The 63411-nt window shown below is 52.8% G+C and overlaps 24 protein-coding genes and 1 non-coding gene across 25 annotated transcripts; 12 read left to right on the forward strand and 13 right to left on the reverse strand.

The window, feature by feature from the left end:
• Window positions 1–1630: 1630 nt before the first annotated feature.
• Window positions 1631–3084, forward strand: BDP55DRAFT_727078 (uncharacterized protein; the record flags this gene model as incomplete). Its single annotated transcript, XM_060579242.1, has 3 exons — window positions 1631–1748; window positions 1812–2162; window positions 2252–3084. The coding sequence occupies 3 exons, from the start codon at window positions 1631–1633 to the stop codon at window positions 3082–3084; spliced, it is 1302 nt and encodes a 433-aa protein (XP_060431354.1).
• An 806-nt stretch (window positions 3085–3890) lies between these two features.
• Window positions 3891–4876, forward strand: BDP55DRAFT_83263 (gcn5-related n-acetyltransferase). The gene has a single exon (XM_060581246.1). The coding sequence runs from the start codon at window positions 3976–3978 to the stop codon at window positions 4684–4686; it is 711 nt and encodes a 236-aa protein (XP_060431355.1). The 5' UTR covers window positions 3891–3975; the 3' UTR covers window positions 4687–4876.
• Window positions 4877–5067: 191 nt separating this feature from the next.
• BDP55DRAFT_548976 (uncharacterized protein) lies at window positions 5068–6339 on the reverse strand (the record flags this gene model as incomplete). Its single annotated transcript, XM_060568891.1, has 1 exon — window positions 5068–6339. The coding sequence occupies one exon, from the start codon at window positions 6337–6339 to the stop codon at window positions 5068–5070; it is 1272 nt and encodes a 423-aa protein (XP_060431356.1).
• An 813-nt stretch (window positions 6340–7152) lies between these two features.
• On the reverse strand, window positions 7153–8679 carry BDP55DRAFT_548997 (uncharacterized protein; the record flags this gene model as incomplete). The annotated part of the gene is made up of 6 exons (XM_060568896.1): window positions 7153–7418; window positions 7480–7527; window positions 7576–8017; window positions 8072–8158; window positions 8213–8375; window positions 8444–8679. The coding sequence occupies 6 exons, from the start codon at window positions 8677–8679 to the stop codon at window positions 7153–7155; spliced, it is 1242 nt and encodes a 413-aa protein (XP_060431357.1).
• Window positions 8680–9734: 1055 nt separating this feature from the next.
• Window positions 9735–11498, reverse strand: BDP55DRAFT_767064 (beta-lactamase). Its single transcript, XM_060580977.1, has one exon. The coding sequence runs from the start codon at window positions 11031–11033 to the stop codon at window positions 9849–9851; it is 1185 nt and encodes a 394-aa protein (XP_060431358.1). The 5' UTR covers window positions 11034–11498; the 3' UTR covers window positions 9735–9848.
• A 1486-nt stretch (window positions 11499–12984) lies between these two features.
• Window positions 12985–16324, forward strand: BDP55DRAFT_659043 (multicopper oxidase). Its single transcript, XM_060574526.1, has 8 exons — window positions 12985–14031; window positions 14129–14218; window positions 14273–15067; window positions 15127–15323; window positions 15378–15379; window positions 15435–15623; window positions 15684–16205; window positions 16253–16324. The coding sequence occupies exons 1-7, from the start codon at window positions 13198–13200 to the stop codon at window positions 15866–15868; spliced, it is 2292 nt and encodes a 763-aa protein (XP_060431359.1). The 5' UTR covers window positions 12985–13197; the 3' UTR covers window positions 15869–16205; window positions 16253–16324.
• A 652-nt stretch (window positions 16325–16976) lies between these two features.
• BDP55DRAFT_83350 (PA domain-containing protein) lies at window positions 16977–20038 on the forward strand. The gene is made up of 3 exons (XM_060581247.1): window positions 16977–18092; window positions 18156–18722; window positions 18794–20038. The coding sequence occupies exons 1-3, from the start codon at window positions 17079–17081 to the stop codon at window positions 19586–19588; spliced, it is 2376 nt and encodes a 791-aa protein (XP_060431360.1). The 5' UTR covers window positions 16977–17078; the 3' UTR covers window positions 19589–20038.
• Window positions 20039–20348: 310 nt separating this feature from the next.
• Window positions 20349–22024, forward strand: BDP55DRAFT_659045 (uncharacterized protein). Its single transcript, XM_060574527.1, has one exon. The coding sequence runs from the start codon at window positions 20569–20571 to the stop codon at window positions 21622–21624; it is 1056 nt and encodes a 351-aa protein (XP_060431361.1). The 5' UTR covers window positions 20349–20568; the 3' UTR covers window positions 21625–22024.
• A 700-nt stretch (window positions 22025–22724) lies between these two features.
• Window positions 22725–24233, reverse strand: BDP55DRAFT_659048 (uncharacterized protein). The gene is made up of 2 exons (XM_060574528.1): window positions 23904–24233; window positions 22725–23837 (listed from the first exon to the last, which is right to left on the reverse strand). Exon 2 carries the CDS (start codon window positions 23822–23824, stop codon window positions 22748–22750), a length of 1077 nt encoding a protein of 358 aa, XP_060431362.1. The 5' UTR covers window positions 23825–23837; window positions 23904–24233; the 3' UTR covers window positions 22725–22747.
• A 761-nt stretch (window positions 24234–24994) lies between these two features.
• Window positions 24995–26229, reverse strand: BDP55DRAFT_549323 (TAM domain methyltransferase; the record flags this gene model as incomplete). The annotated part of the gene is made up of 3 exons (XM_060568920.1): window positions 24995–25445; window positions 25502–25706; window positions 25761–26229. The coding sequence occupies 3 exons, from the start codon at window positions 26227–26229 to the stop codon at window positions 24995–24997; spliced, it is 1125 nt and encodes a 374-aa protein (XP_060431363.1).
• A 314-nt stretch (window positions 26230–26543) lies between these two features.
• BDP55DRAFT_83402 (uncharacterized protein) lies at window positions 26544–28593 on the reverse strand. Its single transcript, XM_060581248.1, has 6 exons — window positions 27989–28593; window positions 27862–27901; window positions 27559–27782; window positions 27233–27480; window positions 27038–27168; window positions 26544–26960 (listed from the first exon to the last, which is right to left on the reverse strand). Exons 1-6 carry the CDS (start codon window positions 28166–28168, stop codon window positions 26611–26613), a joined length of 1173 nt encoding a protein of 390 aa, XP_060431364.1. The 5' UTR covers window positions 28169–28593; the 3' UTR covers window positions 26544–26610.
• Window positions 28594–29018: 425 nt separating this feature from the next.
• BDP55DRAFT_727088 (Alpha/beta hydrolase fold-1) lies at window positions 29019–29845 on the forward strand (the record flags this gene model as incomplete). Its single annotated transcript, XM_060579243.1, has 2 exons — window positions 29019–29429; window positions 29492–29845. 2 exons carry the CDS (start codon window positions 29019–29021, stop codon window positions 29843–29845), a joined length of 765 nt encoding a protein of 254 aa, XP_060431365.1.
• A 1127-nt stretch (window positions 29846–30972) lies between these two features.
• Window positions 30973–31725, reverse strand: BDP55DRAFT_548979 (heterokaryon incompatibility protein-domain-containing protein; the record flags this gene model as incomplete). Its single annotated transcript, XM_060568892.1, has 1 exon — window positions 30973–31725. A coding segment is annotated over one exon (753 nt), but the record flags the coding sequence as incomplete, so codon positions are not given.
• A 364-nt stretch (window positions 31726–32089) lies between these two features.
• On the reverse strand, window positions 32090–34418 carry BDP55DRAFT_607476 (sugar transporter). Its single transcript, XM_060571126.1, has 4 exons — window positions 33960–34418; window positions 33110–33901; window positions 32702–32981; window positions 32090–32643 (listed from the first exon to the last, which is right to left on the reverse strand). Exons 1-4 carry the CDS (start codon window positions 34069–34071, stop codon window positions 32268–32270), a joined length of 1560 nt encoding a protein of 519 aa, XP_060431367.1. The 5' UTR covers window positions 34072–34418; the 3' UTR covers window positions 32090–32267.
• On the reverse strand, window positions 34173–34582 carry BDP55DRAFT_83420 (uncharacterized protein). Its single transcript, XM_060581249.1, has one exon. The coding sequence runs from the start codon at window positions 34508–34510 to the stop codon at window positions 34274–34276; it is 237 nt and encodes a 78-aa protein (XP_060431368.1). The 5' UTR covers window positions 34511–34582; the 3' UTR covers window positions 34173–34273.
• Window positions 34583–34811: 229 nt separating this feature from the next.
• BDP55DRAFT_83426 (glycoside hydrolase superfamily) lies at window positions 34812–38066 on the forward strand. The gene is made up of 3 exons (XM_060581250.1): window positions 34812–35260; window positions 35312–37206; window positions 37269–38066. The coding sequence occupies exons 1-3, from the start codon at window positions 35200–35202 to the stop codon at window positions 37902–37904; spliced, it is 2592 nt and encodes an 863-aa protein (XP_060431369.1). The 5' UTR covers window positions 34812–35199; the 3' UTR covers window positions 37905–38066.
• An 898-nt stretch (window positions 38067–38964) lies between these two features.
• BDP55DRAFT_549216 (uncharacterized protein) lies at window positions 38965–40841 on the forward strand (the record flags this gene model as incomplete). The annotated part of the gene is made up of 4 exons (XM_060568911.1): window positions 38965–39755; window positions 39825–40272; window positions 40351–40596; window positions 40650–40841. 4 exons carry the CDS (start codon window positions 38965–38967, stop codon window positions 40839–40841), a joined length of 1677 nt encoding a protein of 558 aa, XP_060431370.1.
• Window positions 40842–41679: 838 nt separating this feature from the next.
• BDP55DRAFT_t126 lies at window positions 41680–41779 on the reverse strand. The gene has a single exon. It is a non-coding gene; the product is annotated as a tRNA-Ile (tRNA).
• Window positions 41780–42477: 698 nt separating this feature from the next.
• On the reverse strand, window positions 42478–43914 carry BDP55DRAFT_727093 (uncharacterized protein; the record flags this gene model as incomplete). The annotated part of the gene is made up of 5 exons (XM_060579244.1): window positions 42478–42697; window positions 42752–43263; window positions 43320–43424; window positions 43476–43667; window positions 43720–43914. 5 exons carry the CDS (start codon window positions 43912–43914, stop codon window positions 42478–42480), a joined length of 1224 nt encoding a protein of 407 aa, XP_060431371.1.
• Window positions 43915–46524: 2610 nt separating this feature from the next.
• On the forward strand, window positions 46525–48828 carry BDP55DRAFT_83537 (uncharacterized protein). Its single transcript, XM_060581252.1, has 5 exons — window positions 46525–46818; window positions 46875–47984; window positions 48037–48298; window positions 48350–48561; window positions 48614–48828. The coding sequence occupies exons 1-5, from the start codon at window positions 46771–46773 to the stop codon at window positions 48638–48640; spliced, it is 1659 nt and encodes a 552-aa protein (XP_060431372.1). The 5' UTR covers window positions 46525–46770; the 3' UTR covers window positions 48641–48828.
• Window positions 48829–49887: 1059 nt separating this feature from the next.
• BDP55DRAFT_549163 (ribosomal S13/S15 domain-containing protein) lies at window positions 49888–50652 on the forward strand (the record flags this gene model as incomplete). The annotated part of the gene is made up of 4 exons (XM_060568908.1): window positions 49888–50089; window positions 50174–50206; window positions 50350–50396; window positions 50479–50652. The coding sequence occupies 4 exons, from the start codon at window positions 49888–49890 to the stop codon at window positions 50650–50652; spliced, it is 456 nt and encodes a 151-aa protein (XP_060431373.1).
• Window positions 50653–50834: 182 nt separating this feature from the next.
• On the reverse strand, window positions 50835–52103 carry BDP55DRAFT_83530 (uncharacterized protein). Its single transcript, XM_060581251.1, has 3 exons — window positions 51554–52103; window positions 51258–51496; window positions 50835–51195 (listed from the first exon to the last, which is right to left on the reverse strand). The coding sequence occupies exons 1-3, from the start codon at window positions 51692–51694 to the stop codon at window positions 51120–51122; spliced, it is 456 nt and encodes a 151-aa protein (XP_060431374.1). The 5' UTR covers window positions 51695–52103; the 3' UTR covers window positions 50835–51119.
• A 160-nt stretch (window positions 52104–52263) lies between these two features.
• BDP55DRAFT_548975 (VRR-NUC domain-containing protein) lies at window positions 52264–54852 on the forward strand (the record flags this gene model as incomplete). The annotated part of the gene is made up of 2 exons (XM_060568890.1): window positions 52264–52778; window positions 52833–54852. 2 exons carry the CDS (start codon window positions 52264–52266, stop codon window positions 54850–54852), a joined length of 2535 nt encoding a protein of 844 aa, XP_060431375.1.
• A 3574-nt stretch (window positions 54853–58426) lies between these two features.
• On the reverse strand, window positions 58427–59080 carry BDP55DRAFT_692717 (uncharacterized protein; the record flags this gene model as incomplete). The annotated part of the gene is made up of 1 exon (XM_060577148.1): window positions 58427–59080. One exon carries the CDS (start codon window positions 59078–59080, stop codon window positions 58427–58429), a length of 654 nt encoding a protein of 217 aa, XP_060431376.1.
• Window positions 59081–59377: 297 nt separating this feature from the next.
• Window positions 59378–60267, forward strand: BDP55DRAFT_83581 (uncharacterized protein). The gene has a single exon (XM_060581253.1). It carries the CDS (start codon window positions 59676–59678, stop codon window positions 60150–60152), a length of 477 nt encoding a protein of 158 aa, XP_060431377.1. The 5' UTR covers window positions 59378–59675; the 3' UTR covers window positions 60153–60267.
• The last annotated feature ends 3144 nt before the right edge of the window (window positions 60268–63411 follow it).

The following is a 63411-nucleotide window of genomic DNA, read 5'->3' on the forward strand; positions in this document are numbered from 1 at the left end:
ATCGACAGGGCATCTTCACCTAGGTAGGCTCCCGCTGAGGTTGCAACGGCAAGAGAAGAGACAAGTGGTCCGGCAACCAAATCTGCTTGTTCCCGTGAACTGAAATATCGTGGAGCATCATCAGGTCTAAATACCCCTTCCGCCATCATCTCGAACGCTCAAGCCTGGGGCGCCGCCGCAAGAAGAACCTGTCATTGGACTCCCGTGCGTTACGAATTCGTCTCAGAGTGCGGGCCCGTCTGAACTTTTTCCTCTCTCGGGCGAGAACAAAAAGCTGTCATCGGAGGTTCGCCGCCGCGACACCCTCTGGACCATCATGATGGAGAGAAGAAAGGGGGGAAACTATGGAGAAAGGGATCCAGGCTGTGCTTCGACTTTTCTCAATTGCGACTGGTAATGATCCTTCTCCTTCTAATCCACTCACTCTCGTGGACGCAGCGTTATAACCCATTATGGCCCATCTTCAGAAGGCCTGAAACGCGGTTGCAGCCCCGTCTTCGTCTGGACTCCCAGCTCGACATCTGCCCATAGTCGATGCATCCCCGGCCGACGTGACGGGATGGTCGCCCCCCCTCCCTTGTCGCCCTCGTCGCCCTATCCGCCCCTTGACCGGTCACCAGGCTTGGCCAGCAAGGACGCAGACGTAGGGCGACGCAGGCATGCCCCCACGGAGAAGACTCGGTTTTGGTCCTTGGACTCGAATGCGTGATCTCGACACATCAGCGCAGCCTCCTCCAGTATCCCAAAGTCTCCATAACCCCCTTCCAACTCCACAGAGGTCTCCATGAGTCTATAACCCGCGTAACGCCCCCGTCCCCACTTGACATCTCCACCCACGCGACGGCATCCGTTCCAGAAGATCGTCGGAGCCGCGGAGGGGATCTGTGCAAGCCCGGGGTCCCTCGCCTGCCTTACCTAGCCTGCCCAGAACCTCCGAGGAAACACGGGCAGGAAGAGCCGCAGTCTGCAGAAAGACTGGATAGTTTAGGCACAAGGCACAGGCACAACGTTCACGGTTCCTGAAAGTCTGTTGCTCTCTTGCCCATGTGGTCCACCCTAGGGGCTCTACCACTCCCTCTTACCCCCGGCCCTGTTGCTTCTTCCCTCCCACCTCGCCCTCACTCTCGCCCATCGGCTCAACACCAGCTGAGAAGCGCTTACACAAACATGCTCTCATCTTTCCAACGAGCCCCATCGTCTATCCTCCCATCCTCAACGTCTGTGACCCCTTGTCGAAACAAGCTCTACCCTTGAAGCAACTCCTCTTGTCATCGCCAAAGGGGGTAAGACCGGAAAGAGGAAATGGGAAGCAGGCATGTATAAAACTTAATAGGCTTCGCACATCGGGTAAAACGCAGGATTCCCTGTGCTCTTCCCGTTTGGATCGCTCGCTCACACTTTCCTTGAGTTCGATCTCTTCTTGGTTTTTTCTCTTCCCTTCTCTTCCCCTTCCACACTCCCAGCCGGTCTGTTTCTTTCTTGAGAGAGGCCATAACCAAACCTCTTTCGTTTCTTTCCCTTCCATCAACGCGGTGCTGGACACATTTGTTTTTCAACTTCCTTTCGCTACTAATCCAATTTTGACTCGTGAACCTTTTTCTTTTCGGTCCACTTGTCTCCTCTCATAGCCATGTCTTCTCCCATGATGAGAGCGTTGGCCGCCGCCGCCATGTTGGCGATGGCTCAAGCCCAAGGTGTCATTCTCGCGGCGCAAGGCCCCAACGGCCCTGCCAGCCCAGGACTTCTGGGTATGCACTTTCTACAAAATGTTATCTCAGACTTGATTACGGAGTACTGACGAATACTTCCAGTTGATCCCAACAAGAACGACGCAAACATCATCAACCAGAAGGAGATTGTCACCAACGTCGTCAACGAGTGCGGTCGAACCATTCTCGCGGGCAACATCGATATCGGCGAGACCACAGAGGCCCAGCTAGGCAACAACACCGTCACGAAAGTCACCAAGGGCTCCAACGTCGATGTCACCATCGCCCAGGTCAGCGCAGACGGCGCCGGCCCGTACAGCTGCGATCTCGACTTGACTAGCAACGCAAACGGAGCCACGGGTCAGACGAAGCTTCAGGTACAAGAAGCAGGGGCCCAAAGCGGACAGATCAAGCTCAAGGTCACGATGCCGGACGACTTGGCTTGCGTAGGAGGTATGTCTACTTCGTATTTCTCTGTGGTACTCGCCATGGAACCTCCATCTCGCTTCAAGTTTGCTAGATACTAACGAACATGCTACTAGCCTCCACTGGTGATGTCTGCACCGTCCGCTGCTTCAACGACAACGCAAAGGGCCCCTTCGGTGGCTGCTTCGCCGTCCAGCAGACCGACATCACACCCAAGCAGAACACCCCCGGCAACATTCCCACCGCCCAGACCCTCGATGGTGTCTTGAAGCAGATCCAGCAGAACGTTGTTGACCTCCCCGCCGCCGTCAAGTCGAACCAGGAGGCCAAGACTCAGGACGATCAGGGTGTTACCGCCATTAAGGAGCTCCTCGGCAACAATGCCACTCAGGAGGCTGCTGGCCCTGCCGGCTCCGGCGCCAACACTGGGAACAACAACAACAACAACAACAACAACAACGGAAATAACAACAACAATGGCAACGCCAACGCCGGCAATGGCAATGGAAGACAGAAGGGCAAGAGCAACCGCAATGGCAACAACAATGCCAACAATGGCGGTGCAGCGGCTGGCGGCAACAACGCCAACGCCGGTAACAACAATGCTAATACTGGCAACACCAATGCCAACACCGGAAACACCAATGCGAATACTGGCAACACCAACGCCAACACCGGGAACAACGGAGGCAACGGACGTACCAGAGGCAAGAACAACAACGGCGGTGCTAACACCAACGCCCAGAACGGCGGCAACACCAACGGTAACGGTAACGCCAATGCCAATGCCAACGGAAACAACAACGCACTTCCGTTGGCAACTGTTGGAAAGGGCAACGGAAACCGCCAGAACCAGCAGAACGGCAACAACAACAAGCGTGCCGAGGCACCAGAGGCCATGCTCCGCACGCGCTGGGCCAGGAGAAACCTTCGCCGCCGCGCCGACTAATTGTGACGCAAGGTGGGAGGGCTTGGGGGGAATCGAGGCCGTTAGCGAGCCGCGAGTTGGGCATCCCCTATCCCCTTGTTTGAGCTTCATGTTGTGTGAGCAGGCCTTGGAAGCTGTTTCTCATTCCTGCGTCGATGGGTCGTTCCCGTCAGAGACGGAAGAGGAGATGATATCTTAGTTGTTCGTTAGCGAAATTTTATATTGAGCCGTGTAAAGTTTATAAAGTGGTAGAAAGTCGGTGGCTGTCTACTTCTTCGACACCACAATTATTTAGCTCCTTTGCCATGTCAATCATCTTCTATCGATTGTGTGCTCCATTGATCCTCAGGAAGTTGGATCATCTGCTGTGTTTGAAAGACTTGAGTGCAATATGATCATCGAGTCTTGAGGACACGCTCGTAAGCAATAAGATGGAAAACCCTCTCGATCGTCATGCTTACCCCCCCGGTTCACTTACGACTCATCTCATGCACCGTAATTGAGGCCAGAAAAGACAGGGATGGATCGCAAGCGAGGAGGAGGCGCGGACTCATAGTCTGACAGACCGTCAGACGTTGATAGGCTAAGGGAAAGGTACTTATGTAGACAGGAGGATCTCCCCTCCTCTTTTCAAGATGCAGGTAGGAGGCTAAAACCTATCATTCTCCGGCACCAACTGTGACTTTGAGCTCAATAATATTGCTTTTGACGTGATGGTTCGAAGCCCGCCTCAATCTTCTTGATCAAGGCAGTCACAGACAAGGCAAACCCGCATGAACAGCAGGGTGAGCTGCCGCCAACCAGAATCTCACGTTATAACTATTCACATCACCAATTTCTCAAACCGAGTCATCAATCTTTCACACCTCCATTTCCAAGAAAATCTCTAGGCGTCAGAAGAGCACATCAACAATGACAGCCCCATTCCCTCAAGCCGCCTATAAAATCACAACCCCGCGGCTCATCATCCGCAGTGCCGTCACTGACGATGCAGAGGCTCTCTGCCGCCTCCTCTCGACGCCGGAGAATCACCCCTTCGGAGGCGCTCAGACGAACATCTCTCCCGATATCATACGTGGCCGCATTGAGAGGTGGGGACCGGAGTATGCGTCTGGGAAGAAAGCTATTTTGATGATTACAATTCGGGAGACGGGCGAGTTGATCGGATTTGGCGGATTCAACTGCTTTGAGACTGCCGAGGGGGAGACGTGTGATGTTGCGCTGAAGAGGATGAGAGATGAAGGATATCAGGAGGGAAGTGAGGAGGCCCTGGGAGATAACGTTGCTGGGGAGGCTCCGCGTCGTCATACCACGCCGTATCTTACCGACTTTGGGGTGTCCCTCGATCATCGTTACTGGGGCAAGGGGTACGGTAGGGAGGTCTTGAGTGGCCAAGTCGACTTTGCCGTCGAGGGACTCGGCTGCAGTATTGTACGTGTTGAGACTGAGCTTGAGAATAAGCCCTGGCGAGAGGTTATGAGATCGATGAAGTTGAGCGAGCTAAAGACGAAGGGCCCGGTCAGCTACGGAGAGAAGGAGGTCGGATGGGTTTATAAGATCGACCCGGCGACGTGGAGGGACGTCAGGGGTAAATTGGAGCAGAGGGGAAAGTGGCCATTGTGATTGGAGATGTCTTGGCTGCTAGACGTAGGCATTGTTGTATTCTCTCTTTAAGGGGCGGGCTTTTTGTTCTGACGTGCAAGTATTCGATGTCAACCGCGCTCTGCCCGGCGGCGGGGAGATATATTTCTCAGCGGGAAAGATACTGGATATGGCGAAAGGGAGGAGGAGCTGAGCGGCTATATTACCATGTTTCTTCTACGTACCACCCAATACGATTAGAAGCCCTTAAATAACAAGGCATGGTCCTACACCCGATAACATGGCTATCAACAACCGGGATATGATCTATACACCAATTCGACTATGCTGCCCCAAGCTCATTCATGACTCCGTTGGCCCGAAATCATCAGCGTCGTCCTCCTATCCACTATCGTATGCATGTTATAGGCTGTCATCTTTCAGCTTCATCTCATCGGCTAATTCAGGATACGCCGGCAATGGAAACTCCGAATCGTCGTTATTCGTATCATCAAAAAACCTCCTAGCCACCCAAGGCATCGCAATAACTCGAGAGATTGTCGAGACAACTGATCCCAGCAACCATCTCTGCCAGGCCGTGACCGGATGCGCGACCGCCGGAAAGAACCACGGAACACTTTGAGTCTCCTCGACATAGGGGCGGAACGCAGCCTCGTAGGTCTCGAATGCCCGGGAGGGATGCTCCCCAGGCTTGAGTTTGGTGAGCTCGCCGGCAAGCATGTACCCTCCGATGATGGCAAGCGTAGTCCCCATACCTGAGAGAGGCGTCGGTGCAAAGGCCGCGTCGCCCAGGCAGATGACGCGAGAGCTGGACCACCTGTCCATCTTGATCTGCTTCAGATCCTGGAAGTAGTAATCCTCCGCCTGCATCATGGCATCCATAATCCGGGGCGTCTGCCACCCAGCGTCCAGGAACTCCCGCCTCACAAGCTCCATCTGGAGCTTCTTATCGCCTCGTGAGGCCTCCTGCCACGCCGTCTTCTGCGCACCTTCGCAGGGCATGTGCGTGAACATGGCCCGTATGGTCCCGTGCGGGTCGGGCCTGGTGGTGATGATCCTCGATCCAAGAGCCTGGTAGATATTCCACCAGTCATTGTCCTCTGGAAGACGAGGAATGGCAGCATAAGCTACATACATGTTCTTGTCGATGACGGTGATGCTTTCCTGAGGAAAGACTTGTTTTCGCACCTTTGACCACTGGCCGTCTGCTGCGACTAACAAGTCGTACTCTTGCACCTCTCCGTTGCTCAGCTCGACTTTGACAGCGGTTTCGTCATTGGAAATGACTTTGACCGCGGTAGTGCTGAAGAGATACTCGATATTTGGATGGGTTTTCGTGGCTTCGTACAGGACTACAGCCAGATCCCCTCGAAGGATCTCGAACTCTGACGTAGGGCTTGCGGAAGAGCCGTCCTTGACGGGGAAGGGTGCGAAGGGCCGTCCCTTTGGGTCGATGAACTGCGTTCCTTTCTCCGTTGTATTGAACCTCCGCAGTTGATCAATGAGGCCCATCTTCTTCAGGACGGTGATGGCGCTATGGTTGACATCGACATTATGGCCGTAAGTAGGAATCGACTTGCACTTCTCCACGACAGTCACGCGCGCGCCGGTCCTGGCCAGAAACCAAGCCAGCGTAGGGCCGGCGATACCTGCTCCGCTGATAAGAACACGCATGATGTTGTGAGATCCAAGAAACGACTAGACTTAATGAAATCGGTGAAGATGGCCAGATGTTTTGATGTCTCTGGTTTGGCAAACGCTCTTTTTAAGTAGTTTGATCTCTACTAATCCATATGCGTCCTAATGTGTCCAAGTCTCGAAGTGGCTGCGCCTCTTGGTATTCCACCTTTGAGAGAGTGTGTGACTCCAACGGTACGTGACCACCATCTTGGAAGGGAGGGTTCCGACGTCTCCAACACAGTCAGATATGCTCTCAATGAGCTCCGTGGGCTCTACATGCTGAAATTACAGTCGGGAGAATCAAGCATTTGCCAAGACGTATCCCCCCGAGGGAGCTCCCGCGTGTAGCTGACGCTAGTTCTGGCGCCTGAATCCTGATGAAAGCTGTGCCGTGCTAACCGCGGCAGCACTATCCGCATTGAGCATATTCGCGTCATCGTCTGGAACGCCCTGCATAGAAACGCATCGGCTAGCAGCACAAGGCCGCCTTTGTTGGATTAGATGTCAAAAGTCGATCGGCTGGACTATGAGTCGATTCCCCGGAATGACCCCGAAGTGGGGGTACTCCTCGGACTGCGGTCTTCGGGAGATCTGCTCGACTCCGCACCGGAGACAGGCCGGCACGGCTTTTGAGAAGTGATGGTGGAGCTCAAGCTCCGAGACCATTGCCGATCCAATATGAGCAGTTCTTTGAGACAGGTTGCATTTTAGAAGTAATTCATGATCTCCCTGGAGTTACTGTTGCCCCAACCTCCAAAATTGATGCCACAACTCTACCACGCAGTCCCCTTCGCCTTCAACTCTCTTTCACAAGTATGCATAGCAGAATGGGCCTGAGACAGTGCTCATAGCGTCCCGGATCTTAAGGGGCTCTCCGACCCAACCATATTCTAACAAATCATCCATGGTTGCGTTGGCGCTAGGAGGCTGATCCAAGAATGTGTTGGTCCCGCTGAGAGCAGTGGCGCCATATTGACGCTCTTGAGGTGACAGCATCTGCCACATCCACCACACTCGATCAATCATCGAATGGTGCAGGTAGAAAGCTGGATCTCCTGGGGAAGTGAAAACGTCTATTCATCACATTTAGGATCGCCCGGCATGTATGGAAGCTTGGAAGTTAGGGTGGCTCACCTCTTCCAGGGTCTCCTCCAAGTGAGTAATGACCACCACCGTGGATGCCTAACGAACGTCTTGTCAGTGACAGTACTATCCGCATTGAAGTTGTACCCATGAGCTTACCAATGCTGCCAGAGCCAGGCACGCCCTGCATCTGCATCTGGAAATCGTACACATTCTGAGGTTGAAGAATATTGGACAAAACCGCGGTCACATTCGCGTACAAGAGGTTAACCGCGGTCGTCAGGTCACGCTTGAGGCAGCGGGGGTTATATCTCAGGGGCCCATTGGGATTCGCCTCAGAAACACCGCCGGGCAGATCGAGAGCAGCGGGACCGAGATTGACAGTCATATTCTTGAAGGGCCCAGAGGTCACACAGCCTCCGCCTGTACCAACAGGGAGTTCGAGTATTGGCAAGCCATTCTGACCACCGAGGAGAATTGGCTCTCGGTCGGAGACGAATTCGCCATTCCCGGACATGGACGTCTCGCTTCCGTCGAAGATGGGGGAGGTCTCCATGCCTGTGATGGCCGTCTTGGACCAGTCCCAGTACTGTGATGGAAGTTCAACAAGAATACAGATGCATAAATGAGTTGGAATACTCACAGGTTGAGTGCCCTTGTATCCGCACTCGATGCGCAGGTCCTCCTCATACTGCCATGTAAAGTATCGATGCCAGGATAAGAAGTTACCCTGTTACGGTCAGATGTCTCATCAATATTACACCAGAGAGCTCTAGGTACTGACGGTGTAGTGTATGTTGAGAGTTTGATTAATATGAGTTGCGACAAAGTCATCGAACCTAGTCTTGGCCCCGGGAGACTCTGAGGTGGGTGTGCGGGCTGGCTTGGACTGAAGACACTTGACAGCGTTGATGTAGTCAAGCTTCTCAACTCTGCTCAGTGTGCCCCTAGAGAATAAAATGTAAATAGGACGATCGTAGAAATGATGCTCTATGTATGGCAGGCTAGAACTTACCACTCTCTCCGGACGCGGACATTTTGCCAAGAGCAAGCGTTGTTGCGCTTCTTGATTTCACTGCTCTCGACTTCTGACTTGGTCTTGTCAAAGGCGGTTTGAGCTAAATTGGCAAGCTGTTGGAGTCCCTCGGTAGTCGCATGATCTATGTCGGACTCTGCTGAGCGAGAGACAGGACTGGCCAAACCGAGGGTGCTAACTTGCAGGGCCAGAAGGCTCAAATCCGAGAGGCGCATATCGAAAAGTGGCGATTGATGCGATCAATAAACTTGACAGTTATGAATGAGATTCTGGCCTGGCCAATACAGCAGGAAGAGCGAAAGCAAAGGGGCAGTGGGACGCGGGTTCCCCCAAAGATATGTGCGAGTCCGACATGACTGCCCACGATGAATTTGCTAATGCAGCCAAGGGCCAGCAAGGAACCCCAGGGCCGAATCTACGGACCATTGGTGACATTGCTTCTTTTTTGACATGCAGTGGGTGGGTTTTTTCGCCCTAGACATGCAATGAAATAAGCAGTAATGCAGGCATGTAGCATTGCCACAGCACTTGGTGCCCAGGAAATATCTTCGGCAACGTACCGCTGGGATAACACAGATACGACCAGCCCTACCCCACAGGGGTCCGGGGTCCAAACCCCAGATATGTTCGTGGGAATTCAGCATGGGAGCTTGTCAAGAACTAGTCATTCGGTGTGCCTCGCTACGAAACAATCCATCCGGTTCGAGGCATGTAGCCGTGGGCCGGAAGCGTTCCCTTTGCCGAGGATGTTAGGACAGTGACCAGGCTGGTCGAACCGACAACCAACATAATCGATGTAGTAATTATACTAGATATCCAATGGTTTTGCCCAAGTCTCTTTCATCAAGCGATAGTCCGAGGGAAGTTCGCAAGTGATGAGTTTACTTGTTTGTAGTTGAAACATAGAAGCTTAAGACACCCGCAATGCAGATTTCGAAACCCAAAAACTCAAGTGATCAATCACCAAAGAGAACAACACTATGGAGGAGGCTATGAATGATGACTGGAGTACTTTCCAGTGCTAGAATTGAGTCTGATCCACACACATAAGTGTAGACCGAATTCTTTTTCTCGTTGTTGAGTTCAAGTTGTTGATACCATGCCAACCTTAGTACCTTGCTAACCAGCACTAAGGTAGATAAATATTTACAATTCCAAAAAGTTACAGTCTTCGGTAACCGGGGCCAAGCATAATACAAGTCTAAATCAGTAAAGTAATTTGATCGCATTAGATCACTAAAAGTACATCTGTTAAGAGGAGTTAGAATTAGTCCATGAGAAGTAGTGAGCCGTTGGTCCTTAGTATTATCTAGCGAGTTTCTTTATTTGTGACTAAGCGGGACGATCTCGTTTCTACCCATTTGGAAGCGCCAGGTAACTTCACTTAGATCTTGCCATCAGTAGTTCCTACGGGAACTCCCAACGTCTTGTAGATTTCTGCAACGTAAGCATAGACAGCCTCGTTGCCCGCAGAACCAAGTGACATCTTGTTCATCGCATAAGCAATAGTGATCCGACGATCAAGGTCGTTGATAAGCATCGATCCACCCCACCCACCCCAGAAGCATATCTTTCCCTCCGGAAGCCAAGAATCCACGGGTGTGCTTCCGTTGCCTCTAAGACCCATGCCGATTCCGTAGCGAACGGGAAATCCCATGCACAAATCGGGCCCGTATGTCTGTTCCTTGTAGATGAGATCGATCGTGTCCTGGGACAAGATCCTCTTGCTCTCATCACTGATCGTAAGGTACTTGGACCAAATCGTAGCCAGCGCCTTGCTGTTGCTGTGACCGTTCGCCGCGGCAATCTCAGCCTTCTTCCACGGCTCCGTATTTGCGACGCTAGGGTCCGGGAACGGATGGAGCATTTTGTGCTTCAAGGAGTCGGGGTCTTCGTCTTGTTCAGGCATGATGTGGGCTGGGGGAGTCGGCGGGGGGATCAGCTCTGCGACGCGAGGCCAATCTTTCTCCTTTGCTCCGATTTGCATATCGGCTCCGAGGGGTCCCGCGATCCTTTCAGAGACGAACTCCGTGAGAGTCAGTCCTGTCTTTCGGCGCACCAGCTCTCCGATCAAGTAGCCGTAGGTCCATGCGTGATAACCAGACTTGGTACCTGGCTCCCAGCGAGCGGGCTGCTTCTCGAGTCTCGAAATAACCTCCTCGTAAGAGTCGCACATCTCTTGGAGGGTGATGGGGTCCTCGAACGCCGCCACACCCGAACTGTGGGACAGCAGGTGGCGGACCTCGACATTCTCCTTGCCATTGGCTGCAAACTCGGGCCAATACTTGGAGACTTTGTCGTAGGGTGACACTTCACCTTCGTTGATCAGGATGAGGACTGCGAGTGCGCAAATGGTCTTTGTTGTGGAGAACACATTGACGATGGTGTCCTCCTTCCAGGGGCGGGTGCGCTTGGCATCGGCGTAACCTCCCCACAAGTTGACGACGTCCTCGCCGTCGATGGTGACGGTAAGACATGCGCCTAGCTCAACTCCAGATCCCAAGAGCTCACTGAACTTATCGCGAACGCCTTGGAACTTGGACTCGCATGATCCGTGTGTTTCCGCCATGTTGAATATGATGATGTTGCTGGTTCCGATATTCTGGTCCGTCGTGTGTTGCCCTGAAAGTACAAAAGTCAAGTGAGCTAGTTTCGGTGGATGCAAAGTGAAGATACACTATGAGAGAGAACAAGGACCTTAAATACGAGGAAGACTACTCATGGTCACATTGCGGAGTTGGGAGCCGTTGCCATTGATAGGAACCTCAAAAGCGATTGACAGGTTGTCACGAACTGCGGAGGTCTCTGCGAGAACGTGGAGCGGACTCGGTGGACTTTCGGTCTCCCACTCGCCCCTCCTTAGCGACGTTTCATTCCGTACGGGCCCGCGGATGATGGTTGGCGTGTTCCCTTTAGACCCGTGGGGATCGGGAGACGGACCATGCTCAATTGATGTTTTGCGCCCGGTTCTGCTCCAACGGTTGTGACGAGTCACGAGTGTATCCATGCCAACCAACTAGGTCCCTCTTAGGCATTACGGCCGATGCAACACCCTCTGAAGAATCTAGTATTTGGTGAGGGTCGAGATCTAAACAGAAGTCCCTTTGGTGTCGTCCAACAGCCCCATTGAGCCTGTGGGGTTTTGCTCTATGTCTCTTAGGCACGGAGCACTTCGTACTCCGTACAGTCAATCGAATCTTGTTCTCGACATTCGGGATCCCAGTGAGGACACAGCCCGGTTGCGAAGCGACTAAGGAGTAGTTGGTAAGTATCAACCAATGCGGAGTTGGAAATAGTTGTCAAATCGTTTCGACTTGATGCCTTTCCTCAATGTCAACGACCAGTCAGCCTAGGTGGACAACCGGGTTGTGCGTGTAACAAAAGGGAAAGACATAACATACTGCTTCCGCGCAAGTACACATGGGGGCCGTAGGTTTCCGCAACACTAAGTTTCAGTGCAAAGGCGTTGGAGTTTTAATTACTCAAAGAGTGAGACTAAATGTGGACGCTGGGAGACAGAAAGGTCGGTCGACCTATGCCATTCTCAAGGCCTTCTAACTCAGCCTATGTGTACGGATATATTGAACCACACAATTTTGAAGTAAACAATCTTAGTCAATTGTCCGCTTTCTATTGCCCACGAGGAGCACCCACCGACAGATCTCCATCCTGGCTGGAGTTTATGCAGCTGAACCAGTAACAAAATGAACGGTGGGATTCGATCTTAGTACACTAGGCACAGCAGACAGTAGTTCGCCGATCACGCCTGTCAGTCAGGGGGCCATCGCCGACGAGACGATTCAAGCTGCGGAGTCGCGCCCTGATACTTCTTACGCAGAGAAAGTTTATCCCAAACTGGCAGTGTGATCGAAAGTATCTTATGATGTGCCCAACCGTGGCATTAGGGTTTGAAGGAAGGACCAGCAGGTGAACACCGTGTGAATGAAACGCCTAACCCGATGCACCGGAACTCGAGACGGGATGATTCTGGGCGTTGTATTGGGGGGCTGTTTAGCGGACGATAGTGGTCAGACTTTCCTGAACGCGGGCCCCTGAACCCACCGGAAACTTGGCACTTCTGAATCTCCCTTCTATCAGATGCATCTTTCCGACTACAAAGTCTTTCCCGGAGAGGCGAAAGGCCTCTGAGGACACTTTTAGAACGGCCCATTAATGGCAAGTAGACATGGATAAGTTACTTGGCTCTCAAGACGGCGCAAATCGGTCAACGCGAACTGCGGGTGAAAGATTTCAAAAGGTTCAATTGGTTAAAAGTTTCCGCATAGTTTGGGTCACAGTTTCGCGTTTCATGGCGTCGAAATTTCCAGATGTTCGGAACAGCTAAAGGAAAGTTGCAGGTATCGAGCTGCTAAGCGCCCGGACATAATTCCCGTGTAAACATTGCCAATTCATCCAAGGGTCAATCACCCCGTTTCTCCGAATATCTCGCCGATCGGATACAAGCAAAAAGAGAGGATCCCCGTAATATCTTAGTGGTGGCTTTTCTCTCCATCCCGGCCATTTGCCCCTTTTACCACATGGTTCTTCGTTTTCTCGTGTTTCTTATTAACCCACGCAGCGAGATTTGTATGGCGAATGTCAATTGCTAGCGACCTGGGGCGTCTGGCTGCTGGCTCTGTTCATTTTCTCTCTTCCTGATAACGAACCCAAGTTCGTTTTGTACATTTTTGAGCCATCATATTTGCATCTTTTTCGTCATTAGCGCAGCAACCATGAGCTCCAGCCTGATCCCGCGGGACGGGATGCGCGACGAGCAAGACCCCATGCTCGGCGTCAGGTCATCGTCGGAAACTGACGTGGAGGACCGCCTGCTTCCCGACTCAGCCGACTATAGCGAGAAGGGCAACTACCGACGCCATGCGGGCCACAAGAAGACATTTCGATGGATCATGGTACTCACTTGCGTGTCCATCCTGACACTGATTCCTTTCATTTTTGCGCAATTCTTCAACGTGCAGACCAAGGATCGGCCGGCGGAACCGGCTCATGATGAGGACAACCATGAAGAAAGCCCGCCTCCGCCGCCGCCGCCGCCGCCGCCACCACCGGCGGATCCAGTGCCGGAACTAACGACGATGATAACGCCAACAATGACTTCGTCCCTTATCCCCACGCAAACACCGGAAGTGAAATTGACACCGGATCAGCAATTCAATCTGCAGACAGGATTCGAGGTATCGAACGTGACGTCGATGCGGGAGTATGTGTTCAACATTACGCGGCAGCAGCACTCTCCCGATGGCTTTGAGAAGTCAATGATCCTCGTCAACGGACAGTCGCCTGGCCCTCTCATCGAGGCAAACACGGGAGACACCATCCGTGTCACGGTGCACAACCAGATGCTGAAGGAGAGTACAACAATTCACTGGCACGGCATCGATCAGAGGAAGTCGGTCTGGATGGACGGTGTTTTTGGCGTAAGCCAATGTGCCATTCCCGCCGGCGAAAGCTTCACCTACGAGTTCAATGTTACCGACCAGCGAGGCACGTTCTGGTGGCACGCTCATGTTTCAGTTCAGGTCACTGATGGACTCTTTGGACCCTTGGTAAGTATTTTCTTACACCAAACTCATGGGACACCGCTTGTGAAGTCTTGACCTGTGAGGTAGCTCGGCGGTACTAACATACAATCTCTCAATGTAGGTCATCCATGATCCAGATGAAAAGATTCCCCCTGTAGATGATGACAAGATCGTGATGGTCGGAGACCTCTTTCATGAGTATGGAGGCACTGTAAGTTTACTCGGTGACAATTTTTCTCATGTATTGCTTACAGTTATCTACTAGCTTCTCACTCAGTACCTAAGTGCCAATCCACCCTGGGCACCTAAGAAGCCTGGCAGAGAGCCTCCCCCTGACAATGTCATTATCAACGGCAAGAACACGTTCAACTGCTCCAGCATCGAAGGCCATGATGCAAATAAGGCCAACTTAGGCGAAGACCACAGCGGCCACAACATGGAGAACATGGGAAGCCACAAGACGCCTAGAGATGCCCCTCCCCCCAAGTGCACATGGGGTTCCCTCTTCAACACACGTGTCAAGAGCGGCTCAACGGCTCGTCTACGTCTCATCAACCACGGCACGTCGACGCCGATCTTCGTGACGATTGACGATCATCCTCTTCAAATCGTCGAGATCGACGGCGTCGAGGTCGCTCCAATTGCCACATCCCGCGTGTATATGAATCCTGGCCAGCGCTACTCCGTCCTGGTTCACGCCAACCAGACTGCCGGAAACTACCTGATTCGTGCCGACGCCGCGGTTAGGTGCTTCCACATGTCCCACAAGAACCACAAGGCGGGTATGATGCACGGCTCGCCTTTCGGAGCCACCGCGATTCTGTCGTATGACGAGACAGACCTCGGTGTCCCACCGATTGGCAAGGCGTGGGACCTGAATGCCAACTCGAACCCTGGTGTCGGCAAGGAGCCGTGGGGAGACAGGTGCGAGGACTTGCCGCACAGCCTCCCGAAGCCCGTGAGAAGCAGGCCAGCCTACGAGGTTGGCGACAGGAACTACCATTATTTCACGTTCAAGCAGGAGCGCGTCCATGACGTCGTTCGTACACATGTCAATGATGTAAGTTGAAAGAAGCTCATGGTTGACCTTATGAAGAAAAGCTTGCTGACAGCGACTAGACCTTGTATACACCTCTGACCGACGATGCTTCGCTGTGGAAGGTTATGCAGCAGGACATCACGCCGGAGAACCTGAACTCGCCTCAGCCGAAACTGGACTTTGGAAAAGATCAATTCGTCTTGGTGTCCCGGGATGATAAAGCTGCCCAAATTGTAGTCAACTCGGACGCTATGATGGTTCATCCGTGGCATTTACAGTAAGTTTTCCCTGAGACCTTCAATCTTGAACTCATAACTGATCGTCTATCTAGTGGTACTTACTCGCATAACTTCCTCTACTCTTTGCTGACGTGCTAACCCGTAAATAGGCCAGAACTTCCAAGTCATTGGTTGGGGCAATGGCCTCTTCGGAGCCAGCAAGACTACATGGAACTTTGACAACCCAATGCGCCGCGATACGATTACAATTCCAGGATACTCACACCTGGTAATCCGCATAACAGCAGACAACCCGGGTGTCTGGGCTTTCCATTGCCATTATCTGTGGCACGCTGAAGGTCAGTCATCCACTTACTCTTTCAACGGCCCATAACATGAACTAATATTTTTGGCCACAGCTGGTATGTTCGTCTCCATCGCTCAGAGAATGGGCGAGCTCGCGAACATGTTGGGCGACTTGGACGCCAACGGCGATGCCGGTGCCATCAAGAAGAAATTCTGCCCCATGGCCAAGGCACAATCTGGCGCTCCTCTCGCGCAGCCCGTTCAGACTGGGGTACCTAAACCGCCTAGGAGGCTTTGATGCATAAAGGCTAGATCGACTGTGACAATAGCTGTTGATATAGGAGTGATTGTTGAGCATAAACATCAGATATTGGATGCACCGGCTTCGATGTACTTGTGTAGTCGCCGAAATTAGAAGGATATTATCCAGCATAACGATGCCTTCACCATTCCGAGATAGCTTCCCTTAACCGGCGTCTTCTTCGTAGGTCGTCGGCACCGGCCTGATATGCAGAGCCGCATGATATTTGACATTTGTGACCAATCCGCAATCATTCCGACACTCATCAAAACCGTAATTCCAGAAGAGGAAGGCAACTCAGAGTGAGCACTTTTCAATTTAACAGATTTGATGACTTTCGGTTAGCGAAAAGCTACCGCGAAAAGTCGACCTGAACCTTACCTGGTGGACTTGTGTTAAAATAACCAAGATCATGACAAAATAACCGCCGCTAGTGAAGCTCGGCATGTCGTTGGATCGATCGTGAAGCAAAGGAATCCCCCGCATCTAGAAATCACGTATGCCGACGGGACCTTTGCATTTACTACAGGCTGCAGCGCCCGTCCTACCATCCGGAGCTCTGCGGTCTTGTACCGAGCACCGGTATTCAGGTGTTACAATGGACCGGTTTCTGCGGGATGCTACATGGCAATTTCCCAAGCGGGGGTGCCAACGTTATGCTAAACTTTCTGGGTTGATTAGCGCAAATCTTCAACCAAGTCGGCAACGTCGGACGAACATTAGGTCCTAGGATTAAGGTTGCCTGGCACTCTATTTGAGTGTTGATGGACTGCCGCAAGTTGCGGAGTTTCTAGCCAATCAGAACAACAACAAGCCCCCAGGTTACACTATCTCAAGCTTTCTTATCCCGGCCCTAAGGTCGGATAGGGTAGGTGGCTAACGAATACACGTGCAGATGAACGATATTCCTGGGACTGGTCACTGCATGTCGGCTTCGCTTATTTGCGAGATCGCCAGGTACGAGAAGTAAACTCCTGCAGCCTGCAAGACCTCAGGGGCTAGATCCCGCCGATATGGTGCCACGGCGCCGTTCCCTCGGCCCTTGACATGGGGAAGTAATGGTCCATGGGACGTATGTCACATTAGAATGAGTATATAGAGCTGTCTGGTTGGCACCTTGAATGTGACGGCATCCCGATCCTCAGCGTCAAGATCCCACCCAAACGCCAAGGACTCAACGTCAGATTGAGTTGACAATACCGCAGCAATGACGAAGACTTCTCTCACCCTCCTCCTGGGCTCCCTCCTTGCGGGGGCCGCCTATGGTGCTGGGCTTCGCAAGACGTACATCGTCCAGATGAAGCACACCGCTGCCTCCGGCCTCCAGCGTAGAGATCTGTTCGACTCCTCCTTGGTCGCCGTTTCCGCCGATCCTGCCAACGTGCTCTACCACTACGAGAACACGGTCAACGGATACGCTGCCAAAATCACAGACGGTCAAGCTGACGCTCTGAGAGACCGGGACGACGTCCTGTCCGTCACCCTTGACAAGGCCTACCGCCTACACACCACCAGGACGCCGAACTTTCTAGGCATCGACGACGCCTCGCTTCTTGGGCGCGGGCTCGACGTCGGCAGCTACCTGGACGAGAGAGATGATTATAACGGCACCAGCGCAGAGTCCAACCTCATCGTTGGCATCTTCGACACGGGCGTCTGGCCCGAGAACCCCAGCTACAAGGATGACGGCATGCCGCCCATCCCTGCCAACTGGAAGGGCGAGTGTGAAGCCAGCGATGATTTTCCGGCCTCCAGCTGCAACAAGAAGCTCGTCGGTGCCAGAGCTTTCTACAAGGGCTACGTCGCCGCCGTCACCAACGACACAGGCTCCTTCAATTGGACCGGAGAGTACCAGTCCCCTAGGGACGATGATGGACACGGCACGCACACTTCGTCCACCTCGGCCGGAGCCGCTGTGCCCAACGCAAGCCTCTTTGGCCAGGCCTCTGGTACCGCTCGCGGTATGGCTGAGTTCGCCCGTGTCGCCATGTACAAAGTCTGCTGGAAGGAGGGTTGCTTCAACTCTGACATCCTCGCGGCCATGGATAAGGCCATAGAGGATGGCGTCAATGTCATGTCCCTTTCTCTCGGTCCCGATCAGCCTTCCTTCAGCGAGGACGATGGCTCAGCACTCGGTGCATTCGCCGCTGTCCAGAAGGGCATCTTCGTCGCCATGTCTGCTGGTAACTCTGGCCCAGGAGCAGGCACAGTAGCCAACCTCGTAAGCATCTGCCCAGCCTTATCCCAATCTCACTGCTCCATTGAGGCTCTGACACATTTGTAGGCCCCCTGGGCTCTGACCGTCGCTGCGAGCACGCTTGACCGTGACTTCCCTGCTCACGTCACCCTCGGCAACGGCAAGAACTACACCGGCTTCTCCCTCTACAGCAACGGCTCCGTCACCGACATTACGCCTCTCAAGGTTGGCGAGGTCCTCCCCCTTGTTCACGCAAGCCAGGCCGGCAAGGGCAATGTCACCAACGCCAACTTGTGCCTCGCGAACAGCCTCGACCCCACCAAGGTCGCCGGCAAGGTCGTCGTCTGCGTGCGCGGAAACAACGGCAGAACCGAGAAGGGCGGCGTTGTCAAGGCTGCTGGTGGTCGCGGCATGGTCCTCGTGAACGCGCCCGCCAACGGCGACGAGCTGATTGCCGATGCGCACATCCTGCCCGCTCTGCACCTTACTGCCTCAGATGGAGCCGAGGTGGAGGCCTACGCAAAGACCGGCAACGGCACAGCTATTTTGGACTTTGAGGGTACTAGGCTCGGAGTCCCAGCTCCGCTTATCGCGGCTTTCAGCTCGCGCGGCCCGAACTACATTGTCCCGCAGCTCCTCAAGCCGGATATCACGGTACGTAACGGACAGTATTCTGAAGCTGAAAGAGGCTGTGTAAGATTGTCAATAGACTAACATAACGACAGGGGCCTGGTGTTTCCATTCTTGCAGCCTGGGCCGGCACTGGACCTACCGGTCTTGATACTGACACCCGCAAGGTCGACCAGAATGTCATCTCGGGTACGAGCATGTCGTGCCCTCACTTGAGCGGCCTTGCAACTTGGATCATGGCCCGTCGTCCGGAATGGAGCCCGGCTGCCATCCGCTCAGCCATGATGACAACCGCCTACACCAATACCAAGGGCGCCAAGACCCCTCTCCTGGACTCCTCCGACAGCAAGGCCGCCACTCCTTTCCTCTACGGAAACGGCCACGTGGATCCCGTCGCCGCCCTGAACCCGGGTTTTGTCTACGACATTGCCCCCGCCGACTACCTCCCCTGGCTCTGCGCCGTCAACTCGACGGTCGCCTTCACGACCGCCATCACCAGAAGCAACTTCACCTGCGCGTCCAACCAGACTTACAGCGTCTACGACCTCAACTACCCCTCCTTCTCTGCCCTGTACGACAGCGCCGCCGCTTCGGACGGATCCTACACCGCCACCTTCAAGCGCACCGTCACCAACGTCGGCGGTGCCGGCACGTACAAGGCCGACATCTCGCTCAACGACGCCGACTTGGTCAAGGCCTCTGTGACGCCCGAGACTCTCACCTTTGAGGCGGTCGGAGAGAAGAAGACGTTCGAGTTGACTGTCACGATGAGCTCCCCGCCCAGCGCGGACGCCACTTCTTGGGGCAGACTCGTGTGGTCCGACGGAACCCACGTTGTGGGCAGCGCATTGTCGTTTGTGTGGGGCATTCCGGCTCCAGATGCCGCTTAATTATTGTAGAACGTGTGAGACATCGTTGTCGCGCCGTTGCGGAACCTTATTCGAAATCTTTTAAGGTTCCGTTATTTGTACAATTTCTTTAATCTTGAGGAAGTAGTGCTTTGGGGGTTTGAGCTGTCGGCAGCTGAGCCGTCTTTTCAAGTTGCCTATGGGCATTTGGGAAAAGCGAGAAAATTACTCGTGGGGCTTTGTAGAAGCCATTCAGGCATAATACCTGTTGCTAAACTCAATTCATTTTGTTAATTCGAAGCCGAAACTCTTTTGCCGTTGACGTGATCTGGTATTCAACCTCCTTTCCCGTAGGTTGGCAATGGAATTTCGCAAACTTGCCAGGCACACTAAGATCCGTATCTTGGCTGAACAAAGTGTGGCCGTGTTGCTTGGTTGGGTCAGCACTAGATCATGTACGCCTTGGCGCTAGTGATATTCGAAGGATCAACTTTGGTATTATGAAGGCTGTCAACGGAGTGAAGGATTCGCGGGATCAGCTTTGAACAAATGACGGATGGGCAAAAGGAACGAACCGTCAAGGGTAAGATGAACATTTCGACCGCCCGATACGAGCACCGACTTACACGCTAACTGTGCGTGGCTTGCAACCCCTGCATGGGCTTACTGGTTATGCAATCGCAACCAATGGAAAGGCTTTGCCTTACTCACTCTCTTGATATCGTGACCAAGCTTTGCGAGAAAAACCCAAAAAGCGAGTTAGTTAACACTAAACTAGGTACTTTTAGCTGGTGGCGCCAGAGGCTCTTTTTCGAGTCTCTAGTTTGAAATTGGATCTTTGTTCAAAACCCGCAAACACGGCGGTTTTGTCCACTCATAATCACTCCGCTTTCCAATTAAGTTTTCTTGACACGGAAATTCGGAAAGGTTGTCTTCGTAAACTTCAGCAACCCATCCCGGGTAACCCTGGCCCCAGTGTCCACCCCCGGTGCGGCCGTGCCGCAGCCCGGTGGTGACATGTCATGTTAATAACGATCGACCCCTTTGGGCAATTCGGGGTGCCTGGACGATCTATATTTACTTTCCGAAGGACGACGTTCCTACGTTTCTGTGTTGATTATCTGAACTTGTGTTCCCCCGACGGCATATCGCTTTCTCTCTGGAAGCTGAAAGACATAACATATCACACATCAAACAAGCCGGCCATGCACGTCTCACGCAGCCGCTCGCTGCAGCTGCTGACACTGTTCGCGGGCTTCAGTTCTGCGGCGACGACAACAACGACGCCCTCGACCTCCGTCGAAGTCGATCTTGCCTTTCCGCGCAACGGCAGCACGTACAAGCCCGTCTGGCCCTTCCCCTTCGTCTTCGCCGTCCGCAATGCCTCTAAGCTCTGGCCAGAGTCTGACGAAAAGAACTTTTACAACTTTTGGGTGAAATGGGATCTCACGGGGTACACCGATATTAACGATGCGGACACGGGACAACTCTTCAGCTCGGGCGTCTGGCAGACAGAGGCAAAGAACAAGACAGCCGATACTTACACCATCATCGACGCATCCCGCAGGGACTTGGTCAACGCGACGCAACGGGAGTTTCGCCTGCGGTACACGGCGACCATGTTCAGCGCTTGCCCCAAGAACGCCACCGGCGAGGGCCCGTCGTCAAAGGTCTACGATGTCTCGTACAATGGTACCGCCTTCTTCACAACCGACCCCAACGGACAGATCCCGTCTCTCGTCGACACAACCGCGTGCCCCGACTTTGTCGGCAGTTTTGAAATCACGGGTAACAGCCACGACTACGGCGACATCTGTCCCGTGGTTTCGGACAAGGAGCCTGCATCTGAAGCCTGCGGGTTCAAGATGGACGCGGCTCTGGAGACGCAGGTCAAGGAGGCGATGCTCACTCGGGCCAATTGCCAGAACGGGACCTGGCCTGATCCCGAGGGCAAACTCTCAGCGTTATCTTGCAATGCGGTCAAAACCAGTGATGCGGGTGCCAAGTTGCTCGGCGGTCTTGTCACCAAGTCCTCGGCGCTCGTGTTGATCTTGGCCTCAGCTTGGGCAATAGTCTAAGGGTCCGGCGTTGCCCCACACACACACACTTACACATACTATCTGGGCTGAAGTGCCGTCATCAAACGTGGCGCTTTTCAGCTTGGCAACAGCGTTGTTTTTAGCCAACCTTTGGCATTTCGAAAGTCCAAATTCTCGTTTTATATTGTACATATTGGAATGGCGGTCAGGCTAAGAGATACCATCCTATACAGTGGGAGTTTGGAGTTGTTTACACGAGATGAGCCTTTCGGCAGTGGTTATTATGTTCTTTCTCGCAATGCAGTGGAATACCTTAGATTTGTCTTCATCATGCAAATTTTCAAACGATATTATTATTTCAATGAGTAGCTAGAACAAATTATTTAAAGACGACATTGAGTCCCTAGTCCGATCAGTTTGGGGAAAGGCATAGTGAAAGCTTTACATCTTTCACCCCTTAAGTAGAGTGTCAACACGTGAGGTGAACAAGTAACATCGAAACCATGCCTTAAGTCATAAACTCCATGAATTACTTGTTCTCATCGATCAATTAATTGATAGTGGGACTTGTGATGTTGTCCATAAGGCGATACGCTCCACTTGCTGACAGCAGAGCATGGCTTTAAGAAGTGTGCCAGTCCTTCCTCAATTTCGATCCCGTCTAATTCGGCTTGAAAGTTGCAGCAACAGCATAAGGTATCTAAATACTCTAACAGTTTGATCGAAAGTACGATCCGACGCCGGCCTAAGTTGCACCAGGTCGTAAAGCCGCCGTAGGAGCGCATATGAACTGGGTCTCATAGAAATCATACTAGACTCCAGATACAATGACATTCATCATTTGTGCTACGCCATGTTTTACTCTGCACACTGATGAGTCGGAACAAATATCAGACCTAAACTCATGACGTTACACGTACTGACCGAGTGCCTAATTGATGGGCTTCTGGACTTCTCCTAGGCCCGCTGTTTGGGCCGCGATTGCTTTCTTCACGTACTATGGCGCACTGCGAACCTAAAACCTTCAAAATACGACGAGTAGCAGTAAGATGGAATGAATTGTTATATTTGACTCTTAAGCCGCCCATCGCAAGGCTCAATTGACAGCACGATCAAAGTGACAAAGTCCATGTTTAACGAGCAAGTGCACTCAGTTCTTGATTTAGATATCGAACTTTTCTTTGACTAATTCTTCGCTGAGCGCCCAGAGCCTGTCAGCATACTCCTTGTTCCTCGCAAATCCAGCGCACTGCTCATCATCAAGCTTGCAGTCAGCCATGTAGAGACCCTTTGCTTCAAGGCCCGAAAGGTCCGGGCTCGGCAATTCGGTATCCACGGCAGAGAGGACCGAAGAGTTGGCACCTTGATCGGGTGTTTTGGCGAGAGTCTCGAAGCCAAGTTCCTTTACCCTCTTGAGCGCCTGTTCAATTTCCTCCGGTTTGGCGTGACGGTTGATATTGGTAGTGACTGCACCGGGGTGAATAGCATACGATCTGATGCCGTACTTGGCTTCCAGTTTTTCGGTAAGCGACACCGAAAAGAGAATATTGGCCGTCTTGGACTGCCCGTATGACAGGAAGCCAACGTAAGACTTGTCGGACCAATCTTGGCCCGTCAAGAAGCTGGCCTTTTGAAGATCAGGACTTTCTTCCTCGGGAAGCTTCGCAAGGATCTTGCTAAAGTTGATGTCCGAAAAGCGAATTGGCGAGAATTGGTGTCCATAGGAGCTTACGTTGATGATCCTGGTAAGGGTTGAAGTCATCTCTGCTGCCTTGATAATCTTGGGCAGGATGAGATTCGTGAAGAGGAAGTGGCCAACGTGATTGGTGGCAAAAGTCATTTCGATGCCATCTTCGGAAAGTTGAAGGTCCGGAAGCGCCATAACACCCGCGTTGTTGACAAGAATGTCAACGGTAGGAACACTCTTGTCTCCATTGAGCTTTGCAGCAGCAGCGCGTACTGAGGCTGTAGAAGACAGGTCCATGATCAGCGCATCATATTGAACGCCTGGATGCAACGCTTCCAAAGTACTTATGGAGGTCTGTACCTTTTCAGGGGATCGGCCCGTCAAGATGAGGCGCTGCGGACGTTGGGATGCAAAGGCAGCAGCAGTGGCCAGACCAAGACCATCCGGCGAGACGCCGGTAACGATGATAGTCTTGCCGGTGAGGATTTCAGAATATGTCGCGGCAATCTCTGTGGCTGAGGTCAAAGCGTTGAAGTCGGTTCTGGAAGACATGATGCTGGTTGATCTTGAGAATGATGTCAGTGAATGAGCTTGTACTTTGAAGGGATATGTGGTGTGGGGGTGAGATAACTTGGCAATTAAGTTTTAGAAGAGGAAGACCTTCCTCTTATATAGTTCGAAGGTGATGCTCAGACACGATCTCTGAGGTCCAAGGTTATACTCAATCCAGTACATTGAAATGGGGACAACCGAGGTACACAAGGAATCACAACCCGGCGTAGCAACGCATTCACACAAACTCCGCAATACTAGGTATCTTCGAAGTTCGAGGTCAGTACTTAACTCCGGTCCATTCCCTCTTGGACCGGAAAGTCGGGTCCAGACCTACTCCGGTGATGCGAATGAGTGACGAACTACTTGCAAACGCGAATCAAACTGGATTTGAATGATCCAACGTTTGTTCCAAGACATGCTTGACAAGGACGTAAGCACTCCACACGGACACCATCATGACAGGACCCAGCACAGCTAAAGAGGCTTAGCAAGGGTGTAAGCACTCCACACCATTTCGGAGGTGCAATTTACCAATCGGAACGACTGGTGGTCCGCATTTCAACACTAAGTATCGTATCTCGACAGACCTAGGGCAGCCGGAGGCGAGATATTATGAGTTGAATGTGCAGTCCCTACGAATTGACCCAGTTCTAGGTCTTTTTTCCTCACATGCGCCATGGTACCTTGTGGGGTAGTTCATCAGGCCAATAGCTGCCGCTGTGTTATAGTCAAAGCTGACATTATTTGGTACACCTAGAACATGTTTACTTATAATAAGGAAGGGGGTAAGGTGTATTGATAGAAGCAAACATTCAAGATTCTCCATGAAAGAGATAAGAGTCGACATGTGGTTTATCCAATACGCCGGAGAGTGTATCTTTTCGTGTCTTCGAAATCGCATTCAAATCGCTCAAACTGTCAAGAATATATTGGATAGTCCTACAAATGATGAATTCTGTCAATGCTCTTTCAACTACATATCACTTTTGTCTGCGGTCTTGCCAATAGTAAACGCTTAGTCCGGTGGTTATGGTCGATAGTTTTGGCGCTCTTAGCTAAACTCCCATCACCTTCGAATTGACTTGTTGCAATGCAGCATTGCATTTGCAATTACTAAGAATATGTAGATTAAACTATAGGCCCGTCATCGAGACTATTTTAAGCCTCTTATACCGGCTTTTTCCCAGATAAAGCGTGATAGTAAACATACGTGTGAAAAGCCAAGTTCCTGAGGTCTTTCCGCACCTGCATCAGCAGCACTTCGACCTCTTCTGGAGTCCAGCCTAGCCCTCTCGTCAGAGGTCCCATCGTAATAGCTTGCAGCCCGTCAAACAGAACCGCCTGAGAATACGTCCCAATGGTTTTCAAATTATCGTCCCTGGGCCACCTCCCCAACGGCACCTTCCTAACATCGTGGACTTGCGTCTCGAAGCCACCAGCCTTGAGACGTTCCGGGTTGGTCTCCGATGCGCAGAGCTCAAAGCCGAACTTGCCGAGACCTTCTTCGATGAGATTCGTCATCTTAGTCGGAGCGTAGTCGGGACCCATTGTGCCGTCGTTGCAAGCGAATCTCCATCTCAGCTCTTGCAACTCGATCCAGCCACCCGGCTTTAACACCCTGCTGTTATAAGTAAAGTTCCACAATTTATCTTTGAGTTTGAGTGAAGAACTCACCTATATGCTTGGCGCAGTAGCTTGGGCCAGTCTTTGATGAAAGGCGCCATGTGCAGCAGATGGATAAAATCAATCGAGTTGTCCGGGTACAGCCACTCCGCCTCAGCATCATCGACCAGGAACTTGACATTCGGCGGCACGAAACCGGGTTGGATGGGGCTTAAATCAATGCCGTCGATTTCTGCCTCCGGATAGTTGTCACCCACTTTCATATCTAGTCAGCTCATGCCGAAACCAGAAGAGAAGCCTCTTCACGTACTATCGATCGCCCAGATGCCAGTGCCGGTGCCTATGTCCAGAATCTTCTGCGGGTTTTTCAGAGGCGCGCTGTGCAGATTACCGTCGCAGATGTGAACTACTAGAGCGTGTTTCATATCCTCCCGATCCTGCTCGGGCTCATCGTTTGGACACAGGTAACGGCCTTGCTTGAACTTGTGATAGCGGCGCTTATTCTCCCATTCGTAGTCACGAACGCTCGATGACAGTAAAGTTGAGGCGTTGGAGCTGCCATCGGTACCCGACTCGTATCCATCAGTGGGTGGATCTGGGTCTTCTTCAGCTACAATCGGCGCGGCAGCAACTAGTGACAATAGCAGGGCGGGGCGTGATGCGGCAGCCGGCGATGCCGGTGCTACTGGTGCAGCAGCATTCTCGGCATTTTCAGCCGTTGGGTGAACTCCAGCGGTTGCTTCCACAGCGACTGCCTCACCGGAAAGCTCTTCTGCCATGGTGTGGGTAACGGTCAACTTATAGAGCCTGTTCGGGATGTCACGTCCAAAGCTTGGAATGTTGGAATGAGGGGAAAGATACATGCAGAACGAACAAAGAAGTCTGGAACATTGTCGCCCCATTTTTGTTGTTCGATAACTTCGATTGCGTCCTCCTACTGGGGTTCACATGAAAGCAAGGATCATGACCAATTCCCTGTTTCCAGGTCCAACAGACATGGGGATGACATTGAAGTACCCGGGGCAACTGCAGCTTGTCGGGCATACGATCTAGAAATTCACCGGGCACTCAAGTATTTGTTATTGGAGCATTCCTCTCAGAAGACCATCTTCTTATGCGGGTCTTTACTTACTATGTACTGAAGCTGGCTGCGATGACGCCTATGGAGCTGAATTCCCGCTCACACTGTGAGTATTTATAATTCCTCCCCCTTTGCTCAAACTTCCATGCCCACTGCCTCCGTCGTCGTTAACGACATCGATACTTGGCTCAGAGTCCCGTTCACTGAGTCGAGTAAAAGGGCGCTCGTCCTCGGCACCTCCACCAAGCCCTTTCCGCATCGTCCCAGTACTAGAACCTCCTAAGTAGTTACTACCATTTGCAGTGCTGGGCTTCGTACGGTCGTTGAGTATATATTGTCCGCCAGAGTATTGGTTACTCGCTTTAATCGAAGATTTTAGTCTCCCGTTCAGCGCGAGGTTGAGAATTGGTTTGAGGCATGGGAGACAAGCTAGTTTTTGGCAGGTGAAATTTTAGTTATTCATTCCCATCGCAACGTTCTAGCCCGACTGAGCCGAAAGAACCTACCGCAAATGATAGCTGTGTTGGCTTCGACATTGGTCCAGATAATGGTGTCGATGAAGTTCCAAGTGATGTCCGGTGACGTGAGGTCGACTGAGAGAATCACATTTAACCGAGCCATGGAAACTACAGTTACACTAGCAGTATTCGTCAGCAGCGGTTATGTCTCCTGTAGGTGGCACAGACTGCTCTTCAACTTACAAAGTACCAAGCGCAAAAATACCCGCCAGGGCAAACTTCTGGGCTTTGTGCAGTTGTAGCTTCCAGACGTAGGGAATGGGTAGCAACACCACCAGTGCATCCGTTATAATGTTGGGTATAGAGTTTCCCTTGAAGAACATTTTGACGTCCACGCCGCAGGTGTATTGATCAGACGACAAGGGGTTCACTGTGTCATAGCGGGCCCAGAACGCATGGACTGGGAGACACTGGAAAATCGTGACGAGAATCTGCGAACTTTGTCAGTGATATGCCCAGGTATCGCCAGACATTGAGACCGCAGTTGGAATGGATGTCTTTCAACATACAACAGCAATGAACCAAGCCAAGACGATGCCGGCCATAGCCCAAATGTAATATCTGATGCTCTTACGGGCATTGAAAATTCGCCAGTAGAGCGCCAATGTCGACCACTTGACTGTTGATAAAGTCACGGTGTATGCAACCTCTGATATGAAAAGACCTATCGCCCACGCTCTTGTCGCTGAGGGCGGCGCTACCCAAATGTGTTTACCGGTACCATGAGGGATCACTACGCCGGAGTCAGCATGCAGTCAGGTTGGGGCTTTTGATAATTCGACTGGACTTCGAGCTTCGTGGAGTTGACTTACTGTACCCTATGCTTATGAAAACGTGCACAGCTGCTGCAGTCTAAGATCGAATTGTAAGCGCGTGATCCGCGTGCACTTTGTCGTAAGATAGTAGTTGATAACTCAAACGTGGGCCTTTGTTGCATACCAAGGAAATAGTGATCAGCCAATCCTCTAGCCAAAGCTTATTGGATTGTATTCGTCGAGCGAGGAACCGAAGCGCAACGGCGATGGTTGCGAGTGCCCACGTGCAACTGAGAGCACCAATGATGCTGGTCGCCCTGGACTCATTGAGATCTATGCCATCCGGAACTGGCAGAGAGGCCATCTTGCCTTCGGTTCCGTGAAGACTTCAGTGTTTGAGTTAAAGACGGAAGAACAGACATCTGTCAAGTTAGATTTTCAGGCATTTTTTGGGGGGGTGTCCGAGCCAGACAATGACCATGTTACGTGTGAACCGGAAACCGAGACTTGCCGTTGCATGCTGGCCAATAAGTCGGTTCGATTCATAACACGAAGATGCAACAGAACTAGGCTCTTGGCCCTGGTTCTTGCGCCCGGGAACTGGGGCCGCCAGGTACAAAATCGAGATTGATTTCTCCACGATCCGGGCAGAACCTGGGACCGCCGATAACCTATTACACCATCCGTTGGAACATCAACCCACCGGTCCACACAAAGACTGGCTGGCGTTCGTCTTACTCGTCAAGTATCACCAATTCGACTCGAAAGGATTGTGACAGGGTCCCTAAGAGTTGGCTCTAGTGGGAAAAAATGGCATGTTTTGGGCCGCCCTGGAAATGTCACTGTAGCTTGCTTGAGTCGTGCAGTATCCACACCAAGTCGCCAACCAACACAACTAAGCCAAGACTTGCCAGGTGCCCTAGCTCGAGTCCCACGAAATAGGGCCCATCTGGAAGTAAATGTGACCCAATATCGCCGGCCTTTCGTCCATATCCCGCTCGTTGAAGAAAGAAACAGGGGATGAACACCTCCCGAATCCAATTCCCGACCCGATGAAATAAGTAACATGGTTTTCCCCTGATCAAGGTCTTACCCGAACGAGCTCTTTCATCTCAGTTCTCACTCTCGCTCTCACTCACCACCAAGTTTAGTCGGACCCTCTTCAATCTCAAATTCCCAATCAACTCCTCAAAATCGCACCCAGTATCATCGCAATGAGTTCTCGTGCGCCTCCAACTTTTCTTTTAGTGCCGGGCGCCTGGCATCGTCCATGGTCGTTCGACCTTTTGCGTGACGACCTCCACGGCCGGGGCTTCAGTACTGAAACGGTCACACTGGCCGGCGTGGGTAGCACCGATGCGAACGTGGGATTGGAGCAAGACACGACAGCCGTCCGCACCGAGCTGCAGAAGCTTGTCGACAACGGGCGTGAGGTCGTCGTGGTTGCGCATTCCTATGGCGGTGTTCCTACTGCGAACGCGGTAGAGGGTTTCAACTATAAGGATCGCGTTGCGCAGAGCCAGACGGGCGGTGTTCTGATGATCGTGTACATGACCTCTTTTGCTATTGGTGCCGGATCGGCTCTATCCGACGGAGCGGGCTCAGTGCCCTGGTGGGACATCAAGGTGTGCTAGCTCTCGGCTTCAGGAAAGACAAAGATTGTTGCTCACCACCCTTACCCATGCAGGACGGCTTTATCTCGCCTCTCGATCCCATCTCAGTATTTTATGCTGACGTCGAGCCCGTTCTTGCCGCCAAGGCCGTCGAGGCTCTGCGTCCTCAGCCGTTCAAGACATTCCAAGACAAATCCGGCTTTGAACCTTGGAACGAAGGGTTTGAAATGGGTTACATCTTTGCTGAGAATGACCAGGCCATACCGCTCGATTTACAAATTATGATGGCCTCTCAATTTTCCCCCAGCTCTTTTACGGCTAGCCTTTCGGCCAGTCACTCACCGTTTCTCAGTATGCCCAAAGACCTTGGGGATGCTCTGCAGCAAGCGGCGAAAACCGCTGTCGCAAAGACAGAGGGCTTGAGATAGTGTGAATAGTGCACCTTGTAAGTCAAAGATAAGTAGTTATAGCGTTCAAGAGCACCGGGCGCGTGTAAGGAGCTGAGGACTCCACGTGGACTGTGGCCAAGATGTCGGGAAGACTACTGTACTGGTGCTACTAGGCAGCTACTCATCTGGCAAGTCAACTCCGGCGAAGGATGCAAGAACAAGTCAATTTTACCCTGTGACATTTACAGCACAAGATAAGCCTCGATTATGCACGTGAATGGCACGGAACCACAAGTATTCTTAGGTTCCTGGCAGATCCGAGCATTGAGCAGCACCTTACTTGTAACGTGCTGGGCAGTGGCTTGTGCCATCTTACTTTCATCCTCATCTCCCCAGTCACCGCTGTACCACAACTGTCTACAATCAGAGGTAGAGAATGTAGCCCATGGCTGTTTGCATCCGTCCTTCTCACCGGTGTTGGGTATACCACAAGTGAGATAGACATCGTTGTGATCTCGTCCCAAGGTAAGTCTTAGCCGCAGGCTCGTTCTATACGACGTGTCCTTAGGAACTAAAAACTTCCTGTTCAGGCTATCCCAACGATCTGGGGGAAAGCCCTCCACAACGTGCATTTTGAGATGCTCGTCTTGATTCTGCTTTACCCGTAGACACACATCTACTCTCCTGGTAACAGACTCTTGTATCTGTCTCTGAATAGACGGTGTCACTCTGGAAATTACGCAGGCGTCCTTCTCTACCAACATGGTTCTTCGAGCATCGTCGAGTTCCACACGTGTGCGCCGATCCTTTGTTGAAACAGGCAGCACTCTCGAAAATAAATTCGGGCCGACTTTCCGAAGAAAGACGTTGAATATCTCTGGGTTCTGACAATCAGGTGAAGCAGCGTAGTCTAGCTTCATTCCCAGGCAGTTGATCTCCGGGATCTCAAAGAATCGTCGCCGGCCGAATCGGATCCCGCGGTTGGTCATGGCGAACTCTCGTCCATCGAGCAACGCCCCTCGAATTCGCGAGATGCTATTGGACTCATAAAACGCTTCTGGAGACTTGGCTAGCATGTCGCAGAAATAGAGATCCGAGAGATCTCGCGGCAAGTCTTCTTTACCCATCAACGACGTCGATGGGTGAGGCCGCAGCGGTGCATGGCAGAATATTGAAATGTCGTTGGAGCGCCGGATAATCTCCTCTTGCAGACGCAAAAACGCCCTGTCGCCTTCGCCGTATAGCATCGGCATGTTGACGTCGAAGATTCCAATGAGACAGTAGGCAACATCCTCTATCCTCGTCGTAGTCCGCTTCGATGCCCAAGACATTCTGCGCGCCACTGGCTTTGACTCCAGGAGTGTACAATCCCCTAGCACGTCTGCGTCTACCCGCGTGATCCTTGAGATAGCTTCTCTGAAGTCTGACCTATGACCTCGGAAGATCCACTTCTCGTCGTAGAATCGGAGAACCTTGGGCGCAATGAGTTCCTGGAGACACCAGCCGCGGGTGAACCATCTGCAATCTTTCAAGGCGTCGTCGGTGGAATCGCCGCCATCACCGGCAGCCGGCCAGTCCGAGAGAAAGGCGTAGCAGACTCGAGCATCACGATACCAGCGGAACATAGAGTTGATAGCCTCGCCAAGCTCAGCGCTGCTAGTCTTGTCTATGCAGCAAGTGTCAATCCATGCGTAGTCTATGCCATTGGCCTTGGCTTCGCGGCATGTTGCGATAATTTTCTCATAGCCAGACTTTCTCAATGCCTTGTGATCTGGTGCCTCGCCGATTTGCCTGAGTTCTTGGAAGCTAACCTCCTCATCCTCGATCCAGGTATGCGAGAGGATCGCATATGCTGGCGCATGGCTTGAGGCAAAAGGCTTCAGCTGAAGAGTCTCCGTATCGATGAGCCGGATAGACATACTGCGCAGTGATACTGTTACTTTGAACCCTAGGAGGCGACTTAATTAAGATATTGAGTTTGCCGTAGAAGCTCCCGCTGAGAAGCAGGTAGAGCAGCCAGAGAAGCATGAGAATAACGTACGATGACTGTTGTCTATTTGGCATATCCGTAGATGCCTGAGGATATCCAGCTCCAGTCCTCAGCTGAGTGTTGTGAATCCTAGTCGTGCAGATAGCAGGCTTTATGCACCAATAGCATCGCTCGTCACACTGCAACCAAGCCAATAGTCTCTTACAGTAATCGGCAAGATGGCGACAAACATCCCCTCTGCTCTTCAACAGATATTGGTAAGAGCTTGTTTCAACTTACAGTCGTTGGCATGTGTTGAACCATTTTACGGGGTTGCCTTCAATTAGAACAGATTGCGAACCTCAGTGAAAAGATCAAGTGCGACGAGTAATCTTGGATGAGATGCATTGGATGGTACTACTACTTTACTAAATGCAAGATGGGTATTGACTTTGAAGCTTCAAAGCTTCTGGATTCGTGAAATGCGATGCATTAAACTCTGTGTTCAGCATCGCTCTGGTACTGCCTCTTATCTTCATCGTCTTGATGAGTGACCAAGGCCTCAGTCTTCTCGCTCACAGCAGCCGCAGGAGGGACCGCAGCGTCGTCACCATCAAAGATAACAGCCATTTGCTCCAAGGTATGTCCGCGGGTCTCAGGGTAGGCGAAGAAGACGGTGATCCAAAGGAGACCAAGCATCACAATGAAGACGATGTAGTACTTCCAGTGGATAGCCTCCAAAGCAATGGGGTTCACAAAGGTGTTGATGAAGATGGCGACGACGGTTGAGCACCAGGTGACGGTGAGACCACGGGATCGGAGGCTGAACTGCCAAATCTCGCAAGGGTAGGCAGTGAGGAAGGGAGTCCTGTGTAAGGTTAATGATCGGTCTCTTGAATCAACTGCTAGATTATATGGAGACTTACATGGCAATGTCGTATCCAGCAAAGAAGATGAACAAGAATGGGATGACCGAGGATCCGATGGCAGACGACTGGGTCGTGGCAAACGAACCGCTGAGGCCAGTAATGATGATGAAGCTCACCAACATGACGCTGGCAGAAGTCAAGAACAGGAAGCGGCGACCCAGCTTATCAACGCTGGTGGCAGCAGCGATAGCCCACAGCAGGTTCCAGACGTTCAAGCAAGCCGAAATCAAGGTCTGGTTCGTGACCGATGTGACTCCAATCGAGTTCAGGATAACTACACATTCGTTAGCACGGTCTATTCTATATTACCACCTATTGAAAGGTTTCGAAAGGATGGAACATCGTACGGGCTAGGCATATGTTAGCTATTGAGACAAGAAATAAATGTTTCCGATTAAGACTCACGGAGATAATATGACACCACGCCGTTACCAGCCCACTGGGCATAGATACCGAGAGTAACAGAGATGAAGAGACGGTGACGGTTTCCTGGTGTCTTGATCATGTCGGCGTACGAAGCGCTGGCAGAAGCCTCCTTCTCCGCGGTGATGGTGGCCTGGATCTCCACAACCTGGTAGGTCACTAAGGGGTCGCTTCTGTTGCCACCTGCGTGATGCTTGGCCAGAATCTCGGTAGCCTCCTCAACGCGCCCAACACTAATCAACCAACGAGGACTCTCGGGCGACATGAGGAAGCCAGGCAGGGCAACGAAGGGTAGGACGATCTGGAGGACGACGGGAATACGCCAGCACCAGTCCGAGGCAATGTTCCGGCAGGCAAAAGTGACCCAGCCGCAGAGGGTACCGCCGAAATACCAACCGACCATGAACAGGGCATTGGCGATGGATCGTTGCTTCGGGTGTGCGATTTCGTTGATCAAGAGAGGAGCCGAGTTTCCGAGCCATGAGGCAGCAATACCGATGAAAAGACGAGAGTAGGTGAATGTGACCTCGTTCTGAGCAGCCGTTTGCATTACGACACCGAGAACCAGGAACAAGTATCCGACGTAGACACCAGGCTTGCGACCCCAGCGGTTGGAGCAGATGGCGGCGATGGGGAAGGCGATACCGTTTCCGAGCCAGTAGATACCTGTGATCCAACCGAGATATGCGCCGGAGGGGTTGTGCGTAAAGGCGTTCCATCGAGGTAGGGCGAGGAGACCGCCCATAATAGATCCATCGTAACCGTTGGCAGAAGCTGGCGTATTCGAAGTTAGTTACGACAGGCCACTCAGCGTTGAAGTGAGTCTACGCACAGAACAACACCATAGACAAGGTGATAAAGTTGAGCTTCCGCAAGTGGGCGTGCTTCCACCAAGGCAGGTCATCGCCGGGGATCACGGCCAAGTCTTCGACAGGTTTACCCATGTTGGCGTTGGGTTTGCAAAGTCGGAGGAAAGGCTGGCAAAAGGAGGAGAGACAGAGGGCTTCAAGTTCGTGAAGGAACTCTCAAAGATATTGTCGTCAAGTTGTCGGGACTCTTTAGAGCCTGTGAGCGCCGTGAAGCAGGGTCACATCACACAGTCCAGGGGGGGAAGAAGGCAAGGTCTATATACGATCGATACTCCCTTCACAAGTGACAACAGGGGAAACAAGCCGGAAGTTGGATTGCGCTTTGCGTACGAAAAAAAACCGACGAGGTGGAGCATGGCATCCCGATGCCCCGGTCGTCGCGTGTTCGTCCGGAACGCAGATTTGGGTCGGATGGGGGATTGGGGGGCCAGAACTCTCCAGTGTCACGCCCCATGGAGAAAACGCTCCCAATGCAAGCTGTCGCGGGGGCCCATACGACCCACTTGACAAACATTGGGAAAAGCGCTTTACGAAGTAGTCGTAAGGTTGGTCTGGAGAAAGGAGGAAACGGGGGCGGAGAATTGAGTCAGTTCATGCTTTGATGTGACGGGAATAGTCAGAGTTGAGGTCTTGAAGTGTCAGGAGACTAAGGAAACTAACACCGAGGCGGAGAAATATGTTCTTGGCTAATGTTGGCTTGTCAAAGCTGGATCTGCTTCAGACCAGATAATGCACCGTGCCTCACCCCACTAAGCCATGGCAGTTGAGACCGGCTTCAAACCATTTCTTCTATTTCTCCGCCTTCGAAACCATTTCCCCATTGTGACCACAATGTCGGCGCGTCAGGTCACCATCCACGCGACTCTGAAGCAGTAAAGTGGACAATGAAGACCCAGAAAACTCACTGATTCAAGTGAAGTTACGTCACGGCCTTCGGAATGCGATTCTTTGTGCCCAACATGTGGATCAGAACCCCGCGGTCGAGGGGAGACACAGAGGCCATGCTGGAGACTTGGGGCTCCCCGCGTTGGCTCCGGATTGAGACGCGCCGCTTGATCGGCTCGATTCCTCTCTTATTCAAATGCTGGTGCCTTAAATTTTCTTCTTCAGACGATTCTCAGATCTTGTTGTTGAAGTTCGCCTGTCTCTTCACCGTCTGAACTGTTTCCAAAGACCAGCTTGCTTTCTGTCACACGTTTCACCATGGATGTCGAAGCACTTCTTGAACAGCTCACGCTAGAGGAGAAGATATCACTCACAGCTGGTAAGTTACCAACAACTGTTACCTAGAGAGTAGATTCTAACCAGACTTAAGGCGTTGGCTGGTGGCACACGGCAACAGTCGAGCGCTTGGGAATCAAGCCTATTCGTCTCTCCGATGGTCCCAACGGCGTTCGCGGTACACATTTCTTCGACAGCACACCTTCCGCATGCCTACCATGCGGAACCGCCATCGGCGCAACATTCGATGTCGAACTCGTCCAAAGGCTCGGTCGGCTGCTGTCAGATGAAGCTCACGCGAAGGGCGCCCACGTCCTGCTCGGACCTACAATCAACACTCAGCGTGGCCCCTTAGGCGGACGTGGCTTCGAGTCATACTCCGAGGATCCGGTGCTGTCTGGCATCCTCGCCGGCAACTACGTTAACGGAGTTCAAGAGTCGGGCGTGTCAGCCACGTTGAAGCACTTCGTGTGCAACGATCTCGAAAGCGAGCGCATGGCCGTCAATGCCATCGTAACAGACCGCGCCATGCGCGAGATCTACTTACTTCCTTTCATGATCGCCATTGAGATGGGTAAGCCCCGCGCGATCATGACCGCCTACAACAAGGTCAACGGCACACATGCGGCGGAGAGCAAGCAGATTCTGCAGGACATCCTGCGCGACGAGTGGAAGTGGGACGGACTGGTCATGAGCGACTGGTTCGGGACCTACAGCACATCCGAGGCTATCAAGGCCGGCCTCGATCTCGAGATGCCAGGCCCTAGTAGATGGCGCGCCGGAGCTCTCTCTCATGCTATCATGTCTAACAAGGTCAAGCGGTCAGAGCTCGACTCGGCGGTGCGAAACGTCTTGAAGCTGGTCAAGCAGGGCCTTGAGAACACCTCAATCCCGCCCAACGCCCCGGAAACAGAGGCGAACACACCAGAGCACATTGCTCTCCTGCGCGAAGCAGCCGCCAAGTCCCTGGTCCTCCTGAAGAACGAGAGGAGTATCCTACCCTTTGACAGGAACAAGAAAATCGCCGTCATTGGTCCCAACGCGAACATCGCAACCTACTGCGGAGGCGGTAGTGCTGGACTGAGAGCGTACAATACCGTTACTCCCCTGGAGGGCGTTAAGTCACTCGCCAGCGATGTTGTCTTCTCACAAGGCGCCTACGGCCACCAGTCTCTTCCTCTCCTCGGCAAGGCCCTCAAGACACCAAACGGAAAGCAAAAGGGCTTCGTGCTCCGCATCTACAACGACCCCCCACCAAAGGACACCGCGAGCTCGGCCGACAGCCGGAAACCGCTAGAGGAGCGCGTCCTCGACGACGCCAACATCTGGTTCGTCGACTACGAGAACGCCGACCTCAACCCCATCTGGTGGGCCGAGACGGAGGGTACCCTGGTCCCCGAGCGATCGGGAGAGTGGGACTTTGGCCTGTCGGTCCACGGCACCGGCGAGCTCTTCATCGATGGCAAGCTTGTCGTCTCCAACGTCGAAAACCAGCGCCTCGGCAGCAGTTTCCTCGGCTGCGGAACGGTCGAGGAGACCGGCACCATGCACCTGGAAGCTGGACAAAGCTACCGCGTCCTGGTGCGCTTCGGCTGCTCGGCGACCAGCAAGGTCAAGGCCTCCGGCACTGTCGACTTTGGCCAGGGCGGCGTCCGCTTCAGCGGTTGCCCCAAGCTTGAGCCTGCTGTCGCAATTCAGGAGGCTGTGGAGGTCGCCAAGAGCGTTGACCAGGTCGTTGTGTGCACCGGTCTGAGTGGCGAGTGGGAGTCTGAAGGCTTTGACCGGACGACGATGGCTCTGCCCCCGGGTACCGACGAGCTTGTTGCGGCGGTGTTGGCGGCGAACCCCAACACGGCTGTGGTCGTTCAGAGCGGCACGCCGGTTTCCATGCCTTGGATTGACCAGGCCGGCGCTGTCTTGCATGCTTGGTTTGGAGGCAACGAGTCCGGTAACGGTATTGCGGACGTCCTCTTTGGAGAAGTTAATCCGGTAAGTTCTATCAAGTTCCATTTTCAAGCGTAAGGTTGCCCTGCTAACAAGCTACATGACAGGCCGGAAAGCTTCCCCTTACAATGCCGCGCCGAGTGCAAGACAACCCCGCAGCACTGAGCTTCCGCTCAGATAACGGCCGCTGCTTGTACAGCGAAGATGTCTACGTCGGCTACCGCTGGTACGACACGCTTGACATTGAGCCCTTGTTCCCCTTCGGACACGGTCTTTCATACACGACATTCAATGTGTCTGATCTCGAGGTGTCCGATACATCGGTCCAGACCAACGATCACGCCAACGGCAACAACACAATCACGATCCAGGAGGCGGATAACCTCCTCGTCCGCGTCAAGGTCGCCAACACGGGCTCTCGTGCCGGTTCCGAAGTCGTTCAGGTCTACGTTACACCGGCGGCACGCACGCCCCTGACCAGCACAACTCGTGATACCATCACCCGTCCCAAGAAGGAGATGAAGGGCTTCGCAAAGGTCACCCTGGAATCTGGAGCCAGCGCTACGGCAGAGATCTCTTTGGATGTTCTGCGTGCGACGAGCTACTGGAGCGAGATGGAAGACTGCTGGCGTAGCGATGCCGGCTCGTACGGCATTCTTGTGGGAACCAGCAGTCGTGGAGTCTTCCTCGAGAAGACCGTCAAGGTGGAGAAGTCAAGGACATGGAGAGGATTGAGGGCTTAGAAGACTAGACTTAGACATGCATTCTGTACATAAATAGTTAGGACATTAGACATGATGTGTTGCAAAGAGGATTAAATACCCCTCAGAACGTATATTCTGCTCTTGAGAGCATCATGAAATCATACTTCAAAGCTAGACACGGTTGATAATAATCAAAGCAAGCAATTGTCAAAGGACTCTGATTTCTTAGACGCCCAAACTTGAGACATCTTCGCAGAACCTCACGTTAACTGCTTAAGCCGAGAATTTCCATGTGCTATTTTGATTCCTGCCATCCCACTTTACGGATACAATCTCAAATCCGTCGGCCTTTCGCCGCGATCACTCATCAACAGACCTCGGGCGTTGCCCGAGTCATCCCTGGTGATAAAACATCTTCCGATCACGCGCAAAGCTACCATCCCATGTCTAACCCCATTCGAGAGTGGAAAATCGGCTGGGGACCCCAGAATTTATCGGTCGGGGCCACAACGCGCCTCCATTGAGTTCCTTTGCCATGGGAATTAGCGTAGGGATCGAGTGACACTAAAAGGGAGCATGTCACCCCCCCCTTTCATCCCATTTCTCCGCATTCTTCATATTTCTCCCCCTCATTTTCCTCTCCACGTTTTCCAGAAATCCCGGCAGTATGGGCGCGGCACCACCATCCCTATCGGTCCGAAGTCCACCAGCATGCGCCGTCGCTCAAGCACTCAGGCTGCGTCCGTCAGCGTCTCGCCAACTGCGATTCGAAGGGCTACTAGCAAAACGCCAGACGAAACCAGTTCCTCGTCGGCGGCGGCAGTGAGATCGAGCATCGCCAGCAGAGCGTGCGACGCTTGTCGTGCTCGAAGGAGGAAATGTCACTTTGACGGGTCTTCGCCCCATGCTGAGGGACCGTCTCCGACGCAGTGTCGCGATTGCTGCAGACTCGGCATACCATGCAGCTTCCTGGTGCCCACGAGGCCGCGGGGGCCTAAACGAAGGTAAGAAGATCCGGGGTAGCAGGGGGTTTCGTTCTGTCTGTACTTTCTGCCCAGAGCCACTCACTCACTGGCTTGGCAGGAAACGGCTCCCATCAATGTCTGATCGGAGCGAGAGTGAGCTACCCAATGAAGCGGAGGTTCATCATGTAGAGGCAGTCGAGCAACAGTCTCAGCAAGCTCCCGAGCCTGCAGTGAGCATTGAGCCTGTCCTCGTCTTGCCAGACCAAACCCCTCCTTCGAGACCTTCACAGGTCAGGTCTCCGTACGACCCGTCTCATCCTGTCCCTCATGGCCCATCTCCGCGTGCGGCTATTCCGGCCCAGACGGAATCGCCCTCGATAGCCAGCGCGGGATTCCCAACAGATGAGTTGTGTTCAAGAGCACTTATACACATCCTTATGGCAGATTATCTCGACTTGGTCTATCCATTGGTCCCCGTCGTTCATCGGCCTAGTTTCCGCCATGATCTGGCTACAAACCGCGACATCACCGACCCGGATTTCTTTGCTGTCCTGATGAGTTTGGCCGCGCTCACAGTCGGACTGTTGCCGTCGCGCTTCCGTGACTACAGAGCAGTTGACCCTGAAGCTGCGATGCGCTTCGAGAATAGAACGGCAATGATCAACTGCTGCGCGGAGATATGCACTCGACAACGGACTGCAAATTACTGGGACCACATCAACCATCGGAAATGGGCAGTATGTTACGTCCTGTCCGTCGCCTGTTTCCAGACTGGCCAAGTTAACCGGAGCCGGATGTTCGATGTGGAGTATCTGCAAGTTTCACGACTGCTTGGGCTGCATCGCATTTCCGAATATGAGGGTCTCAATTGTATCGAGACTCAGTTGCGGAAAAAGGCCTTTTGGATGCTCTTTTATGGCTATGCGTAAGTCAAATCCTCATACCCTCTATATCTCCTGCCTCGATTTTGTCATGTGAGGCTGACAGATACCAGACATACCAGAGTTCAAGCAGGCCGCTGGGAGCGGCTGACATACTTTGGACCTGGTGAGCTACGCGAGGTCAACTACGAAGCTCTCATGCCCCTCGACATCGACGACGAACACATCTTCAGAGACAGGATCCTAGACCCCGTCTCTCCAATGGCATCGCACGGCCCACCATCCGCCCACACGCAGGAACCCCGAGCGACCTTCACACTCACCAGCGGCTTCATCATTCACTCCCGAGTATTCCGCAAGGGTCTCCAGGAAGCCATAGCCACCTTGGGCTGCGAATGTGAACTCCGCCGCACCCCCGCCGCCCGTCTCGCGCGCATGCGCGATCTTCTCCAAGAGATGAGATACATGCTCGACGATGTCCCGGGTCCCATGCGGCAATGGGCTTCCACCGAGAGTATTGATGCGGCCCCCAGTACGCCGCGGTTCGACGAGGAAAGGGCTGTTGCCGTATCGAGCTATGGTAGCCCGGCTGACTATAGCCATGCTACGGAAGCCGGATCCTACTCACAGGTGATCCAGAGCCAAGCCGAGATCATGAGGGCCAATATCCACGTCACACACCTGTGGTTGCAGAGCTTGTTGCTGGAACAGATTGACGGTGTCACTCAAGAGGGCGCGATCGCCAACCCCTCGACGACTGCACGTGAGGAAGTGTCGGCGGCCCTGAAAGCGAACTGGGCTGAGCGTGAGGATATTTGCCGCCAGATGCTCCACTTGCTACATAGCATCCCATACGTTCACCTAGAGCCCAATGGCCTGTATTTGGTATGCCCAAACCTTGACCCCGTTATTGGACGGCTTACTAACGTACGCTTTAGGCGTATAAGGTTCGCGATGTAGCTGTAACGCTGCTCAACTGCCCATTCGAAGCCCATGAACGGCCCGCCCGTCGTGCGGTAGAATACATGCGGGACTTTACTCGCGCATTATCGCGGCTCGATCGAAGTGAAATTGTAAATACAAATTGTTTGAAAAGCTGGATCGACATAGATCGGGAGCCTGCGATTTGACAGGACGACCTCCAGCATTTCGGCGTTTGATAAGTGAGACGTAGATCTCGCCAGGACATACTCGAGACTTGTGCCTGTGGGATGGAGGGTCATACGGCGCTGCGAATTACCAATCAGGTGTCTATGTCGACGGCATTCAAAGTCGTTCATAATGCAATCGTTACCAGGCAAAACCTATGTCTCGCGAGAGTGGATGCAGAGCTGAAATGACATTTTGAATGACTATGCGGCCAGGAAGATCCAGGACACAAAAAACCAATCAAGAAGACTGACTCCGGTCATCCGAAAGCAACCCGGCGACCAGTGCCCCCAAGACGGGCCGGTTGACCCACATCTCCGGCATTTTGGTAGGAGGGATCCGGAGAGAGATTCTTCTTTAGAGGCCATGGCATTAAGCTTATACATGCTGAGAGTCCATACAAGCATGCCGTCACAGAAGCAAATGAGAGGGTATGCCAGTGGATTCATGGTGTCATCACAATCGGATCAACTGAGAAAGCACCAGACCTTCCTGCAAAACAAGTATCTACATTGCATCAGCGAAGATAATCTGCCTCATGATTCGGCATGCCAAGATCGGGAGAAACGGTTCAGTCGAGTTCACAGGATGGTACTAGGTAGGGTAGTCAAAGGTCGCATTCAAACGTGCGTCGCCAGTTGACAACTCCTCCTTCTGGCAAGTCCTCCCAACTTGCTGTGTTACGTTGCGACTGCACCGACGTCCACGCGACTAAAAAAGAGCTTCAAGAACTACCAGCAAGGTCCCAAGTGACTTGGTGCTCAGAAATCATCTTAAGGAACAACTAAGTCTTGGATTGAGACAAAACGGGCAAAAACCTGAACCCGGAGAGGTTCGAACTCTCGACTTTGAAGAAGCATACTGCCGTAGTGATCACGAAGTATAAGCATCACACTCTAACCAACTGAGTTACGGGTCCTGGATGGCTGAGATCCACCGAAATGCATATTTATCAGGCAACGTTGCTTGTTTCCCTTGTGTTTGCTTGAGTTGCAGGGCGCCAGGATGGAAGCATGTTTGTCGTGCTTGCAGGGTTGCGTCGCAGCTTTGCCAGGAACAAAGACGTGAGGGGCTGCTCTAAACAAAATGGCACAAAGGCAACGAACAGTCTGTGGGTGCAATTGAAAGTCTGGGTTGCAAGTCTGGGAAGCACAAACTTTTGAAGGGGATTTTTCATCTCCCCAAGTTTTTTCCCGGAGAGACCAAGTGGGCACTAATACCACCAATGAGATATCTTGGTCTTAATCCCTGACCCTTCTGGCTTTAGCTGTCTGAATCGCCATGTCAAGCCACAATTTGAGAGCCTCGGCTCCTTCAACCGTTGCTGGGCTGTGACTTCTGATCTGTTCGGACATCATGGCTTGGATCACGACGATTGTAGACTAAGAGAACTAAATGTGGGAAGTAAGATAGATTTCATTGTCTAGATATATTTTATCATCGACAGCCGCTGTTCAGAGTACCAAGTAGGAATAAGTTTCGCGCTTAGAAACCAATACTGAAAACAAATATCAAGTCATCATACCGCCAACGCCATACCGACTGAGCTAATCGCTCCATCACCCATGCTTTGTTATTATTTCCTACAAATTCCGCCTCCTTATATTGTTACAAAGATCACTCCATGTCCTTTCTCGATGGTCGGTAATCACTTTCCTGCCCTGCGAATGAGAAACGTGGCATGTATCTGGGTGGTGGAGAATTACCCGAATCTGTCGCCGTTGGCAGCTCGACTGGCGCAGCGGCGGGTGCAGCAGGGACCGCAGCAGGGGCTGTCGCCTGGTTGTCCGGAGCTTCGACGACGACACTAGGAGCTATAGACGAAATGCGGTGGTCGCTGGGACCTAGGTCAGCGGAGACTGAAAATAGCGGCAAAAGAAGAGAAGCTTACTAGTATGTCTGCATGCCGTTGACGGGATGGGAGAATCCGGTAGGTTGGGGGCTCAGTTGAGGGGAGAATGCCGTGGGAGTGGCATTGTCACGATAGGGACCGCTGAAGTTGCTGTAGTGACTGCTTCTCCATCCCTGAGTTGCCGGGCTCTTGGGTTGCATCGAGTAGTTGAGCTCCGTGACGGCGGGTTGGGATTGTGCCGGGGGAGGTGCCTGGTATGCGGTCGAGGTTCTCCGGTATGCGCGGTTGATGCCGCCTCGTCGGCCGCACAAGTATACTAATAGGCCTCCCAGGAGCAGGAAAGCTAGAGAGCCAATCACGATACCGGCGATTTGGCCGCCGCTTACACTGTGATGGTAGTTGTTGATGACAGCACCGTTGTCGGAAGAGCTGGAGCCGCCGTTGGTTGCCTTTGGAGCATCCGATTCAGTTGGGAAGGGTTCGCCCGGAAGAATCTGGGTGGTTAGTGGAAAGGCTGCTTCGAGCTGTTTGTCGAGGGTCTGAGTTGAGTTCTGAGACTAGTAAGTATAACCGATCCTTTTGGCAACCTTGGGCGGTTTCGTCTTACTTCGTTGATCACACCAATCATCTTCTCCTTATAGCATGACCCCGGGGCACCGCAGTAGTAGAAGATCGGAAGCGTGTCATTGACACGAAGTCTGTACCGTGGCATCTAATTCATGTTAGTGCCAACACTAGCTTCATCTCCATGTGCCGTACTAACATCATTCGTGATGGCCTTGACCGACTGGTTTCCGCTGTAGAAGCCCTCGCGACCAATGTCAATGTACTCGTATGGTGTGCAAGGGAAGCCAAACTCGGCTCGGATAACCGAGTGAGCATCTGGGTAGAAGATCCATTCGATAGTATCGCCAACGTTGGCTTCCGTCTTCGCGGGCGAGAAGGCAAACCCAGACTTGTCACAGTTTAGCTAATGTCAGGTAGTTCTTGATGATCTAGTCACCTACCGCTCCGACGGCAATAGTATGCGTCTGCGCGGCGGCAGCAGAAGCGCTTCCGGTCGCCGAGGCCAATGCTGGTGTCCCGGTAGCTATAGAAGTAGATGTTGTAGAGGTGAGGAAAGGCGAGATTGTTATTGTCGGCAGCACCTGAGCATTCACGATGCCTGCCAAAGCGGCAACTCCCAAGGTGAAAGACTGCATTTTATCAAGAAACTGTGTTGTTCAATCACAGGCTTGAGATTGGGACCAAGCAATGGTAACGAGGAAGAAACCAAAAGAGAGGACAGCTCGAAAGAGGAGGGGAAATGTAACGTGTGAGGGCCCCATGGCAATACTTATTGCGGCAAACATTCTCACGTACTCACCGGGCCGGGCTGACGATGGGGCTGGGGCGGGGTGACTCGGGCCCGATGGCTGAGACCATCAGACTGCATGCTGCTCGAGAACTCCGCCCAAAGCATGCATGAGAGACCCGTTGGCTTGGTGCCCACATGGCAGAGACTACCTTGCATCTTTTGTTTTGACTGCCTTCTATGTTGGGCGCAGGTAGCAAAGGAAAGTGGCGGATAACCATGCAGTCATGTGTCTTGAATCTTGACGGCGCCCTCGACACATCCTCTATTGAGCATCGATCGACGAATCGGCCTTCGAAGCAAGGGGGGGTTCTCGCCGCGCCCTACGCTCATAGATGACCTGTTTGGAGGAAATCGAGAGGAAACAAAGGCTCGCAACAAAATTGAGAGGCTTGCTACTGTCAGGAAATGCGCGCGAAGGACCGAATATGGCGTAACCATGAGGTCAAACGTAACATGCAATTTTCTTGTGGTACTTGAAGTACTTTGGAGTAAGGTCAACAGAGAAACGGATCAGTTGACCATATCCAGAGAAAGGCTCAGAACCAAGACAGGTGATACTGGAGGAAAACGGGGCAGTTGGCCAAGTCGGATTGACTCAAGCAAAAATTCAGAAACGATCCTTCACAAAAGACAGTTGCCACAAGGAAACATAGGACGAACTGCCGCGAGAGACCTCTTGAAGAACACGAAGCTCGTTTATCACAACATGGACACTGGCGGTTCCTTACATGTTCGCTTCTTTAGTCCAGATTTCAAATGCGCTCGACCGGCTCTCACCTGAACAATGTTTGGTGGCGCCTGTCCCACAGACAGGGCCGTTTAGGGAAGCAAAACCACGCATGATGGTGGTCCCTCGCTGAGCTACTTGTCATGAGTCCGGACCAACAGTCCATGTGGTAGGACGCCCTCAGCCGGACCAGATGACGGAAGGTCCGAAACATTGCACCATGAATAGATATCTGGAAAGAGGGTGATGGAGGGGCTGCCCTGGTTACCTTTATAACATAACCCTGCCCGTCTCCCTTCCCTGCGGATCCAACCCAATGCAGTGCTCATCTCAAAAGATCACCAGCCAGACGGCTTTTCTGCGGTGATACAGCAAAAGTTGCCTTACGATAGACCCAAGAAACAACTGACGTCCCGATTGAGACGAGTTGTGTCCGGACAATGTAGGCGCTAAGACATTATCAGGGTCCTAGTGTTGCACTAGCGTTGAGCATCGGGCTCTGGGGAATAGATCCAGGGCTGACAGTGAGACAATGTTCGGAAAAACAGCCGGCCATCCTCCCTTGGTTTCGGGTTTCTGGGAGCAGCTGTCGTCCACAATTAGACGATGTCAAAAGTGAAAGCCACGAGCAGGATGGCAGCGCCAAGGTGCGGGACAACGGCAGCGCTCTTAAGGTCATGAGTGGCGGCTTGTTTTGTTTGAAAATGCTGACTGCATGGCTGAGCCATGGTAGGGGGCCTGGGAGCAGACTCCAAGCTGGGAAACACACTTCTAACTGAGTTCGTACTCGAGAAATGGCGAGTGAGAGCTTACCTGTATTGTTGCAGTCATCTCCCTATGAGAAACCCAGGGCTGACTGACGAGGGGCCCGGCAGGCTGAAGCATGTTTCCCATAGAGATTCCCTATACCAACAGCCAATGAATTAGTAGCAGAATGGGCACCGAAGCCATGCCTTAGTTTCTAGCTCCTTGACATGGAAGCTGCTGGAGGTAAAGCGAAAGGATTCCGCTTGGGCGAGAGCACAGCTACCGCACAGACCAGCTCGCTGACGCGCAGCGGCTGACGGGATTCCGAGACTCTTCGGTACGCGCAACTTCGGTACATGGGGACCGGAGGAAGTAAGGTTCGAGATCAGCCGCATGCGCAGTGAATCTTCGGGAAGATTTTTGAATTGAATGGCCAAGTGGGTGTTGCTGAATCATAGACGCTTGCGCCAGACGTGGGCGATGGAGGCGGAAGTATTGATTGGAAGGCGTCCCATGGAGAAGGCAGGCGTCGCGAGAAGATATCTAAGTGAGATTGCCATCTTCGATCGAGGCTCAAGAAATTAGAGCCACTGGTTGAAATCAGATTAGATCGCCTATACAGAGTTATCGAGGGGAGATCTTCGGAACCAGATACTGCATGCGCGAAGCAGTGTCTTAAAAGAGACATGTATTGGGACACTGAGAATGAATGTAAGATATCTCGGGAGACGAACTGATTCAGCCTATGACGAGCAACGGCCAAAACCTGTGAGAATACCCAGATTAGATTGAACCCTGGATCAGAGTCCACGAGAAGAAGTTAGTAGTGTCTGCACAGATAGGTTGATGACATTGTTTGCTGACTAACGCATCGCGACCGGGGATCACCTTAGCGCGGAAGCAGACACCTCAAGCGGGCCCAAAGGTCTGGACAGATCCACTTCAACCAAAGCTATTGGCCAATCACGTCACAGTTTCAGAGCTTGACCTCTTCAGGGAAAAAAGTTCCAGCCTCGCGCCTGTGGACTGGTCGACTGCGCCTCTGCCTCACGCGGCAATCTTCAACTCCATTGTCAATCGCCTTTTCTAGCCTGCGTTGCCCATCGTTAACGATTAGCCTTATCACGCCACGCGCAATCGCAATCATGAACGGCGACGGCTACTCTCGCGGTAAGTCCATTCGTCGTCTGAAAGACCTGACTCTACATGTGTTTCTGTGTCTAACCAATGCCTTATGGGGGAAAAGGCCGAGGAAAGGGATCTCGCGACTATCCGGTATGTGTCCAAACCTTCTACGAGCTGCTTGCAACCATAGCTAATATCTGGTACAGAGAGACCGTGATGATAGACGCGGTGGTGATAGAGACAGACACCGAGACCGAAGACGTTCCCGTTCCCCCTACGACCGAAGCTCTAGACGTCGCGAGGACGAGGACAGTTACGCGACAAGTCGTAGCCATCGCGAGCGCGAGCGTGAGGATAGATACTCTGGGCGCGAGAGACGTGGTGGAGATCGAGAGTGGGATCGCGACCGCGGATCTTCCAGACGCGATGCTAGAAGAGACGACGACGATCGCCCGCGGAGAGATCGCGACCCGTACGACGACAGACGCCGAGGCGGAAGAGACAGAAACGAGGATGCCGGGTTCGGCCGCCGTGAACAGCAACAACAACAACAACGCCAGCGTAGCGCGACGCCACCTCCCAAGAAGAGGGAGCCAACACCTGATCTGACAAACATCACTTCAGTCTTGGAGCGCAAGCGACGTTTGACTCAGTGGGACATCAAACCCCCCGGCTATGAGAATGTCACTGCTGAACAAGCCAAGCTGTCAGGCATGTTCCCTCTGCCCGGTGCTCCTCGCCAGCAACCCATGGATCCCAGCAAGCTCCAAGCCATCATGAACCAGCCAGGTGGCCAAGTCAACAGTGCCGCGCTGAAGCCGAGCAACTCGCGCCAGGCTAAGCGTCTGCTCATCAACAACCTTCCCCCATCCACGACCGAAGAAACCCTCCAGAACTTCTTCAACTTGCAGCTGAACGGCCTCAACATTATCGAGAGCACAGACCCTTGCACTAGCTGTCAGGTTTCAAAGGACAGCTCCTTCGCTGTGGTTGAGTTCAGAAACGCTTCCGAAGCCACTGTAGCGCTGGCTCTAGATGGAATCTCGATGGAAGCCGACGATGCTACAAATGGTGCAGCGGGTAGCCAGGGCCTCGAGATCCGTCGTCCGAAGGATTACATTGTTCCCGCGGTGGTTGACGACGTCCCATACGAGCCGGGCGTCGTTTCCAACACGGTGATCGATACTCCAAACAAGATTAGCATCGTGAACATGCCCCCTTACCTTTCAGATGAACAAGTCTCGGAGCTTTTGGTGTCGTTTGGCGAGCTCAAGGCGTTTGTTCTTGTTCGTGACAGAAGCACAGAAGAATCTCGGGTAAGCTGAGTCCCGGTTGGTCGTCTCAAAATCATACTGACCATTCATGCAGGGCATCGCATTCTGCGAGTACGTTGATCCAGCAGCTACGGACGTGGCCATTCAGGGTCTCAACGGTATGGACCTTGGAGACAAGAAGCTCAAGGTTCAGAAGGCCAGTGTCGGTGTAACTCAAGTTGCTGGAGTGGAAATGGGAGTCGCAGCCATGTCTATGCTGGCTGGAACGACTTCAACGGACTCTGAGGAAACTCGTGTTCTGCAACTCCTGAACATGGTTACTCCAGAGGAATTGATGGACCCCGACGATTATGAGGGTAAGCGACACTTTCTAGTTTTGGTCTTATGCACATACTGACAACCTGCAGAAATCAAGGAGGATGTCCAGGAGGAGTGCGCCAAGTTTGGCAACGTTCTTGATATCAAGATCCCTCGTCCTGTGGGGGGCAGCAGACAATCTGCCGGTGTTGGCAAGATCTTTGTCAAGTTCGAGACCAAGGAGTCGTCCAAGAAAGCGCTCCAAGCACTTGCAGGACGCAAGTTCGCGGATCGCACTGTTGTTACCACGTACTTTCCCGAGGTGAGAAGAGCCCCAGTATGACATCGCGAAACACTTACTGACCCTGCTGTAGGAAAACTTCGAGGTCGGTGCCTGGTAACCGTTTTTATTCCGGCACAGGGAACGGGGGAGATAACATAATCAAAAAGGCAAGGGCTGGCGGAAAAGGAACATTCAGGCCGATCATACTTTGGCAGCCTTGTAACCACTGAAAATGCTGTACCATAATTCCGCGATGCGGGCCGCGGACGACAGGGACGGGAGCATCCACTGAGTCGCGAAATTGCAGATGACTTGCGGCGGCTATGAGCCGGCGCGGTGGATAAAAAGTAGGGGTGCTTTATAAAAACTTCTTGCTGAAAACCATGGTTCAAGGCGTTGGCTATACCTAGTACGTCGTACTAGCATCAATGAACCCCTTCTGAGCGTTCAACATGGGTTGAAGCTCAGAGGTCGTCCTGTCTCTATTTTAAAGATGTCTTGCCTACACCGTTCTCCCGATCATTCCGTCACCAAAGTTGCAAGAGTTCGTTTGTCATTTGTTTTGATTTACTATCTGTTCCAAGACTACGCGACATTCCAGATCGATTCTATGTCTGTGATTTTCTACTCCGCGTCACTTGAGGCGCAAGATAGACAACATATCGAAGAGTGGTAGACCTTTACTACTTGTTAGCTTCCCTTTCATTGTTGTGAATGATTCAGAATGAGAGCGAAAGTGTGCAGAATCAGAAGTCCTGTTCATTCATTAAGCCCGAAGACTTTAAAATAAGAGGTACCAGAAAAAAGTAATAATGGAGGATCATCATTTGATGCGTAGGGAAAAGATGAGGCGTTAAAGTGAGAAATTCTTACCTGGGAGAAAGGATGTACGACGACGCCGCGAATTAGCAATTAGTGGCATTGCATCTGACTTATTTGTTCGTCTCTTAGAGAGATGAAGTTGAGGGAACAGGAAGAAAAATCTTGAGCTCACGAAGCTTGAGGTAAGCAAACTAATGCACGGACCAAGGAGAGGCTGCATGGCCCCATAACTCCGGCCCATAAGCGGGTCCTCCAAATTTTCCCAGACCAAGCCCAGACGGGACGGCGCAAATCCACGACTGCAGGCTCTGCATCCAACCAGACACGGCAAGAGCAACACTTTACCAGTGCAATCCAGCGGCTGCCCTAATTAAGCGAGATTTTCCCGCCCGCACAATCCACCCCGTCCACGCCGAGCGACAGCCCGCCCAAACATATCGCATTTGATCGTGAACTTTTTTCCCTTCCCTTCTCAAATCCGACCAGCGACCGACCGACTGACCCCCTCGACTCCAGCCGACAACACCACAAACCACCGTCAAAATGGGCCGTCTTCACTCCAAGGGAAAGGGTATCTCCGCCTCTGCGGTCCCCTACAGCCGCAACCCCCCTTCGTGGCTCAAGACCACCCCCGAGCAGGTCGTTGACCAGATCTGCAAGCTGGCCAAGAAGGGTGCTACCCCTTCCCAGATCGGTGTCATCCTCCGTGACTCCCACGGTGTTGCCCAGGTCCGCGTTGTCACCGGTAAGTCGGAATCGAAATATCCCAAATTCTCTGCAGGAGAATCAAAAATAGAACTTTGCGACTGACTATTTTCGCGATCAATAGGAAACCGCATTCTCCGCATCCTCAAGTCCTCCGGTACGATCTCCGTTAGATGAATACACCAAGCGGCGACTTCGATGTCGAAAGATTATCAAAACCGTCCGCGAGGAGCAATCCTCTTTACCGCATTTAATGCGCCTCTGCTTGGTCTAGGCTGACAGAGAGATTATGATGAACAGGCCTCGCCCCCGATATCCCTGAGGACCTTTACATGCTCATCAAGAAGGTACGTCAATTGCTCCGAGACGGTCGTCTCTGTCTGATTCGGCGAACCCCCGGGCGGATAATTAATGAATCGTGTGACACAGGCTGTTGCCGTCCGCAAGCACCTCGAGCGCAACCGCAAGGACAAGGACTCCAAGTTCCGCCTCATTCTCATTGAGTCCCGTATCCACCGTCTCGCCCGCTACTACAAGACCGTCGGTGTCCTCCCCCCTACCTGGAGATACGAGTCCGCCACCGCCTCCACCATCGTCGCTTAAGCGCCTTTTAACCGCTATTACGAACGAATCGATGGGTCGTCGCACGACGCGGTGGAATCTGGTCATGGAGTTGGGGTATTAGGAAAGTGCATTTAGAGCTCTGATGCCAGCTCTCTAGGCCCGGTGGCCGCGCGGGGGGTTCACGCCGCCGAGGAGGAGTAAAAGTTTCCCTGCATGTCACTCAAAAGAAGTAGACATAAAACCAAACAAAAATGAGGAAATTCTTCTACGGCAACGCCAGTGTCTATTGAGCTTTTTTTTTACGGGTTGCTACGAAGAATCAAGAAGTTTTTGAACCGTGGTATCATTCGTATCGTCATGACCTAAAGCATAATGCTCAGAGTACTTATTGCAAAGACTTTTCTGCTTCCTGAACGCCTAGCTCAATGCCAACCAAATCATGAGTCCATCGTCCCAAATGATTATGCCATTCAAGCCCAGATATCGCCTTGAGACGACCCAGCAGCTCAGGCAGAAGGCTCGTTTCTGCGACGAGACTCCTCAAGAAGGAAATTGCCCAAAACATGAAGAGGGTTAGCAGGCCTAACGGACCACATTGTCAGCCACCATGTCATGGGTTATAAACATGGAATGGCAATCCTTACTGGTTCTTGCTGATAATCTTCATGCCCTCGAGCAGAGCAGCAGTGACGTGGTTATTGATGTACATGCGGGCACTGTCGCCATGCTCTACCGCGCGATTGGGGATGTTTGTCGCATTCGTATCCGGATGAACAGAGCCAGCACGAGAGCTGGCCTCGCCATTGACATTGCGACTGGGAGTACCAGTTCGAGGAGCAGGGCTAGGAGCACTCGGGGCGACCTGCGGGATCGGAACGGGAGACTGCGATATTGAGATTAGCGCATCGGTTTGAAGTGGATGGCTTTCCTAGAATCATACTGAAGCAGGTTCGCCAGCATCGGCCATAGGGACGTCGAGGCCAGCAGCATCGGCCATGGTCGTGGTAGGCGCAGGAGCAGCCGTAGAGTCTGCAGGTGCAGTGGCTTCCTGGGTTGTGGGCTCTGCTGGGTTGGACATCATGAAAGACGGAAGATGGCTGAAGACAATTGGTCGAGATTGTGATAACGCGCAGACTCCCAATCAGCAAAAGAGCAGGTAGGTGTCCAAGGCGAGATTCGTCGGCAGTTATAGATAGGCAATTGAGATTTGTTGATTACCGGGAGCTGTGAAGTTTGCGATCGCAGATGCAAGATGCTCAAAGACGAAGCTTCCAAAGGATCAAGATACACTAAAGCGGTCTTGAAAGGTTGAAGTGAGGCGATCGAAGAAGGATGGGTTGTTCTGGAGCTCAATCCGTATTTTGAGGGTCGGGGAAGTCATCGATTGATTGCGGGGGAAGTTGCGACAGTCGGGAGGCCCTGACGATGGAAGGAAGCTGTTGTCGTGGGGCTGCAAGAATCAGAGCTCATTTACGCGGGGTCACCTGATCTCGCGTTCATTTGCGCTTTCCCCCCTGCGGCAGCCTGTTTCCTTCGCGTCTCCATTACACATGACGCCACCAAGGCAAACTCCAATGATCATCTTCGCAAACTCCGCTGACGGAAACAAGAGCCATCTCTCTACAATGTCGGAACTGATCAATTCGTACTATGGATGCCTTCGTACAGCGGCTACCACGCCCGAGATCACAGCCTTCCTCGAGATCTCCCACGAGACCCTCGCCGCTCGGTGAGGAGAGGCCTGCAAAGAAGCTCAAGATCGAGATCAAGGACAGCGACTGTGACGATGACGATGATGAAAGCAAGTTTGAAGATGATGAGGCTGACACCTCTGGCCTGACCGTCAATGATGTTTCCGACGTAGACGACGAAGTCAAGCACCGCACTCGGCAGACTGACATCGAGAGCACTTTGCCACCCATCCAGTTGGACAAAGAAGCAATCGAGGAATACGAGTTGATGAGGAGCTCTCAGGTCAGCGTTGCTGAAGATGAGCCAGCAGCTGCGCCTAAGCAAAAATGGGTGAGGGGCAAGAGCTCCATCTACGTGGATGCTTTCAACCTCGCCTTGGACACTGTCTTGGCAGATGAATCCCATTTATTTGACGCTAAGGAATGCAACGTATTCGAGCAATGGAAATCGCTGGGCTACGAGGCCCAGTATCTGTGAGTTTAGCCTACTCCCGGACTTTTTCTTTCCTTGACTGATGCCTTCGGTAGTTATGTGCGCTTGTTCTTGCGTAAGACTTCCGCATGGCACCGTCAAGACCGCCTGGGGTACTATAGCGATGTTTCGGACCCTGAAGCCGCCATCACATCTCTGCAGAAAGTTAGAGATCTTCCCGAGCCAGACGCTCCCGCAAGCAGCAATCCTGTCGAAGGGGTTGATCTGGAAGAGTTTAGCTTGGACGACACATTCACATTTGCCGATGCTTCTGAGGAACACATCACGGCCATCGAGGAGGCAGCCTCACTGCTAAGCCTAGACGAGCTGAAAGATCTCGCCAAAGAGGCTAAATTCCAAGGACGCAACAAAGCGGACTTGGTGAAAGCGCTATGCCGAACGGGCTATCAACAGACCGGTCTCTTCGCCCATGGGCTACAACGTTCTGGCAGCGGCGAGTCACAGACTGCTCGAGGTTTGATGCGAGAACGCCACGACGCTCCACCGCACCTCAACAGACAGGACTCGAATCAGACACGGCACTTTCTGGAAAAGATCAGGATCATTACGGGCCCTTGCATTAGACTATCGCCGCTAACGTACAAACTCTTCGAAAGAGTGCACTTAGTCTTCTATCGGTCGACAGAATGGACTGAGAAGTCTCTAACGGCTATCATTCTTGCTAGCATTGCACGCCGGAATTACCCAGAGTACATCGTCTGCCGAAGTACGAACATCTTTGCTTCCCGGAGACACGTTCTCGAGTTCGAGTCAGCAGTTCGCGTTGAGGCCGAGGTCGACCAGGTCTTGGAGTTCAATGGCTCTCCGGGTGAGGCAGGTCTTCGCAAGGTCGTGGATGTCTTCGATCGCGTCTACCCTCGGTGGAAAACACTTTTGAGTGAGGAGCAGGACAAGGAGAAGCGAGTATATGAAGAAGGCGAAGGCGCCTACTTGAGAAGATTTACGCCTGTCCATTCCTACACTCGCATTATCCACAAGGCAGCATACGTGTTTGGAAAGTTGAAAGATCACGAACGTGAACATTCTATTCTCACCGAACTTCTCGAGCAGCACCTATTCCACCCTGCTAGGCGAGGCAGTTGGTACCAACGAAAAGCCCTCTTGGAAGAACACTACATGTATGCACTAGATGCCAACGCAGTGTCTGCCAATCCAGATGTCCAGAAGAAGTATTGGAAACGAATTGCTGCGACAACTTGCGAGACAGCGCTGGAGGACAAGGAATGTCATTTGATTTACCATTACGATTTGCAGAAACGTCTTCTCAAGCTCGAAAAACAGCTCCGCATCCCACGACGACTTCAGCACGACTTTGGCCACGTTCGTCTCCAAAAGCCCATAGAGCATACCGTTGAAGGCATCCAGGTGATCAAAGAGGACCGCCAAGGCAGGAATGGCCGACAAGCAAGCACGAAAACGATTTGGGTTGACGAGCTAGAGGAAGGCGGCGAGTGCAGCGTTGAAGAGATGTGCCTTAGTTGGTACCGAAGCCAGGGCTACAAAGGTTACCACGCCGAGGGAGGCATCGTGCGCACCCTTTTCGCCTATCTCTTCTACGACATTCTGTTCCTTTACATCCCAAATGTGTTTCAGACAGCTTATCAGACATGCCCTTTGGACCTGCACACGGATTCGTTCTATCCGACGCGGCTGTCCGAGATTAATCACCGACTAGTCGAGATAGGCAACGGCGGTGCGGAAAGGATCATCCGCGAGGTCGACGCCAGAGAACGCGAACGACGGACGTGTGTTATCGGCCTCAATTGGGACTACGACGTTGAGGATCTTGTGGAGCTGGTCGGGTGCTTCGATGGTAGCGCACTGGCCGCTCTCTGCAAGGTGATGGCACAGGAATACCGACAGCGGGGCGGAGGCCTGCCCGACCTCATCCTCTGGCGGACTGAGCCGAAAAAGGAATGTATGTTCGCTGAGGTCAAAAGTGCCAATGACCGTCTCAGTGACACTCAGAGACTATGGATCCACGTTCTCACGGGTGCAGGTGTGAAGGTAATACTTTGCAACGCCGTGGCCAAGGAAGTCAGAGCTGTGGATTGAAGACGTCCTCTGAGTCCTCAAAGGCCCCTACCTGCCGAAAGATATTTTGGTCCACTCTTATGGGTACCCTTTCGGAATATTGCGTGGTGTTACGGGAAGCGGAGATTGCTTTGAAAGCTCAGCGCTTCCCGAATCCGGGAGATGGGACAATATCCTCGTGCGTACTATGTGCCAGCAGGAGCAAAGCACGCCGGCTTCAAGGTCAAGATTTCTTGAAATTGGAACTGTTCGTGGAGCCTATCTCCTACCCGCCGAATCAGCCGAATTATCTCGAGGGCGGGGAGCCGAAATACGACATATGGCAATGCCAAAAATAGGATCTGATCTTCAGCGATTCGCAATCACTTTAAACCCATGGAAGCAAAGAAGGACGAGAGAAGACTATGAAACGGCCGGGTCGCCACTTAAAGCTGCACCTAAGCTCTGTTCAGATTACCGGTCAAAAACAAGACACGTCGAACAACCAGTCACTCATCTATGATTGGTAGTTCACGGTCCTGTTTCAATCTGATCATTTGACAAACTGTCGAATGCCTTGGCTCCCGTTTCAGCATTGCCAGGGTCTACAACTCGTGGCGCCGGGGAGAGGCTAAATCTGGTATCAGACTTCGAGACATCCAGTCAAAGGCGACAACCGGCAGACAGGGCTTGTTTTGGGTCGGAGATTTTCTGAATCACATGCAGCCAATCACGCAAAGTCGTCGAGAGTCGGGACTTTGGGAGATGACTTTGGGCGGACCCTTGCGTTGCACTGAGTCGTCGGAAGTAGGACAGGCAATGAAATCTCACTTTCTCACCGAGATTGGCAGACGCAGCACCGCATGTTGGCCTCCCCAAGGCTTGCAGCAGTCTCGATTTTTGCCCCTCCCCGCGCTACTGATGCCGCATCTTTGGGGGTGGAGGTCGTTACACTCGCGGTTGGTCTGGCGTTTCGTTCTACTGCGTGTGTGGGCTAATGTGGTCCAGACATGCGTCCTAAACATGCTGCTAATGTACGGGACGACGACTCCGTACGTAGTGCCATTTCATGCCTCTATGATCTATCGACCTTCTTCACCGCCAGATGACAGAAGTCGATAGCAACCTCCCAACATAGGATTCACTGTTTCTAGCAACAGAACATTACCGGCATCTTCCCTCAAGACAGCGCCAATCCATCCCGTCTTTCGTCTCTTCTCAACGCAGATCCACGTTTGCCCGTTTTCGAAGCAGAAGGCCGGAAGATTCCAGCTCTGTGGGAGCAACTTGACTTGTGACGGACCTTTTTGCGATGGGTGACTCTGCGTCAAGGGTCGAAAAACCAAAAGTCACAGACGCTTCGCCTGGCCCCTGCCCACCACAATCCCCACACCAGCACGCCGGCGCTTAACCCCTCGGCCAATCCGCTGCCTCCCCGCCGACCGTTGGTGATGGTCCTGACGGGAACCGGGATACCGCAAACCCCCTGTCATTCCCGACGTCGAGCCAATCAAGACCCCGGCTGTTTTGAGGACAGGCGCTTAGCAAAGTGAGGTGACTGGGGGCCCTCCACGGCTTCGCTCCGTACGCGACCACCCACCCCCATGCAGTGCCCGGGTGCCGGGTCGTACCATGGCCGGATCCGGCAAGGCGCTTCAGGCCGCTTTTGCTGGTCCTTTACTGAACTTCTTCCTGAGTGGACGTTTCGCCTGCTTGGTACTTTTCTTTGGCTTGACGACACGCCCTTGACTGCGTCTGAGTTGTTGACTCTGTCCCATCGCGGGTTCCGAAACGCAGTATTCCTTGGATCTCAACCGCGAAGCTGCAATAGACGCTTTCTGGGACAGTCTGGGACAGACGCCAAATAAAGAAAAGAAAACAAAATCGCATACTCAATATGCGCACCGCGGGGTGTGCATATGCGCATCTGTATGAGTGCGAGGCAGTCATAGAGCTCGTCAACCGTGCCCTATCCCTTAAAGAGCGATGAAAAGGTTAAGCGGACCACGAAGGAGGGGAGGGGGCTGTAAGGAACGAGCCTGGGTAGACATGGGTGCGCCTTTCTACACTTCAGTCATCACCGCATCGCCTGTCACGACTGCAACACCAAGCCACGACTAGCAGCGGGAGGAGGAGAATGACGCCCCGGCGGCAGGAGCAGCATCTATAGTGCTGTAATGTGATGCCCGCTCTCCGGCCGGGACTTGACGCATCACCGCCGAACGATCATCCCCCATCCCAACCCCATTCAGCCTACCTTTTGCCGGGTGGTTGCCCCCCCATCCCCTCCGGTTCGATTGCACCTCTTTCCAAGGTTTTTCTCACACTGGACTACTGAAGATCGACGGCTATTACATCGATCCCTCATGGCATCCCCCTGCTTGGCGTGCTTTCCCATCCGATGGGGAGGGGTTATACAACTCGGCTTTCAAGAGAGTACGCCAAATTGAATAGTGTGACGGGATGAGATGGGTATGATGAAGCGAAGGAGCAAGACAAGGCGGACGGGATGGCATCCCCCATCTCCTCAGCGGAAACCGAGGCGGGGGAAGAAGAGTACCGGTGGCCAGCCAGCTGAAAGTGAAGACGAAGTACGGTCAGATGGTCAATTATGGCGCCCAGTCATACACTTCAGACTCTACCTTATGTAGGATCTCTGGTTGGAAGACTGAGTAGACATCCCAGGAAGTGTTCACGGCTCTGAACTTGGGATCAACACCATGGATGCGAGGAACGGGAACAATATTTTTATTCTTGGGAGATCATGAGAATCTACCCGTTTCGTAGGCGACTCCACCCGGCCGGCCATCGCGGCCTCGTCTCCTTCTCCCCGCTAGAGCGCGGGGCCATAACAAACCCACGATGCTGGCCGCATCAAGGGCCGCGCTGCACGAGGATGTCGGCCGTGCAACGAGAAACAAATAAACACAGACACATACACATGATCCGTCACAAATGGTCTTGCGGTGAAGGAGTTGTTATCATACTCATAAACCACAGTCAGGTTAAGGTATACACAGTAATGCTGATATTAGGCTACCTGGCTCGCTGTGTAGTAGGTATCTTGACCTCCCCATAGATCTCTCCTCCCCATCGTCCCCAATAACTTCAAAGACGCATTCAACCTCCTCTCCATTCAGATAATCAATTCCGCCCACCCAAATAGTTCCTGGTATCGAACATGAGCATCGTAGAGACGCCAAAGAACTCCGTTTGGCCCGGTCCCAAGCGAGGACCGGTAGATGATTTGAAACAAAAGACCAACCAGTTCCCTTCTTTCTTTCGCAACATATTCCTTGCGATGAACCAAATCACTGGTTTCACCCTCATGTTTGCCGCCATGTCATGGTGTGCGCCAGTTTGTGTACGCTAAGTTACTTCCGTTAAGTCATATCGTTGTTGAGTCCCTCCGTGGGAAGAGCCTGCTTCATCACATGTCCTGCTTCTCTTTTTTGTGGCGCTAGGCCTAGGTCGTCAAATGGTGCTGCATTTTGCTGAAAAGTAACGTTGTTGAGGCGATGGTGATGGTAGGTAGAACAAAAAGAAAATAGATCGGGACATGTAGTGCCGATGTCGTGTTATGTTGAGGTGGATTCGTTTGTTTTGGTCCAGATGCTCATTCCACCTTCCTCCTCTTTCCCTTTGGCGCGGGGTTCATCCTCGGCGTGTAAGTTACTGTCCGCGTGACCACCTCGCGGATGTGACGCACGCTGGTCCTCGAGGGCTTCTTTGAATCATTCAACCTCTTGGCCTTGAGTGCTGCGTCCCAATCGAATACTGAGTGGACCGATCTGGCGCTGAATGGTGACCTCGCGCTCATTGGCGAGTCCAGGTGCGATACTGCCGGAGAAGGCGGAATCTTGAGGCTTGGGAAAGAATTCGCACCGGTGGGAGGTGCTGACATTGGCAGATGTGTGAAGGGGCTTGGCGGGATGGCCGGCGCCGTAGCCGGAGCCTTATGCTCGTGCTCACACTTGCAAGAGATATCGGTCTGCTCGCTGGTGGCGGTGGAAGGCAATGAGTCGGGCGTGGACTCGGGAGTAGTCTCGCCAGAAGTTGATGGCTTGAAAGCGGCTGGTGAGTTGAGGGACATGGCCTTGAGGAAATCCGTGTAGGCCGTTGGCGGGCTAATGGGTGTCTTGATGGGAAGGTCTTTGCATGACATGGGCCTGGCAGAGAGCGGAGTCGAAGCCGAGAACATATTCTCCGAGGGGAAAGTGCTGGTGACGGGCGTGGCCAGCTGGGCCAACTTGGGTCTGTTGACGGGCATGATGACTTGAGGCGGAATAATAGGCGGGAGAGAAGAGTGAGGTAGTAGCGAGTGTGTGAACGGGGAGAGATGCCCAGTCAACCAAATGACTCTGACGTGGTGAGAGAGGAGGAACTCAGACTGCCTACGAGCTGCAGAGACAAGTCGCCTGGGGGGAGAAGGGAGAGAGAGGATCGGTAGTTGCGAGGGTGGGTGGACGTTATATTATTTCGAAGAGAACGCGGTGGGCGCTTGTGTATGTATGCGGTCGTAGTGTAAATGAGCCGGAAAGAGGACTGCAGTGCGAGGTCAAGCTCTGACGGCGGCAAGGAGAATGGAAGGTTTTAGGAAGCTGATGTGCTCCCGGAAGTCTGGTCTGGGGTTGCTGGGGGCTTGAACAGGTGGGCAATAACAAGCCAGTGCTATTCGCCAGGAATGGGTTTCGAGTTTGGGCGGGAAGACAAGCAGGCAGACAAAATGTCAGTCTTCCAGGTCGGCAGGCTGGACAAGGGAGGGGCAGAGTTGTGAGAGAGGGGTGAGAAGGGGGCGTCTGGTGACGAGATGCCGCGGACGAGGGGGAGGGGTGGATGGTTTGAAGAGAAACAAACAACAGAGGATGGAAAGCCTGCACCAAAAGGCTGCGGTAGCGCGTGAAGGATTCTGTGAGGTGAAGAGGAGTCGTGATGTGTTGGTGACAGCGGATACGGGTGGTCCAACGAGAGGAAAGCAGTGGCGCGCGGCGGGAGTGTCAAAGAGAGCGGTAGACACGAACAAGAGCGTGAGAGCGTGGTGGTGGTGGTGGGGAGGACGGGACAGCAACAGAGAGGAGCGGACGCGGGAGTCAAGAGAGAGTGAGGTGACCGGGGTATATCTAAAGCGGCAGGGAAGCAGCGGGCGGATGAGCTGGGATTGGTCGTGGAGCTTCAACAGACGACGGTTTGATTCGTTGCGCGGGCGCGTGTGGTGTATGGTGTTCACTGCCTTAGTGCGTGCTGAGCCTGCTGCAGGAGACAGCGAAACAGAGAGACTGGACAGAGACGGAGAACGGGGCCTGCCAGGGCAGAGAAAGAGCCAAAGCGGACAAGGGGGTTGATGAACTGCTGCCGCAGCAATTAATTTGCCTCTATTGGCGTCCTTGTTTGGACGAACCGGCTCGTTGCACGCCAAAAGAAAGCGGGCAAATTTTTGTTCTGGTTGTGACTGGCACAGCGGTTGGCTTTCGTACCGTGCTTTGCTGCGGTGCCCGAAGCTGTCGTTGGCTGTGATGGAATAAGGTAGACTGGCTTTTTTGTTCCGGTTGTTTGCGTCTTAAGGCGACAAGCCAATGGGAGTGGCTTGGATTGAGGAAGCGGTTGGCGTTCGGCGGATGGCTGGGATCACCGTTTATCCCGTCGCGCGATCGTGGATACCTCGTGGCCTCTCGCCCGGTAAATGTGATGAATGTGTGATTATTGGACGAGTCTTGGTCCAAGGTATTAGTCGGGTGCCGGGTAGCAAAGTCAGCTAAGGCAGGCTCAGGTAGTGGCGTAGCGCAATGACGATGTTGCTTTGTACGGATGTCTCGTGGATTAGGATTGGCTGGCTAGCACAAGTTACTGGCACCTGTAAGTCGTAGTCGTCCAGTGAGTAGTAAGTAATACGGAGTAGGTATCAAGCGTCGTCCCAAAAGCGGAGGCTACAAAGACTCGCAGCAGTGGGTGGAGGTGATGCACCGTGTAAGTGGAGAGGGGATGCAAAGCTACCTCAGGCGGTTGGATGGTAGGAGAGGCGACAGAGACAGAAAGCCGCAGAGAAGCAAAGAGAAGCGATGCGATCGTAGAGCCCAAGTAATTCAAATGCGAAGCTACCTGAGCTAGCAAGAGTCAAGAAGGCAGTGTGCGATGGCCCGGCGTGGAGAGGCCTCGATTTCTGGTCTGAAAGGCTGACAGAGAGTCTTGATTGGGTCTTGGAGGAGGCTCGCGGTGAGGTGTTGTGCAGTTGCGGGCTGTCCGTCGCTGGGTCTAACGGGGCTGCTTATGGGCGCTAGCAAAGAAGCACTGTAGCCAGTCAAAGACGTGGAATGGCAGTGGGAAAACAAGAGTCGGCCGGGGCAGCCGTCCGGAGGGTGTTCCGCGGTTGAGCTGGCTATTCTTAGTGCTGTGTGTCTACGAGTGGTGATTGGACGCTGGCCGAGGGCGCTTTCTCACCTGTAAATCCCCACGTCGTCCACCAGATCTTGCAGATGAGTCTTGTACCGGGAAGATGTGTCGAGAACCGGTCCCGATGGTGATGTGTGGCAAGGCGGAGCAGCAAGCTCGTTGGATGGACCGAAAGATTCGAAGCTAACAAAGACGGGACACAAGAAAAGACGTCTCGGTCCGATGACGAGAAAGCCGGGGGGCTTGCAAGAGGAAGCAAGAGGCAAAGATGAGAAAGAGACTTCGTCAAGCGTCGTCAGACCTCGTGATGACAGTGGGGCCGAGAGAAGACGCCGGAGATGATTGATGCCGCAATGAGTACGGGCGGGAGTGCCAGCTGAACAGGGGAGGCAGGATGCAAGTGGATTGAAGCACCTGATGATCTGAGATGAGTGTGGTGGTGGATTGGAGTTCCGAAAAAGAGTCAAGGTGTAGAAGATGCCCTGGAGCAGGAGCCTCGGTGTGGGAGGCAAGAGGTGGAGAGAGGGAGAGAGAGAGAGAGAGAGAGAAAGAAAGAGGATTTTGCAGGAAGGAAGGAAGGGCGTGGGTCGAGTGTGAATGCGATTGCCTTGTTGGTTCTGGTGTCGGTGTCGATGTTGGTGCTGGGAGGAAGGAAAGCGCTTGGCTCTCGACTTCTTGATTTGGAAGGGGCGGTTCGAGTGATTAGGAGGGAAGGAGCTGAATGATCACGAGCTTGACTCTTCTTCTTCTTCTTCTTTTTTCTAGCATCATTGCCGGATCGAGCCATCGTTTTATCAGTCAATTCATCCATCAATTTTTTGTCTGCTCTGCCTCGCGATTCTTTACCAAGCGCCTGTCTCCATTCGCGACCTGTTTGACATCGCCTTAGTCGCCCAGATTCACAAGAAACAAAAACAAAAAATCAAGAATTCGTTTTTCGAAATTTATTTCGTGCTTCACTCCGCGCGCGGCACCGGTCAGCGTCTCGACTCTCGACACTCCCTCGATCGATTTGAGCCTATCTTTCCATCTCTTCTCAAGCGCTCTCCGTCAATGGACCACCAGACGTCCTATTTCCAGCCACCTGGCCCGGCAACCAGAGTCTCGCCAGATGCCAGAGCGCGCGCCATATGATGCACCTCGGCCATTGGACCTAGCTGCCAACACGTCGTTGGCCGTCAGCGACTCAGAGAATTGCATACCCATGCGCACAATCTGCCCCCAAGCAGGGCATCAGCTATGAGGAGCGGGTACGTGGCCGGCCATCTCTTCTGCCTGCCTCCGATACACTTGGGGGGCTCTGCTCCGGCCCCAGTCCGTACCCGGCTCTAATACAGCGCGCGCCTCCAGCCAGTATGACGTTGGGCCGCGGCCCGGTCGTCGACCCTCACCACCACCGACTCCGTGTCAAGACATCATGGGCCGGGACACCTCCCACAGCCTCTCAGAGCCCATTTCGTCTGCAATCCTGCTTGCCGACCATTTTGGCCCAATTCACCATCTGCCGACTCTGAACTCCTTGTTTGTGGATGGTCTAGAATCATAACTTCTGGTGATAAGCGCCAACCCCGGGCTTGTTCTATTCGCTGGTTCAAAGGAGATCGAATCCTTCGCGCCTGTTTCCTGCAAGCTCCCTGGCATCTCATTTGCCAGATCCACGCCAGCTCGCGCGCCGCAAACTCGTGGAGTCGCCTCTCTATCTCGCTGCCCATGCTCAGCATGCAGCCACACAATCTCGTCAACTGCTGCCATGAGGCGCATCCAAATCGTGTTGGTCCACGCAAGCGGCGTGTGATGTTAGTGTGTCTATGGCGTCTTGTGAATCCTTCTGTTGGACGTCGATGATAAACGCGACGTGGAGGATTCAAAGAGGTCGAATTTTGATCTTGAAGGACCAATTACTAGCTGAGCTGTCGCTCCTATGTACCATAGGTCGTCCACCTCATGGCCTTCGACTTGAAGGATCGCGCTTAATATGCCATGCAATCGATCGAAAGAGACTGCTCACTTGCCTCGCAAGACTGTGCAGACGCCCCTTGGGGATGGCGTTCATGCTCTGCTCTTGCCACGCCCTCGGCGTTGCTAGTAACTCGTCGATTTGCCGCGTGATACTCCAGCGCTGAAGATTTCAAACAGTAGAGGCGTTGCTTAAACCAAGTTTTCCCGAATCCTTCAAAAGCCGATGACTCCTCCGATGTCCACAAAGTCAGGTTG

Source organism: Colletotrichum godetiae, assembly GCF_030913485.1.
Source record: "Colletotrichum godetiae strain CBS 193.32 chromosome Unknown BDP55scaffold_14, whole genome shotgun sequence".
Lineage (NCBI taxonomy): Eukaryota > Fungi > Ascomycota > Sordariomycetes > Glomerellales > Glomerellaceae > Colletotrichum > Colletotrichum godetiae.

Coding starts and splice junctions, on each gene's coding strand:
- BDP55DRAFT_83263 (XM_060581246.1), top strand. CDS start 3,976: ATGACAGCCCCATTCCCTCAAGCCGCCTATAAAATCACAACCCCGCGG.
- BDP55DRAFT_767064 (XM_060580977.1), bottom strand. CDS start 11,033: ATGGCGGAAACACACGGATCATGCGAGTCCAAGTTCCAAGGCGTTCGC.
- BDP55DRAFT_659043 (XM_060574526.1), top strand. CDS start 13,198: ATGAGCTCCAGCCTGATCCCGCGGGACGGGATGCGCGACGAGCAAGAC. Junction 14,219..14,272: donor TTCATGAGTATGGAGGCACT/GTAAGTTTACTC, acceptor GTTATCTACTAG/CTTCTCACTCAGTACCTAAG. Junction 15,068..15,126: donor TTCGTACACATGTCAATGAT/GTAAGTTGAAAG, acceptor GACAGCGACTAG/ACCTTGTATACACCTCTGAC.
- BDP55DRAFT_83350 (XM_060581247.1), top strand. CDS start 17,079: ATGACGAAGACTTCTCTCACCCTCCTCCTGGGCTCCCTCCTTGCGGGG. Junction 18,093..18,155: donor CAGGCACAGTAGCCAACCTC/GTAAGCATCTGC, acceptor ACACATTTGTAG/GCCCCCTGGGCTCTGACCGT. Junction 18,723..18,793: donor TCCTCAAGCCGGATATCACG/GTACGTAACGGA, acceptor ACATAACGACAG/GGGCCTGGTGTTTCCATTCT.
- BDP55DRAFT_659045 (XM_060574527.1), top strand. CDS start 20,569: ATGTTAATAACGATCGACCCCTTTGGGCAATTCGGGGTGCCTGGACGA.
- BDP55DRAFT_659048 (XM_060574528.1), bottom strand. CDS start 23,824: ATGTCTTCCAGAACCGACTTCAACGCTTTGACCTCAGCCACAGAGATT.
- BDP55DRAFT_83402 (XM_060581248.1), bottom strand. CDS start 28,168: ATGGCCTCTCTGCCAGTTCCGGATGGCATAGATCTCAATGAGTCCAGG. Junction 27,902..27,988: donor GGCTGATCACTATTTCCTTG/GTATGCAACAAA, acceptor ATTCGATCTTAG/ACTGCAGCAGCTGTGCACGT. Junction 27,169..27,232: donor ATTTTTGCGCTTGGTACTTT/GTAAGTTGAAGA, acceptor GAATACTGCTAG/TGTAACTGTAGTTTCCATGG.
- BDP55DRAFT_607476 (XM_060571126.1), bottom strand. CDS start 34,071: ATGGGTAAACCTGTCGAAGACTTGGCCGTGATCCCCGGCGATGACCTG. Junction 33,902..33,959: donor CTTGTCTATGGTGTTGTTCT/GTGCGTAGACTC, acceptor CGAATACGCCAG/CTTCTGCCAACGGTTACGAT. Junction 32,644..32,701: donor GCTGGATACGACATTGCCAT/GTAAGTCTCCAT, acceptor AACCTTACACAG/GACTCCCTTCCTCACTGCCT.
- BDP55DRAFT_83420 (XM_060581249.1), bottom strand. CDS start 34,510: ATGTTTGTCAAGTGGGTCGTATGGGCCCCCGCGACAGCTTGCATTGGG.
- BDP55DRAFT_83426 (XM_060581250.1), top strand. CDS start 35,200: ATGGATGTCGAAGCACTTCTTGAACAGCTCACGCTAGAGGAGAAGATA. Junction 35,261..35,311: donor GAAGATATCACTCACAGCTG/GTAAGTTACCAA, acceptor ACCAGACTTAAG/GCGTTGGCTGGTGGCACACG. Junction 37,207..37,268: donor TCTTTGGAGAAGTTAATCCG/GTAAGTTCTATC, acceptor GCTACATGACAG/GCCGGAAAGCTTCCCCTTAC.
- BDP55DRAFT_83537 (XM_060581252.1), top strand. CDS start 46,771: ATGCCTTATGGGGGAAAAGGCCGAGGAAAGGGATCTCGCGACTATCCG. Junction 46,819..46,874: donor AGGGATCTCGCGACTATCCG/GTATGTGTCCAA, acceptor TATCTGGTACAG/AGAGACCGTGATGATAGACG. Junction 48,299..48,349: donor GGACCCCGACGATTATGAGG/GTAAGCGACACT, acceptor GACAACCTGCAG/AAATCAAGGAGGATGTCCAG.
- BDP55DRAFT_83530 (XM_060581251.1), bottom strand. CDS start 51,694: ATGATGTCCAACCCAGCAGAGCCCACAACCCAGGAAGCCACTGCACCT. Junction 51,497..51,553: donor ATGCTGGCGAACCTGCTTCA/GTATGATTCTAG, acceptor TCAATATCGCAG/TCTCCCGTTCCGATCCCGCA. Junction 51,196..51,257: donor AAGATTATCAGCAAGAACCA/GTAAGGATTGCC, acceptor GTGGTCCGTTAG/GCCTGCTAACCCTCTTCATG.
- BDP55DRAFT_83581 (XM_060581253.1), top strand. CDS start 59,676: ATGGAAAGCCTGCACCAAAAGGCTGCGGTAGCGCGTGAAGGATTCTGT.